General features: G+C 52.2%; 2 protein-coding genes across 2 annotated transcripts; both read right to left on the minus strand.

Moving 5' to 3' along the window:
* Window positions 1-7,251: 7,251 nt before the first annotated feature.
* On the minus strand, window positions 7,252-9,194 carry TMEM121B (transmembrane protein 121B). The gene has a single exon (XM_062195416.1). It carries the CDS (start codon window positions 9,192-9,194, stop codon window positions 7,452-7,454), a length of 1,743 nt encoding a protein of 580 aa, XP_062051400.1. The 3' UTR covers window positions 7,252-7,451.
* A 20,413-nt stretch (window positions 9,195-29,607) lies between these two features.
* Window positions 29,608-53,029, minus strand: HDHD5 (haloacid dehalogenase like hydrolase domain containing 5). Its single transcript, XM_062194570.1, has 8 exons — window positions 52,904-53,029; window positions 43,196-43,399; window positions 41,293-41,405; window positions 40,069-40,162; window positions 36,266-36,299; window positions 33,543-33,717; window positions 30,585-30,773; window positions 29,608-30,392 (listed from the first exon to the last, which is right to left on the minus strand). The coding sequence occupies exons 1-8, from the start codon at window positions 53,027-53,029 to the stop codon at window positions 30,059-30,061; spliced, it is 1,269 nt and encodes a 422-aa protein (XP_062050554.1). The 3' UTR covers window positions 29,608-30,058.
* Between the last annotated feature and the right edge of the window lie 17,317 nt (window positions 53,030-70,346).

Consider the following 70,346-nt stretch of genomic DNA (forward strand, 5'->3'; position numbering starts at 1 on the left):
TTTGTGCACTCTTACGATTATTGATGTCTTAAGGACAAGGGCCATTTTTGTACATGTCCCCCCTCATTGAATTTTCACCACAGTTCTGTGAGACAGATATCATCGCTCCTATGTGTAAGTTATGAGAGGGACTGGTGCTGTAAGTTAAACCTACACCTGCGGCATTGACGTCCCATATCAGCACTAGTTCAAGTCCTGGCTGCTACGCTTCCCATCCAGCTCCCTGTTAATGCGCCTGGGAAAACAGCAGAACATGGCCCAAGTGTTTGGGCCCCTACATCTGTGTGGGAAACCTGGAAGAAGCTCTTGGCTCCTGGCTCCAGCCTAGCCCAGCTACAGCCATTGCAGCCATTTGGGGAGTGAACCAGCAGATGGAAGGCCTCTCTCTGTCTCTCCTTCTCCCTCTCTGTGACTCTGCCTTTCAAATAAATAAAAATAAATAAGTATTTTTAAAATGTTATGAGAAATTCCAAGTCAGAGTGATAGGCCGGGCTGCTGGGCTCATCTGCTCCTGGATTTTCCTCTCGGCTCCCCTGAGTCAAATCCCTGTGTAACTTTTGGAAGGAGCCAGAAGCACCAAACAGTAGAGGAACAGCACACAGCATTTAGACAGAACAGGCTGCCTCTACACTAAAGAACATTACTACCAGGGAAGATGGGCGTTTGGCTTGGTGATTAACACACAGCCTGGGAGACATCTGCATCCCCTGTCACAGTGCTTGGTTTGATACCCAGCTTCTCTGCCTCGGATCCAGCTTCCTGCTAATGCACACCCTGGGGGCAGCAGGTGATGGTTCAAGTGGTTGGATCCCTGCCACCCATGTGAGACACCCAGGTTGAGTCTGCAACTCCTGACTTGGCCTGGCCCAGCCCAGCTGTTGCAGGCATTTGGGGAGTGACAGATCCCTCTCTGTCTCTCTTTGTCCCTCTGCTTTTCTACTAAAGTGGAATTAATAAATTATAAATTTTGAAAAATATAAGTGTACTTTTTTAAAAGTTCATGGAAATAAAATTAAAAGATACTTTGATGTATTTTTAAATCCATGCATATATTGCTATTGTCAGCAAACAATCTAGGACTTGCTCCCTCATTTCTCTATTCTAAGCCCAACTTGTTCTTTCATTTCTCTATTCTCCCCAAGGTAGGAAACTAATTCTATTATGAAGGAATCTGTAGGATGCACAATTTAATCTTTAAATCTTATAAAAGAGATGGCTAACATTTTTCTGTAATAGCATAGCCAAAATAAGAGCTTAAATAATAATTTCATAGCTAGATTTACTTCGCCATCTGTGAAGTAAACAGTAAGTAGAAAAACCTCCCTTTCAGACCAAAGGGAAAGAAAGTTTTAAAGTGAGAATATAATTTTCCTCATGGGCATTGTCTACCTTAGAAAAACTACTACAGAACATGCCTGTGACTATAGACTTGTAGTTCAGGCCACCGAAGATTAGAGATGGGACTTGGGCACTCCCTTGACTTGCATCCTCTGGTCTGCTTTAACGAAAACAAGGAGAAAAAGAAAGCTAGGCAGCAGAAGCAATGGGTGGTAGGCCTATTAATGGCTGATCTGTACAGTGATCTGCCCTCAAGGAGACCCAACAGGCCAGTCTACTGCAGTGGCTTTCAATGTGGTAAGCCTGGGCTTCAGCAGAAGTCAGCTTGTGAAGAGCCCTGGCAGCTCTGCCAAGAGTTGGATCACTGGAAATGGACCTGCCCTGGAGTCGAAGGATGCCCAGGTCAGAGCCACAGATCTTATTGGCTCCAAGCTGAAAAGCCCTTCACTCAGCCCAACTTCCAAAGTGACCACTGCAGCTGAGGGGACGGCCAAGTAGGGTCAGCAACATTGCAGGCAGAACTGTAAATTTCTTGTTAGAGATGCCCCCTGCCTTTACCTGGCCAGCTCTCCTCCCAGGCCAGCCAAGTAATGAAAGTCAACAGAGTGCCTTCCCCTAGGAGGTTCACACCTCCCTTAGGATGTACCCCATGTGAAGAGATAGATAGGTCTGGGCCTCTTAACTTACAAGGTCTAAAGCCCACCAGATTATTATCAAGCCCCTTCCGTCAGGTTCTATTTGCCTCTCAATCAGAAAACTTACTTGTAGCTTAGACAGCACCTTTCTTAGCTCCTCTAATAATGACTCTGTCCTTTCTTCTAGACCCTGTCTAGCGCACTTGGGCCTCATTCCTTTGTAATCATAACCTCTACTCTACCTCCAATGGCTCTACTCCCAACCTGTGTGTACTGATGGTCCTCTTCCCCCACTTAATGCTGTATAATTGTTCAGACCTGGTTAATGCCACTCTTAGGATCATTGGTTACTATCCTCACCCTGTCTTTTATGACCTTGTCTAAATATGATCAGAGTCGGCAAACTTGGAAGGCTTCCATAGCAACTCATGACGACAGCCTAGGGTGGTTACTGGCGCCATAAACTAGAGTGTCAATTTGTTGGGTCAACAACAGGAGCCACTGTGCACTTGCTCCTCATGTGGATCTCTGTCCTTAATGTGCTGTCCATTGTGATTTAATGCTATAACTAGTACTCAAACAGTATGTTTCACTTTGTGTTTCTATGTGGGTGCAAACTGTTGAAATCTTTACTTAATATATACTAAATTGATCTTCTGAATATAAAAAAAAATCCATGCATAAAAGGAATCCTCAGAATGTTCACTGAAAATGTGTATTATGGAAAAATTATGCAACATGCTTTGATTCTGTTTTTCCATGACTTTTTTTGGGGACATAGGAAAAACTTCCATCCACTAGTTCAGACTTCCCAAATGCCTACAGTGCCACTTGGATGGGCTGATTGGGGCCAGGTACCCAATCCAGGTCTCCCATCACCTGTTGCTTCCAAGGACGCACATGAACAGGAAGCTGGAGTTGGAATTGGAGCCAGGACTCACATCTAGGCACTCCAAAACCGACGTCCCTCCAGGGTTTTAACCACTCAACCAAACGCCTGGACCCTCCCAAGAACTCTCTGGATTACTCTCATAGAATTTTATTTTGGTGTAACTTGTCTTAGACTTATTAATAGTCTCCTTCATGTTACACACACACACACAAAAGTGGGGGGCAGAAGTTTTGTATAGGGGTTAAGATGCTGCTTGGAGTAGAAGGCCCAGGTCCATGGGCCCCTGCACCCATGTGGAAGACCTAGAAGAAGCTCCTGGCTTCTAGCCTTGGATCAGCGCAGCTCTGGCCATTGCAGCAAATTGGGAAGTAAACAAGCAGATGGAATACCTCTCTCTCTGCCTCTGCTTCTCTGTAACCCTGCCTTTCAAATATAAATAAATCTAAAAACAAATAAATGAATAAATAAAGACGCTGCTTGGGTGCCCACAGCTCACACCCAAGGGCCTAGGTCTGCCTCGCTCTATCCCTGATTCCAGTTTCCTGCTAATGTGCGTCTTGGTGGGCACTAGGTAATGGCTCAAATGGTCAGGTCCCTGCCACCCACATGGGAGACCCAGCTTGGCCCAGCCCCAACTGTTGTAGGCATTTGGGAAGTAAACCAGCAGAAGAAAGATCACTCTTTTCATGTCTGTCACTTTGTCTCTCTACCTTCCAAATAAAGAATTTTTTTAACTCTAAGGCTCCGGTGGTGGCACAGTTCGGGTGGCAATGGTGGGCACGTGGCTGGGCTGAGTTGGGGCAGAGTCGGAGGCAAAACCGGGAGGACAGAGGGAAGGCTGTCCTAGGGAGGGCTCTCTCACAAATAGCAAGGGTACAGTTTCCCCTGGGCTGCACACCCAGATGCTTGAAGACTCGCACCAGAAGCCATGCAAAGGTGGGTGCCGCTGCTGCTAATCTGCAGGGCCTCTCTGCACTTCCGGAGAGCTCTGCGCCACTTGCAGCTTGCAACCTGGGGTGAGGAAGAGTTGGATTCTTACAAAGGCTGCTGTGGCTGGGGGTGCTGTGTTCCCTCACGCCCACGAGTCTCCGAGTGGAATGAGTGGACAGTGGAAACTGTGTGGAGGGGTGTTTCTCCCCGCCATTGGACTGGGACTGGGACAGAAGTCCTAATGAGGATATGAGCAATTTTTAAAAACAGCTCAATGGAAAAGCATAATTACTATAGACACAATAAAACATTTGCTCACTGTCAGACTCTGATAAAAGTACCTTTCCATATTGGGAGAGTTGTGTTCATTGGCTAACTTTCTCTGTGTTTTATAAAAAAGTGGAACTGAAAAATCATGTTTTTAGAAATAGGGGGAAAAAAACCTAAGGCTTTTAAAAACAAACAAAAAGCCAATGCCCTCATTTTTCTCATTCATACACAAGAAATCACACTTCTGGCTGCGGCAAGTAGTTAAACATTAAACTCGCAAGGCTTTCCCCCTTTTGGGAAGGAACAGTGGGGAGAGCCCAGGGCGACCGGGTGCCCCGAGTTAACCACGGCTACACAAAGCCCAGCGCAGAACGCTTGTCTCCACATTAACACCAGCCTATAAAATGGTGGCAGGTGTCGCAGTGGCATTTAAGAATTCAGTACGGAAACCAGGACAGGAAAGATCTTAAAACGAACCACACAGGAAGCTTGTCACAAGTTGCAAGTTTTTTATTTTCAGAACAGAGTCTGGTTTTATTTTTAAAAAGAGAGGGGGAAAATCGTGATAAATGCTAGTGAGGCGCCACTTTCCGCCTCCTCCCAGGCTCTCTGTGCCAGCAGGCTCCCGTCCAGAAAAACCCACGGACTCAGAACCAGAGCATGTGAAAACTGAGTAACCTTTAGGGAGGGTCTCATCTTCCTTAAACGGACAAAGATCTGGGGGCTCAGAGGAAGCCCCTTACTTGCTCAACTGTCAGGAGCAAGCAGGTCTAGATTCCCAGCCCAGGGATCCTCCCGTGAGCCAGGCTGCTGTGAGTTGTCAGACCCCTGGACTCATCTAAGAGTCGACCCTTGCACTAGAGATGCCTCAGGAGGCAAAGAAAATGGGTCATTTCTTATGAATGGGGCAAGGGAAATGGGTGAAAAGTTTCAAGAAAAACTCAAGGAAGGACCTGACCCTCTGAGCACAGAGCACTTGTGCCAAATGTGTGGAGGAGGATGCCCAGGGCTGGCCTCTGCAGAGCCGGCCCCCTGGCTGTCCTGTCAGTTTCGGGACACCCGCTGGGAAGTGGCAGTAGCTCCTGGGAACCCATTACAGCTTCCCTTTGGCAAAGCCCACAGCCCTCGGAGATTGACAAAGTCGCTCAGCAGTGCAAAGAGGGCAGGTCGGGGGCCAGCCGGGCCGGCCATGGCTCAGACACAGTGTCCGTTCTGTCACTGAGATTAGGCAGCAGAGAAACAGAGCAAAGCTGAAGAAAGGACAATGGGGACAGAAGGAGCAGCTATTGGTACCCCGCCCCCGCCAGGGGCCGGGGCCCCAGAGCCCGAGTACAATCAAAGGGAGAGAAGAGCAGTGTCGGCGGTTGGGGAGGAGAGAAGGCAGAAAGCCAGTTCATTGCAAAATCCGCCCAACCAGCTGGCACTGAGTAGGTGGAGAGCCTGGGAGCAGAGCACATGGCACAGCAGCATTTTCCCCTTGTTCCCCGCCCAGAGCAGGAGGGATGCTCACAACTCTGGCCCGGCCACCAGCCCCTCTTGTGTCTCTCTCCATGGAGATCTTCTGCCCACGAGCAGTTGGGAAAGAGGGGCCTCAAGCTCTCAGATGATCCTAGCAGAACCAAAAGGAAAGGAAGAGGACCTTCAGTCTGAGTGCTGACTTAGTGGTCAGTGACTTGGCATTCCCTTTCTGCAGAAGGCAGGCCCTGCAACCCCAGCCCAGCCCAGCCGTGCCCTCCCGAGGGCTTCGGACACACCCAGGGTGGAGGCAGAGACAGCTCTGCAAGTGGACCCTGGCTGGCTCCTCTCCTGTCCACCCTCACAGAGGCCATTGTGCCATTGTGACCAGGGCCTTCAAGAGCCATAAACTCAGAGAATGTGAAAGTTGAAAGATTTATAGAACACTCCAACTTCTAGTTTCTGAATACGACAAAACTGAGGGCAAGGGAGGAAAAATGATGTCACTCAAAACCAGTGAGTGACAGAGTCAGAACAGGAACCAAGTCTTCTGGCCCCCTGTCCAGGGTTTACTACACTACAAAAAAACATCCCAAGAATTAAGGACGAGGGGAAACAAAAATTCTTGAAGTCCCACTCCCACCCCATCCTGTTGAGGGTGGGGGGAAGAGGGACTTCCCAGCCTTGCTCTCTTCCAGCCTCCTGCCCCTCACCACCCCTGAAAACACTTACCCCACCTCAAAGACTCCTGAGTGGCACCCCACATCAGGACTCCAAGTGGGCAGCCCCTGGGTGTCTCTCCTCACCACCCTCAACAAGAGGACCTCTGGGGGGGGGGGGGCGGGGCAGGGCTTCCTTACTGGGAGCAGAACAGAAAGGTCACCACCATCCTTTCTGATCTACCCCAAGCTTTCCAAGAAGCAGGATAGCTGGGGCACTGAGTCCCAACTCCACATCCATCCAGGAGCCCCACCAAAGCAGTTGCTCAAAGCCTAGTTCTACTGCAACCAGCACCAAACCACCAGATGGCTAAAAGTGCAGGGCAGAGAGGGAAGCAAGGAAGGGCAAGCTAGTGGCTGAGACTCCATGGACCCTGTACTAACACCAGCACCCAGCCCCAACGGGAGCCAGTGGCCGTGTTGAATGCAACTTCTGATTATTTTGTCTGTTTTTTTGCAAGCAGCATCAGTGCGTGATGCAACAAAAGTTGAAAACACAGAGGTAGAAATGCCATTCACCCAAGAAAGGGTGCAATTTGGTCCTTAAAATACGAGCCCCTTCTTCCCCAGAGCCAAGAAGACAGGAGCCGGAGTGAGGAGGATCCAGGGTGAGCTTCTTCCTTGGGGGAAGGCAACTGGGCGGCCCCAGGACCCAGCTCTTCCTGGGAAGTCATGGTCACAAATCCAGGCAGGCAGGAGGAAGCTGGGACACACATGATGAGGAGGGCAGGCCTCTCCAGATACCCTAGCAGTTTCCAGGGGGCCACAGGGTGGAACAAGACAACACCGCACACAGCTCCAGTCTGGAACAGACACGTGGGGTCAGTGGATGTGGATTCTGGGTCATTGGGCACTCTCCATAGCCTCAGAGGGGCTGGCACTCCCAAGCATTCCCTGCCTGGGGAACTCCTCTCCTCCATTCTCCCTCACAATGGAAGGGGATGAGAGTGGAGATAGGGGAATCGGAAGCAAGGGTAATGCAGCCCCTTGGAGGTGAGGAGTGGGATAGAGGGAGTGCACCTTGCTCACCACCAACTGCTAGTCTCGCCCCACACAGTCTATAGCCACGCGGTGCAGGGGGCACACCAGCCCTCAGCCCTATAGACAGTTTTCTCTTCAAATGGTGCCTGATCAAATCTGGGTGAGAGAAGGTTTGAGGACAAGGAGGGTGGCGGCGCTCAACCCAAAGCAAGCCCCCTGCCCTTCACCCCTTCAGTTCTGGGAGGCCACTGCCAGGGTGTTGACATAGCCATGGGGCCCCCCATCGTTCTCCGGGATGCAGTGGCCCAACTGGGAGCCCCCCTGAGGCGGCGGCGGGGCTGACTGAGGGGCACCATAGCCCCCTCTGCCCCGACTTGGGGAGGCCCGGCTCCCGTGGTCCCAGCAGCCCTCCAGGGCCTCCAGGCCGCGGCAGCCGAGGAAGAAGAGGTTCTTCAGCATGAAGACGGAGAGTGGCTGCTGATGGCTCACCACCAGGAGGCAGCGCAGGGCCAGCAGGGGCACGTCCACCAGGCAGCCGCCCAGCAGGCGCAAAAGGCGGCTGCAGCTGCCCGGTCCCGAGGCCTGGCCCCGCGACGATGGGGCAGCGGCCCCGGCATTGAGCTCGTAGAGCCAGAGCACCGGCGAGGCGAGGGTGAGGAAGTAGACGGCGAGCAGCAGATAGCGCAGGTGCGCGGGCAGCGGCACGCGGCCTTCCAGCGTCAGCTCCACCAGGGTAAAGCTGTCGAGCAAATCCAGACAAGTGCCCAGGAAGCAGCCTGCAGCGCGGTGCTGCTGGGGCTGCAGGAGCAAGGGCCCCGCCGAGCCCGCGGGGGCGCCCGCCTCGCTGATGGCCCGCACCAGGCTGTAGAGCAGGGGCACCGACAGAGCCATGGTGAGGCGGAAGCCCGTGGTGCCGAAGGGCGCGCGCAGTTCGATGAGGTCCAGGATGGACGTGCCCAGGATGAGCACCACCTTGGGCGTGAAGGCGATGGAGTAGATGAGCCAGGCCAGGTAGGCGAAGGCGAACTCGCCCGCCACTCCCACCGGCCCCGGTCCGCACCCGGGGCCGCTGGCCACGCCGCGGCCGCCGCGCGCCTTGGCTCCAGTCGCCGCCGCGGCCGAGGCGCCCGAGGAGGCTGGCAGGTGCAGAGGCGGCGCGGCGTGGTGGTGCTGGTGCGGCGGATGGCTGTGTGTGCCGGTTGCCGCGCTGCCCCGACGGCCGCGGCTGTTCTTGGCGAAGAAGATGGCCCAGCCCACCACCACCACCAGGTCAGTGGCGATCCAGGAGCACCAGTACAGGTCGGTGACGGCGATGAGGTACAGGTCCAGCAGTCCGCCCTGCGCCAGCAGCAGCACCACGGACAGCGCCTGGTAGCCCCAGCGGCACCCCGGCCCCGCGGCGCACCCGCGGCGCCCTCCTCTGCGGCCGGGCCGGGCCGGACGGCCGCAGCAGCAGCAACACGGGCAGCAGGAGGCGCCTCCGCCGGTTCCCGCGCCGCCCGCGCCCCCCATGGAGCGGCCCCCGGGACCCCCGACGGGCCCGGCCGCGGCGCCCCCGCCGAAGTCGGCGGCAGTCATGCTGCAGGAAGAGGCAGGTGTGGACGCGGAGGAGTAGGTGGCGGCGGACGAGGAGAAGGCGGCGGGCGCGGCGTCCCCCGTCGCCGGGGGTCCCGCGGGCGCTGCGGCCGGCACCAGCGGCTTGCTGAGACTGACGCTCTCGTCGTCGTCTTCCCGCCCCGCGCCGGTGCCGCCGCTGCTGCCGCCGCTGCTGCTCACGGAGTCGCCCCCGCAGCGCCGGCCGCCCCCGCGGCCGGGGCTGGGGCTGCTGCTGCTGTCGCCCGAGCCACCCGGGCCGCGGGGCGAACCCCCGCGGAAGAAGAGCGGCTGCAGTCGGGCAGCGGGAGGCGGCGGCGGCGGCGGGAAGGGGCCGGGCGAGGACGACAGCGGGCGAGGGTGCCCGAGCGCCGGGTGCATTGTCTTCCCGGGCTCCCTCCCCACCAACCTGGGACTGGCGCGGCGGCCGAGGGGAGCCGCGCCAGCCGCCGCCGCCTCTGCCCAGCGGCCGGGCCTCGTACCCCGGCTGGGCGGCGGCGAGATCAGGACTGGAGCCGCCGGACCGGGCGATCCAGGCCCGGGCGGCTGAGAGCGGGGCTGGCGAGGCGTGGGGCCGACCGCGGTGGCCGCGGCGGCGGCGGCGGCGGCGGCGGCGGGCTGGGCGGAGAGCAGCCTGGCGGGGAGGAGAGGGAGGCTGGCGGTGAGGAAACCAGGACTGGATTCTAGGGGGAGAGGAGGAGCGGAGACCAGAAAGGGAGAAAACCTGGCTCGCCGAATCCGCGGCTAGAAGGGAGGGGCGCCCTAGGGGTCTGGAGAGGAAGGAGCGAGGCCCGAGACCTCCAGAACGAGGAGGGGCTTAGTGTGGGGAGGACTTAAGGGCGCACAGGATTCCCGAGGAAGTCGCTCGCAGGCAGAACCTTGGCTGAGAGGCGGGAGCACAGGTGGCCGTCTGGCCTTAGTCTAGGTGTAGACCGTGCCTGCTAGCACCGGACTTAGTGCACCTGCTCAGCACAGCTTCTGCCGCCTCTATCCTGGTCCCCTGCTCTGCCCACTGGGCCTCCCTGTATCTCCCTAAGGCGCTTAAAAAGGAATGGAAGAGTCAGGCCCTGCTCAAAGAACTAGGGACCGCAGCACCATTCATTGTCCTACGGATTCACCGCCCTGTACTGGGTTGAGTGAACCCTGCCCCGGGAGATCCCAACTTCGAGGGGATGAAGTTCCCTGAATATTACTGATTGGGAAGAGAAAATAAAGGCATTGGTCAAGTGGTCCCAACCAATTGAGGTTTTTTATTTTCTTAAAGATTCTTAAAGTGGAAGTTGGAACTAATAGGGAGATGTGCCCAGCACAGAGAAAAATAAAGGGAGTTTTGGAGATCTAGGTACTTTGTTAGAAGCAGAGGCTCAAAGGGGGTGGTGGCAGGCAGAAGGCACAGTGAGTGGGCAGGGGTGGGGTACAGCATCAGCGATCCCCACCAACAAGCTCAAGAACTCCCCTTGACTCAGGACCCACCCTAACTCACTGGCTCAATGACTGGGGCGGATGTCCATGAAGTGACTCTGGAAAGCAGAAGGTGGAAGTGATATCTTTAGGGAGATGGGGAGAATGAGATGGGGCTCCTGTGTGAAGCAGAAAACACCTGCCCATTCATCAGAGCAAGGCAGGAAGCCTGCCTGGAAGTTCTCTGCCCCGGTTCCGTTACCTTCAGTCTGCTGCAGCTGCCGGGCTCATCTTCCTGGAGAACTCTGCACAACACTAGGGCATGGACGCATGGGACCCTTGGCAAGGCCTTGCCCCTAAATCTGCCACTTGAGCAAATCTGCTTCCTCCAGCTTCTTGGAGGTCAAACTGTGCAAACAGTCCTTGGTAGTGTGGGATCCAGAACTCACAACACTGGCAGACTTGGTGCAGCAAGTTGACCTGCAGTTTGAAACACAAGCATCCCATGTTAGAGTGCCTGGTTTGAGTCCCACTTACTCCATTTCCTATCCGGCTTCCTGCTTTGCACTTGGAAAGGCAGTGGAAGATGACCCCAGTACTTGAATCCCTGCCACCCATGTGGGAGACCTGGATGGAGCTCCAGACTTCTGGCTTCAGTCTGATCCAGCGCTGGCTGCCACAGGCATTTGTGGGATGGACCAGTGGATGGAAGATTTCTTGCTGTCACTCCCCCTCTCTCCGCCACTCTGCCTTTCAAGTGAATAAATCTTGAAAACAAAACTCACAACCTCTACTATTTCCACTGTCCCCCTGGCACACACAGCCTTTGAAAAGTCCTGTGTCCTATCATCATGCAAGGTGTAGCAAGTACAATGGTGAGAGCCTGTGCTCCGGGCCAGCGGGGCCAGCTCTGGCACTTAACACTAAATGGTTATTTCGCCTCTCTGAGCCTTGAGCGCCATCTTTTAAAAAAAAATTTTATTTATTCATTCGACAGGTAGAGCTACAGACAGTGAGAGAAAGAGAGAAAGATCTTCCTTCCGTTGGTTCACTCCCCAGTGGAAGCCAGGAGCCAGGTGCTTCCTCCTGGTCTCCCATGAGGGTGCAGGGCCCAAGCACTTGGGCCATTCTCCACTGCCTTCCTGGGCCATAGCAGAGAGCTGGACTGGAAGAGGAGCAACCGGGACTAGAACTGGCACCCATATGGGATGCTGGCGCTGCAGGCGGAGGATTAACCGAGTGAGCCACGGCACTGGCCCCACTTGAGCGGCATCTTAACGTCTTGTTGCGAATACGGCGTAAAGGGCTAGCCCAGTGCATGGCTCAGTTAAAGGCATCTGGTGTTATCGTAGCTCCGCTTAGCTGTTCTGTCTCCCAGGCGACACTCACTCAAAGCAAGGGCTGTCAGAGGTTGCATTCCTTCCCGAGGCCACACTCACAATTCTGCTCCCCCACAGCTCTGCACTTCAGAACATTGGTTCTTGGGGCTGGTTTTTCCAGGCCTCACCATGGGAGAGACTCAGCCACACCAGCTGGTGCCATGGGGTGAGGCGGAGAGACAATAGCTCGGCCTTCCCATGTACATGTGTGGCAGCAGCAGGTCCGGCAGATGTCAGAGCAGAGCAGTCCCTATGAAAAAGGGGACTGGGGAGCTGCGGGCCGCTAATGGGAGTGATGATAGCCCATCTCCTGTCTCCCCAGCAGTTCACACGGAGTTAATGGAGCAGTTGAAGAAGCAATAACAGCTGATGGAAGGTAAAGAACTGGACTCCCAAGAGAGCACTGCAGACCCTGCCTCCACCCCTCTGGGCCCCCAGCCCCCCGCAGGCCCGCACAGGGCTCAGGCCTGGCCCTCCTGTCACAGGTGCTTAGAGAGGACTTCTTTCCTCCCCACGCAGCTGAATGTTAACTGTCCTTTGGAGTCGCTCTGCATTTCTAGCAAATGTGCTGTCAGTTAATCAGATTAACTTTCTTTGAGAGACTCTTCTGCCCCACTTCTTTCAGGCCTGAGATCCTGGATAACAGTACCACAAATAATTAGGATGAGAAGTCAGGTACACTACAGAATACGCTGGAGGCCTGGGATGGTTGTGATCTGCTCTTTGCACTGGGTTTTTCCAATCTTCTACACTCAGGCCACACACATTCACACACACTCACACTAACACACACACTAACACACACACCAACACACACTTACACTAACACACACACAGACTTTGCTTCATTCAGGAAAAGCTTGATAAAGATGTGATAAGAGTGAGAAGAGGAATGTCCAAAAGACTTTCACACCCAGAGTGAGTACAGAGGAGGACATTTGGTGTGGCAGTTAAGATACTGCTTAAATATATTTGCATCCCATATCGGAGAGCCTGGGTTTGAGCCCCAGCTCCACTTCTGATTCCAGCTTCCTGCTAAGCCACACCACCAGAGGCAGCAGGTGATGGCTCAAGTACTTGGATCCTTGCCACCAACATGAGAGAACCAGATGGACTTCCTGGCTCCTGGCTTTTTTTTCTTTTCTATTTTTTTTTTTTTTAATACTTACTTCTTAGGGGGCCTGCACTATGGCACAGCAAGTTAAGCCATGCAGTGCCAGCATCAAGTCTCGGCCACTCCACTTCCAATCCAGCTCCCTGCTAATGCACCTAGGAAAGCAGCTCAAGATGGCCCAAGTGCTTGGGACCCTGAAACCACATGGGAGACCCAGAAGAAGCTCCTGGCTCCAGGCTTCAGCCTGGCCCATTCCGGGATGTTGTGGCCATTTGGAGAGTGAACCAGCAGATGGAAGATCTCTCTCTCTCTCTCTCTCTCTCTCTGCCTTTCAAATAAATAAATATATCTTTTGGGGCCGGCTATGTGGCACAGTAGGTTAATCCTCCGCCTGCGGCACTGGCATCCCATATGGGCGCCGGTTCTAGTCCTGGCTGCCCCTCTTCCAATCCAGCTCTCTGCTATGGCCTGGAGAAGCAGTAGAGGATGGCCCAAGTGCTTGGGCCCTTGCACCTGCATGGGAGACCAAGAAGAAGCACCTGGCTCCAGGCTTCGGATCGGTGCAGCACCGGCCATTGTGGCCATCTGGGGAGTGAACCAATGGAAGGAAGACCTTTCTCTCTGTCTCTCCCTCTCACTGTCTGTAATTCTACCTCTCAAATAAATAAATAAAATATTTTTTAAAAAATACATCTTTTAAAAAGAGATTTACTTTTTATTTGTTTGAAAGGCACAGAGAGAAAGAAATCTTCCATTCACAATAGATTGAAAGCATAGAATATTTGGCGATAGAATATTCTGGTCTTTCTAGAATGGAAAGGCCAGTGACTCCCTACCTTCCCAGGCAGGAGTAGATGGACTAGTAGTCGGTTAGTCACTAGAAGAGGACCAGCAGGGCCAACCTTTCCCAGTACCAAGTGCGGCTTCCCTCTGCTCAGAGCAAGAATAAAGGACAGCTGCAAAGGAAAACATCAGAGGGGCTCCCTGTGTGAGCGGAGATGAGAAGGAACACAGCCCAGACCTCTGGCTCTCATCGCACCATCACCGCAGGCAGCTCTGACACAGGGCGGCCAGCAGAGAACAGGAGCAGAGCGGGTATGTGCAGACCTGGAAGTGTCATCTCAGCTGAACACAGGCACCACCCCCACCCCCGACTCAGGGCCCCTGTAATAGTGGGGCCAGGCCAAGTCCCTGAGCTGCCCTCACTGGCAGGGAGAAAGGCGAAGCCAGCGTTGCAAATGAGTCCCTAGCCAGGGGCTGGGCCCCAGACTTTAAGTTCTTTCTTAGGAGGGAGCCAGAAATTACAGGAACATAAGCAAGGGCAAACAATGGAGTGCTGGGGTCCCCTGCAGACACACAATGGGAGGGTTCTGGAAAGGCTTGGTGGAGGATGGGACCAGAGCACCGCTGGGGAGCAGGCAGGAGGGGCCAGAGGGACAAAGGAACCAAGTGTGAAGCAACAGGGCCTCTTTAAGGAGTCACAACTCCTTGGCATTGTCTGAACACGTAGGACAAGGAGCACATACACAAGAGAGAAGGCAGGGGCCAGCGCTGTGGCATAGTGGGTAAAGCCGCCGCCTGCAGCAGTGCTGGTTCAAATCCTGGCAGCTCCACTTCTGATCCAGCTCTCTGCTATGGCCTGGGAAAGCAGTACAAGGTGGCCAAGTCCTTGAGCCCCTGCATCCACATGGGAGACCCAGAAGAAGCTCCTGGTTCCTGGCTTCGGAACAGCACAGCTCTGGCTGTTGCAGCCAATTGGGGAGTGAACCAGTGAATGGAAGACCTTCTCTCTCTCTCTCTCTCTCTCTCTCTCTCTCTCTGCCTCTCCTTCTCTTTCTGTGTAACTCTTTCATATAAATAAGTAAATAAATAAATAAATCTTTTTTTAAAAAAAGAGAGAGAGAAAGAAAGAGAAGGCAGAGCACACACACTGGGCTGGGTGCCAGCGGCCTCCCATGCCAGGCTGAGCTTGAGCTGCATTCTGAGGGAACCAAGAACTCCTGAAAGCTGAGATGCAACAGAAAGGGCTTTATATTTTAGGAAAGTGGTTTTGTAGTGGAAATGATGGATTGAGGGGCAGGGAGAAAAGGGAGGCACAGAAGTTTTGTTCTGGTTCTGGTAATAATGTGGACTAAATAATATGCAATACTCCCTGGCTTGCCAAAAAAAAAAAAAAAAAAACCCACACTAAATAAAACAGCCTCCTTTTAAATGCACAGCTAATCTCACAAGAAAGTAAGGGAAATTCTTGGGGCCAGTCAGTGGAGAGGGAACTACAAACCAGCATGGAAGGTGAGGTAAATGAGTGAGTGCACGCAGACACGCACTGTCTCAGGCCACACGAGTGGCCACCCAAACTTCAATGTATTTAAATTAGTATTAAGTACAATTCATTACAATTAAAAATTCGGATCTCACCCTCCCTATTTCAGGTGCTCGAAAGCCCCATGTAACTTACGGCCGGGACGGCGCAGATCCAGAACACTCCCACTGCTGTGGCAGGTTCTACCGGATGGTGTTGATGGGCACCTGGGTAGCAGCCAAGCAGAAAACAGGAGACACAGCATCGGAAGAAAGATGGCCAAGCTGAGCTTCCTGCAAACCACAACCCTCAATGAAAGAGTGGGCGAGGAAAGCAAATCTCTCACCGAAAGCAGGAGATGGTGTGGAAATGAGTGGCCTGGGCTAAAAGAGCTATTAAAGTCCCTCCTGAGAACTCATGACCCTGGGCTTGCTTGTATCACATAGATTTGGGGTGTGATCAACGCCATGCTGAGAAACTAACATAACTACGGGCTATAGTCCCACTGCAGCTATGGGTTGCCCTGTAAAAGCAAATATAAACAGTTCCAAGGACACACCTCTAACCCAGGCCTCCTAAGATTCCCATAGATAAAACACCAGTAAAAGCGAGCTCACAATCCCTGATCACAAACTACACAAGGAAATAAACCAACATGAATGAAAATCAGCAGATAAAACACATTGTTAGACCACCAAGAACATCATGTGATGAAGGCTGCAATACCAATAGATCTACTGGGATTTATCCGCGACGTCACAGCGCCAGCCCCCTATAGGAGCACTGGTTCCAGTCCCGGCTGCTCCACTTCTGATCCAGCTCTCTGCTATGGCCTGGGAAAGCAGTAGAAGATGGCCCAAGCGCTTGGAGCCTTGCACCCGCGTGAAAGACTCAGAAGAAGCTCCTGGCTTCGGATCGGTGCAACTCCGGTGTTGTAGCCATTTAGGGAGTGAACCAGCAGATGGCAGACCTCTCTCTCTCTCTCTCTCTCTCTCTCTCTCTTTCTCTCTCTCTCTCTTCCCCTCTGCCTCTCTCTAACTCTGCCTTTCAAATAAATAAAATATCTTTTAAAAAAAAAACATAAGAAAGAAGGATATAGATCTCAGTGAAACCGTTGTAACTGGTGAAAACTATAAAAACAACCACTTAAAGTTCCTGAAAATTGTTCCAGGACTTAGCAAATGCACAAACATTTATTCAAGAAAATTTACTAAGGGCCCAGTGCTATGAATGAACCAGTGGATAGGAGACTTTTCTCTCTGTCTCTGCCTCTCTCTGTCTATAACTCTACTTTTCAAATAAGTACATAAATAAAATCTTTGAAACAAAAACTAAATTTACTAAATTTCAGTAAGAAGAGTGACAGCCTGTGCCACCTGAGCTGCGACTGCTCTCATCCCTGTCCGAGCGCAATGTGACAGAAGCTCTTCTCCAGTCAGATGCGACCGAGGCAGGACTCCCTCCCGCCCAGCTCTCAGTCCAGGGCTACAGTTTCTCCCTGTGCGGGGCTGAGTGCCGGCGTTTCTCATTCCTGCCCCCTAGCGGAGAGTTGCAGAAACTATCTGAAGCGAGCAGAGCTGAGCCCTGTGAGGCTCCGATCTTTACCCAGCTCCCACTTGCAGAGTACAACTCTGAATCAAATCACCTTGTGTCCGCTCACTCACGGCGCTGAAGTCCACACGGGGAAAGGCACGCTGAGAACATCAAGGCCTTCCATTGTCTTTACCCATCTCCTTCCCACCCGCAAAGGGGTTTTCCCTCCAAGAGGAGTGGGTCACTGTGCCCAGCTCCAGAGCAATGGCACCGAGTTTCCACCCAGGAGCGGGGGCAGATGTAGAAGCAAAGAGCTCTCAGAGGTCAGTGCTGTGGCTTAGTGGGCTAAGCTTCTGCCTGCGGTGCCCGCATCCCATATGGGCGCCAGTTCAAGTGCAAGCTGCTCCCCTTCCGATTCAGCTCCCTGCTAATGGCCTGGGAAACAGTGGAAGATAGCCCAAGTGCTTGGGCTCCTGCACCCACATGGGAGATCCAGAAGAAGCTCTTGGCTCCTGGCTTCAGATCAGCTCAGCTCCGATCATTGTGGCCATTTGGGGAGTGAACCAACGGAGGGAAGACCTTTCTGTCTCTTCCTCTCTCTCTGTAGCTCTACCTCTCAAATAAATAAATAAATCTTTAAAAAAAAAAAAGAGCTCTGTAGCTCAACCTAAGGGAATGACTTTATTTGGAACACGGGGTGGGGAAGTTCAAACACAAGGGCACTGTTAAAAGCCATAGATTCTAGAAGTAATTTAGAGGAGGCCGGTAGCTTCCAGATGGCAACAAGTGAAAAATAAGACCAGCTATGAGTCTAAGAGAACCAGAGAGATGGACAGCTGAAAAGAGTCCTCCAGAAAAGCTTCAAAGACTGGTCTCAAGGACGTCCCCTGGGAGCCCGCGTGTGGCCGCAGCAGGTTAAGTCGCCATCTGCCATGTCAGCATCCCATATCATAGCACTGGTTTGTGTCTCTGCTGATTTGCTTCCAATCCAGCTCCCTGCTAATGCACCTGGGAAAGCAGCAGAAGATGGCTTAAGTGCTTGGGCTCCTGACACCCACGTGGGAAACCTGGATAGAGTTCCAGGCTCCTGGCTTCAGCCTGGTCTAGCTTGGCTGTTGCAGCCATTTGAGGAGTGACCCAGTAGATGGAAGATCTCTCCCCCGCCTTTTAAATAAGTAAATCAATCTTTAGTAAATAAATAAATGTTTATTTGCTTACTTTCATCCACTTGAAAGGCAGAGCAACAGAGAAATGTGTGTGTGTGTGTGTGTATACAGAGAGAGAGAGAGAGAGAGAGAGAGAGAGAGAGCATACTTAAATCCACTGGTTTACTACCCAGATGCCCACAACAGCTACAACTGGGCCGAGCCAAACCCAGGAGGCTGGCTATCCATCTGGATCTCCCGTATGGGTGGAAGGGACCCAAGCATTTGAGCCATCATTCACTGCTTCCAGGATGCATTGGCAGGAAGCTGGCTATGCAGCAGAAGAGCCAGGCACCGGGAAGGGCTCAGTACCTGGCTCCAGCTCCTGACTCAGCTTCTGACGGTTATAAAGGGAAGGCCCACTCTCGTCAAGGGGCTTCTTTCTTTGTTGAGGTCTTTTTCCACTATTGGGAGTTTTTCCTTGGTGAGAGGCTTTCCTTTGGAGCCATTTTTGCATTTCAGCTGTTTACTTATTCTCTCCCACCCCTCTCTCTACCTGACCTGATTTAGGTCTGCAGGTCCCTCTTCTGCATTTGCTTTAAATAACTCCTGGGAAGTCCCTGCCGTCAGCCCAGACTGGAGCCCTGCAGCCCCCAACACCTGGCCATAAAGAGTGACCCTAAAGACGGTGCAGAGGTCGTCAGAGCTATGCCCTCCGTGACAAGCCCGGAACGTGTGGGTCAGGAGAGCAGCGCTCCACAGAGGGGCTGAGGCCAGGAAGCAGGTCCTCGCCCGGCACCCCGTCTCCGCACTGTGAGGAATGACCATCTATCTGTACAGGCCATCCAGCCTGCAGTGCTGTGAGATGAAGACACAGGCCACTCTCATGAACCCAGACAGCCAGCCCCTAAACCAATCCTGGCTGGCAGCAGCCAACACTCAGCATACCCAGTTCTGGTTTATCTGGGGAATTCAGGGAAGAACAAAGATGGAAAGACATCTGTGAATGTAGTTTCCCTTCTTTTTTTAAGGTTTATTATTTCAAAGACAGAGTGACAGAGAGGGAGAGATCGAGATCTTCCATCAGTGGTTCACTCCTCAAATGGCCAAAACCAGGAGCAGAAACAAGGGGTCAGGATCTCCTCCTGGTCTCCCACAGGGGTAGCAGGACTTCCCAGGTGCCCTAGCACAGAGCTGGCTCGGACACAGAGCTGCCAGGACTTGATTCAGCACTCAATACAGGACACCAGCGTCACCAGCAGCTTAACCCTCTGTGCCACGATGCTGGCCCCTAGTTTGCCATATCGACAGATTAAAGGAGAAACTCCATAAATGTAGCAAAACAAGTAGCGGTCAATGAATTTCAGCAGAAACTTACCAAACAGCATCTCTTCATCCTAGCAAATTGTATTGTGGGAGCAGAGATGTCCAAACCCACTTCCTTTTCCCAGGCACAGAGCAAGAGCCCATGGCCCACCTTCTATGTAGGTGCCTTGGAGCCATGTGCCTGTCCCACACATATGCACGTGAGTGACAGACACCACTACCTGGTCTGGGCGAAATCCCCTTTGCAGTCATCTACTCTCTCTCCTCCACACGGGCTCTGGAAGCTAGTGCTGAGGATGACAGCACCGCAAAGGGAGGCTGGATCCCTGAGCCATCACTTGAAAGGGAAAGCCAAGAACAGCCACCTCGAAGGCGGCACTGCGAGTCGGCACCCATACGGGAGGGCTGCTTCTGACCCGGCTCCCTGCTAATGTGCCTCAGAAGGCTGCAGGAGACAGCCCAAGTGCTTGGGGCTCTGCCACTCACATGTTCCAGGCTCCTGGCTTTAGCCTGGTCCAGCCTTGGCTATTGCAGCCATTTGGGGAATAAACTAGCATGGAAGATCTTTATCTCTCTGCTTTTCATTTTTTTTTTTAATTATTTATTTATAAGTCAGAATTACAGAGAGAGAGAGAGAAGGAGAAACGGGGCCAGGGGTAGGGATCTTCCATCTGCTGGTTCACTCCCCAGGTGGCTGCAACGGCCTGAGCTGCACAATCCAAAGCCAGAAGCCAGGAGCTTTTTCCGGGTCTCCCATGCGGGTGCAAGGGCCCAAGCACTTGGGCCATCCTCTGCTGCTTCCCCAGGTACATTAATAAGAAGCTGGATCGAAAGTGGAGCAGCCAAGACTCGAACCAATACCCATATGGGATGCCAATGCTTCTTCTGACAGCGGCTTAACCCACTGGGCCATAGCACCGGCCTCCACTCTGCCTTTTAAATAAATAAATCTTAAAAAAAAATAATAAAAGAATAGCCACCTGATCCATAACACACTGTATATGAAATGAACAAGAAATAAATAGTTCCCTCAGCCACATTTTCATTTATGTGTGGACTGTCTTAATCACCACAACTTGATTTAAAAGAAAAAAAAAGATTTTTTTATTTACTTGAAAGGCAGAGTGACAGAGAGAGATATAGAGAGAAAAGAGAGAGAGAGAGAGAGAGAGAGAGAGAGAGTTCTTCCATCTGCTGGTTCACTCCCCAAATGGCTGCAACAGCCAGGGTTGAGCCAAGCCTAAGCCAGGAGCCAGAACCTCCACCACGTGGGTGGCAGGGACCCAAGCACTTGGGCCATCTTCTGCAGCTTTCCCACATTCAGTAGCTGGAAGCTGAATGATAAACAGAGCAGCCAAGACTCAAACCGGCACTCATATGGGATGCCAGTGTCGCAGGCAGAGGCTTAATCAGCTGTGACACAATGCCAGCCCCTAATAACTACAACTTTGCATCAAAAAGCTTGATATCAGCTAGGGCAAGTCCAGGGTCAGGAAAGCGATGATTTCTTCCAAGACAAGAGCAGTTTCTCATTTCTTCTCCCTGGGCTTAGTAGGTGCTCCACAGACATCTGCTGAATGCATAATGAAACCAACAAGGGAAGTTAGAAGGAACATGCCTTCCCCTCTCCCAAAAGAGGGTCCCAGGAACCAACGCCCTAAGGATGCTTAAGGAGGGCTGGGGAACCAGAAGCTCGAGGCAGGGTGGGAGGCGGTGGGGAGAGCAGCAATCGAGAACTCTGCTCTTTCCCTCCTAAGAAAAGAGAAAACAGCACAGGCTTTGGAACCAAGGGCTGGAAGCAAAAGCCGAAGCTCTGTTCGCTTGCCACCAGTTCACACCCAAGGCATCTTCCCACCTCCAGCCAGGAAGAAGCTGCCAAGAGCCCTGGGCAGAGAAACAGGAGTCCCAGCACGACCCACCTCAGCAGCGCGATGATGCACTGGGGAAGTGACAGAATGATGTTAACACACACACAACTATTATAGCTGAGATATTTTAAAATTCCGCCCTCAAGGCAGCACCGGTTGCCACAGCAACCCCAGCCCTGCTGGGTGTCCTCATTCCCAGTGTGCTTACTGCACTTGCCCCAGGAGGGGGCGGCCACAGGAACCTAGACTGCTGCTTCCACCACGGGGAGCACTGGGGAAGTGCCCAGGAGGCTCAGGCAGCTGCAGGCAGATCTCGAAATTCAATAAATTGATAGCAGGCTAACTTTTTTTTCACAGTTCATGTATTTGAAGGGCAGAGTTACAGAGAGGGAGAGGCAGAGGCAGAGAGAGAGATCTTCCATCCACTGGTTCATTCCCCAAATGGTCACAATGGCCAGGAGCTTCTTCCAGGTCTCCCACATGGGTGCAGGGGCCCAAGGACTTGGGACATCTTCTGCTGCTTTCCCAAGTGCATTAGCAGGGAGCTGGATCGGAAGTCAAGCAGCTGGGTCTCAAACCAGTGCCCAAATGGGGTGCCGGCGCTGCATGTAGCAGCTCTATCCATTACACCGTAGTGCTGAACCTGAAGGCTATTTTTCAAGTTGATAATTTCGCGTGGCCTGCAAATGATGTTATAAATATCCCAATGGCCCTTGTCACCCACCCCTGGTAGACAAAGTCTCTGGGGGATAGGACTGGCATTGTAGTCCAGTAGCTGACCCTGCTCTCTCATGCAGATTTGCATACGCAATGTCGCAGTGCACATGTTCTTCAGCCACAGAGCTGAAACAACAGCTAGCCGAAGGGACAGAGCCAGAGGCAGGCAGACATAGAGATGCTGACACTCAGTCTGAAGCTAAGGAGTCGTCATTCCAGAGAGATCCCTCCCTGCACAGCCACATCTGGCTTCATTTTCTAGTTCCCTTCTCCACTCCGCCGTCATCCCATTTGGTAACGTCAACCCAGGAGCTCACCTGGGCCGTATCTAGCACGGCAAGTTACAGTAGGACCTAAACCAATGCTTGGGAGAAGGCAGAGGGCTGGTTGGCAGTGGGGAGGATCTTGGGTGCAGAGTCTGGGGGAGAACACTGGACTCGAGGTTAGATAGCAGACTGACCCTGAGGCCTGGCCCCTCCGTTTACTGTGACTTTGGACACGGTCTCACTAACAGAACTCCACAAGAGACAGGGGTTGCTGCCAATGACTGGTCAGTGCTTGGCACCTAGAATGGTGCTTGGCTTCTAGTAGACTGCCACTGTTCTCTGTTTGCTTGTTCATTTGTTTAAGAGGCAGAGAAGATGGGGAGCTCCCATCCACTGGTTCACAGCCAGGACTGGGCCAGGTGGGCCAAAGCCAGGACCTTGGGTCTCAGTTCAGGTCTCCCACATGAGTGGCAGGGACCCAGCTCTCTGAACCCTGACCATTGCCCCTGAGGATCTGCATTCCTATCAGGAAGCTGGTGTCAGGAGCCAGAGCTGGGACTCAAACCCAGCACTCCAGTGTGGAAAGCAGCTGTCTTTTTATTTTATTTTATTTTTTTACTTTATTTATTTATTTGAAAGTCAGAGTTACAGAGATGGAAGGAGAGGCAGAGAGAGAGAGGTCTTCCATCCGATGGTTCACTCCCCAGTTGGCTGCAACAGCTAGAGCTGTGATAATCTGAAGCTGGGAGCAAGGAACTTCCTCTGGGTCATTCCATGCAGGTGCAAGGGCCCAAGGACTTGGGACATCTTCTACTGCCTTCCCAGCCCATAGCACAGAGCTGGATTGGAAGTGAAGCAGCCAGGACTCAAACTGGCACCCATAGGGGATGCCGGCACTGCAGGCAGTGGCTTTACCCGCTGCACCACAGCTCTGGCCCCGGCAGCTGTCTTAACTGCCAGACTAAATGCTCACTACATGGGGAAGGCACTGTGGTGCAGAGGGCCCAGTGCTTAGGACACCCGGATCCCATATTGGAATGCCAGTTCAAGTCCTGGCTACTCCACTTCCAATCCAACCTCCTGCTAATATTGCTGGGAAGGCAGCAAATGATGGCCCAAATACTTGGGTCTGACCCTCCCAGGGGAGACCCAGATGGAGTTCTGGAATCTGGTTTCCTGGCTTCCACCTGGGCCAGCCAACTGTTGTAGGCATTTGGGGAGTGAACCACCAGATGGAAGTACACTCGCTCTCTCTTTTCCTGTTACTCTGCCTTCCAAATAGACCAACCTTAAAAAAATGCCCACTCCCCTTTAATGGTTTTGAAATGAGGGGATGAATGACCTCTGCCTTGGGCCGTCACTTATAAAAATGGGGTAGATGGGAATCGTCTCTCTCCATGAGGGGCTTTGTGATACTCTAACACAGCATGAACAAATGTCACCTGCTTCAAAATGCTCTGGCAGGGAAGAAAGTGAGGAGGAAGGGATGGGGAATGGTTGATCGGTGGCTGCTAAATCACAGCTAGGTAAGAGAAGTTCCAGGTTTGCAGTGTGCAGTTAACATATGGTGTCCATGCTGTGGTGTAGCAAGTTAAGCCACTGTCAGCAGCACCAGCATCCCATATGGGCACTGTTTTGTGTCCTGACTGCTCTACTTCCGATCCAGCTCCCTGCTAATGTGCCTGGGAAAGTAGCAGAGGATGGCCCAACTTTTTGGACCCCTGGACACACATGGGAGACTTGGAGGAAGCTCCTGGCTTCTGACTGGCCCCGTGCCAGCCATTGAGGTCATTTGGAGAGTGAACCAGTGGATGGAAGATCTCTCTCTCCTTCTCTAACTCTGCCTCTCAAATAAATAAATAACATTTTTTTAAAGTTAATGTATGTTTCCACAAAAAGATTAGAATATAGGATTTGGAATGTTTTTGCCATACAGAAATGCTATTTGTTTGAGAAGACAGATATACTTACCTTGATTGTACATTTTTCAAAACATCACATAATGGGGCCAGTGTCGTGGCGCAGCTGGTTAAAACCCTCCTGAAGCACCGGCATCCTATACGGGTGCCAGTTCTAGTCCCAGCTGCTCCTCTTCTGATCCAGCTCTCTGCTATAGCTCGGGATAGCAGTAGAAGATGGCCCAAGTCCTTGGGCCCCTGCACCCACGTGGGAGACCTGGAAGAAGCTCTTGGCTCCTGGCTTCGGATCGGCACAGTTCAGGCAGTTGCAGCCATCTGGGAGTGAATCAGCGGATGGAAGACCTCTCTGTCTCTACCTCTCTCTGTAACTCTGTCTTTCAAATAAATAAAATAAATCTTTTTTTAAAAAAATCCCATAGTACTCCCAAAATTAAGTATAATTTTTATGTATCTGTTTAAAGAATTTTAATAGGGATGGGTGTTGTATGCCCACGTCCCACACTGGAGTGCAGTTTGAGTCCCAGCTCATCTACTTCCAATCTATCTTCCTGCGAATGTATCTTGGGAAACAGCAGATGAGGGCTCAAGTATGTGGGTCCCTGCCACCCAAGGGGGAGACCTGCATGGAGTTCCAGGCTCCTGGTTTTGGCTTGGAGCATTTGGGGAATGAACCTGTAGATGGAAGGTCTCTCCCTGTCACTCTGCCTTTCTAATAAACAAAAATAAAAATGCTTTTAATAAAAATAAATAAAACAGGTCCAGGTGTCACTGCTTACAATACAGGCATCCCATGTCAGAGCACCTGGCAGAAGTCCCAGTTACTCCATGCTTAATCCAGCTTCCTGCTGATGTACCTGGGAGGTAGAGAGTAATGACCCAAACACTTGGGTTCCTGTCACTGCTGTGAGAGACCTGGACGGAGTTCCTCCTGACCCAGCCCTGGCTGTCGCGGGCATCTGGAGAGTGAACCAGCAGATGGACGATGTCGACTCTCCCTGCCTTTCCAATAAATAAATCTTTTTTAACAATCAAGTGCTAACTACTATGCTGATGGATGGCAGCAAGCAGCAGAGTGGACTGTCAGACATGGGGCCTCAGGAGGCCAGGACTTGGCCATTTCCCCAAGATACTATCCATGGCTTCTGAGTAGCCAGCGCTGCAGATGGTACTGCTGGATGCCCAGCCATCACCTACTCTACCACTCCCCTTACAACCAGAACCCTACTTCCATCTGCAGGACACTGTGCCATGTCCTTGCCTCCCTGCAGCTACTGTGTGGCCAGGCTGTAGTCAGCCAGGCAGAACCCGAAGCCTGAAGTTCTTGGAAGGGAATCAAGGTGCTCTTTGCCCTTCCTCCTTCCTCTTTGAAAGGTGGATGAAGCTTGAAAATAAAATTGTGCCATGCTCTCCTGGACAAAGCATACAGCACTAAGGATGGAGGGCAAGCCCACATCCTCGAGGCCATTCCAGAGCAGACTTCCTAGTCTCGAACTTCCTCCAGCTTAGAAAAATAGCCTCGTACTTAGGGCACTGTAGTGAGATTTCTGCTAGCAGCAGCTGCGCATAATCCTAAATGATAGAGCACTGCACTTAAAATAGCTCACTTACTTCTCATATAATCCTATGAAATAGATATCACCAATGCCAATTTCACAGATAAGAAAATGGAAGCTTGGAGAAGTGAAGAAAATGGCCCAAGGCCAGAGCGCTCCTCAGTGGCAGAGCTGGGATTTGATTCCCAGGCCTACAGGATTTTCCCTTTTTTTACTTTTGCCATACTCTCCAAGGCAGAACAAGGAAGGCATTTAAGGACCCACTGGAGGGCTTCCAGGTCTGCAGGGGACATGGACTCTATGCACCTTCTGAATCCTGTCAAGGCAGACATGCAGGCGGGGAGGAGGCAAGAGCAAGCCCCTATGGAAATGGGGTAGGCACTTGGCCTGTGGCTAAGATGCCTGCATCCCACATCAAAGTACTGGGTTCAGCACCTAGCTCCTGGTTCCTGTTCCCCACCAATGCCGAGGTTCAAAGGCAGTGGTAATTGTTCAGGTGATGAGGCTCCTGCCTTCCACGTGAGGAACTTAGATCATGTTCCCAGTTCCAGGCTTTGGCTCCAGTCCAGCCCTGGCCACCACGGGCATTCAGGAAGTGAACCAGCAGACGCGGGCTCCCTCTCTCTCTCTCCAGTGAATTCATCAATTTAAAAAAAAAAAAAAATACAGCGGCCGGCGCCGTAGCTTAACAGGCTAATCCTCCGCCTTGCGGCGCCGGCACACCGGGTTCTAGTCCCGGTTGGGGTGCTGGATTCTATCCCGGTTGCCCCTCTTCCAGGCCAGCTCTCTGCTATGGCCCGGGAAGGCAGTGGAGGATGGCCCAAGTGCTTGGGCCCTGCACCCGCATGGGAGACCAGGAGAAGCGCCTGGCTCCTGGCTTCGGATCAGCGAGATGCGCCGTCCGCAGCGGCCATTGGAGGGTGAACCAACGGCAAAAAGGAAGACCTTTCTCTCTGTCTCTCTCTCACTATCCACTCTGCCTGTCCAAAAAAAAAAAAAAAAAAAATACAAAGTCCATGGAGCTTTTATTTTAGAAGACATAGAATAAACAAATATAGGGGTAGATGTTGTGGCACAGTAAATCACGCCAGCACTTGGGATGTGCCTGGTTTCAGTCCCTGCTGTTCCACGCTACCCAGCTTCCTGCTGCCACACCTGCGAGGCAGCAGAGGATGGCCCAAGTACTTGGCTTCCTGCTGCCCAGGTGGAGGACCTGAATGGAGTTCCTGGATCCTGGCTGTTGTAGGCATTTGTGAAGTGAATCAGCAGGTGGAAGCTCTCTTCCTCTGTCTCTGCCTGCATTTCCAATCTTTGAAAAATAAGAAAATACACATATGTACATGTGTCACGGGATGATGAATACGATGAAAAATTAAGCAGGTAAAGGGAATAAGGAGTGTTATTCTTTAAAAATTCTTTTTAAAATTTTACTTGAAAGGCAGAGATCTTCCATTCACTGGCTCACTTCCCAAATCCCCAGGGCATTGCCAGACTGAAGCCAGCAGCCTGAAACTCAACCTAGGTCTCCAATGTGGGTGACAGGGACCCAAGTACCTGAGCCATCCTCTGATGCCTTCCCAGGGATGTGCATTAGCAGGAATCTGGAACTTAACCCTGCCCCAAGGTCTTACAGACATCGAGAAAGTCTGAGGTGACAAATCTACCAGACCTTTTAAGAAGTACTGGGGTGAGGTGGCATTGTAGTATAGCAGGTTAAGCTGTAATGTCGGTATCCCATATGGGTACCGAGTTCAAGTCCTGACTACTCCACTTCCAATACAGCTCCCTGCTAATACTCCTGGGAAAGCAGCAACAGATGGTCAAGTGCTTGGGCCCCTGCACCCATGTGGAAGACCCAGATGGAGTTTCTGGCTCCTCCCTTTGACCTCACAAAGCCCTGGCCATTGCAGCTATTTGGGTAATGAACCAGCAGATGGAAGATCTCTCTCCTCTCTGCAACTCTGCCTTTTAAATAAAATCTTTATTGCTGCCTGAGATGCCAGTATCCCATATGGGTTCAAGACCCAGATGTTCCACTTCTAATCAAGCTCCCTGCTAATGCACCTGGAAAAGCAATGGTCCAAGTGCTTGGGACCCAAACCCACATGGGAGTTCTGGAAGAAGCTTTTGACTCCTAGCTTCGGCCTAGCCCAGCCCTAGTGGTTATTTGGGGAGTGAACCAGTGGATAGAAGATCTCTCTCTTGTTCTGTGTGCCTCTCTTCCTTTCTCTGGGTAACTCTACTTTCAAGTAAACAAATGTGTTAAAAAAAAAAAAAAAATGCTGGCGCCGCGGCTCACTAGGCTAATCCTCCGCCTCGCGGCGCCGGCACACCGGGTTCTAATCCCGGTCGGGGCACCGGTTCTGTCCCGGCTGCCCCTCTTCCAGGCCAGCTCTCTGCTCTGGCCAGGGAGTGCAGTGGAGGATGGCTCAAGTGCTTGGGCCCTGCACCCCAAGGGAGACCAGGATAGGCACCTGGCTCCTGCCATCGGATCAGCGCGGTGCGCCGGCCGCAGCGCGCCAACCGCGGTGGCCATTGGAGGGTGAACCAACGGCAAAAAGGAAGACCTTTCTCTCTGTCTCTCTCTCTCACTGTCCACTCTGCCTGTCAAAAAAAAAAAAAAAAAAAAAGATTGGCCGGCACCGCGGCTCAACAGGCTAATCCTCCGCCTTGCGGCGCCGGCACACCGGGTTCTAGTCCCGGTCAGAGCACCGGATTCTGTCCCGGTTGCCCCTCTTCCAAGGCCAGCTCTCTGTTATGGCCCGGGAGTGCAGTGGAGGATGGCTCAAGTGCTTGGGCCCTGCACCCCATGGGAGAACAGGAGAAGCACCTGGTTCCTGCCTTCGGATCAGCACGTGCACCGGCCGCAGCGTGCTGGCTGCAGCGGCCATTGGAGGGTGAACCAACGGCAAAGGAAGACCTTTCTCTCTGTCTCTCTCTCTCACTGTCCACTCTGCCTGTCAAAAATATATATATATATTTGAAAGGCAGAGTTAGAGAGGAAAACAGAGATTTTCCACCTGCTGGGTCATTCCCCAAATGGCTGCAATGGCTGGGGCTGGGCCAATCCAAAGCCAGGAGCCAGGAGCTTCTTCCAGGTCTCCCATATGGGTGCAGGGACCCAAAGACTTGAGCCTTCCTCTGCTGACTTCCCAGGTGCATTAGCTGGGAGCTGGATAGGAAATAGAACAGCTGGGACTCAAACTGATGCCCATATGCAATGCCAGCACTGCAGGTGGCAGCTTAATCTGCTATATCACAGTGCTGGCCCCAATAAATACATCTTTATTTTAAAAAAGTGATGAGGGGGGTGGGTGTTCGGTACAGCAGTAAAGATGCCCCTGGGGACACCTGCATTCTGTATTAAAGTGTCTGGATTGAGTCCCGGCTCCACTTCTGATTCCAGCTTCCTAATGTGCACCCTGTGAGGCAGCCAGGTGATGGCACAAAGGCTTGGGTCTCTCCTGCCCAAGACCTGGATAGAGTTCCTGGCTCCGAGCTTCAGCCTGGCCTGTCTGCCTCTCTTTCTCTGCTTTTTTATAAAATAAAAAAAAAAAGTAAAAGTAGGATGAAAAAATAAAGGAGATGGAGCACGCTGTGTGGATCCTGGCAGAAAGCAGGAACTGCCAGCTGAGGCTGTGGGGCAAGAGCGTGCGTGGCAGAGTGGCAAGGGAGCCAGCGCAACGCAGGAGAGGGCTGACGGCTGACAGGGGAGCAGCAGGTGGGGGTCCAAGGAGGCAGCTGTGCAGTGGGTGGAGGCATCATGCTGCGGCAAGGCACTGTGGCTGGCTTCTATTCTGATGAGACGGGAAATCATGGAGGGGGTTTGAGCAGAGAACAGATCAAATTCATAATCTGGGTGATTTTATGGGCGTGTGTGGAAACTAGTGGGAGTGAGCCAGGAGGCTGAAGTGTTGATCCAGGTGTGAGACAGAAGGGGCCTGGCCCGCCAACCGCAGCAGGTCGGGAAGTGCCTTCAGCTGGGTGCGTGGTGAAGGCAGAGCTGGTGTGGGGAAGCAGCGCTCCCAGGCTTCGGTCTGTGCACAGAAGGAGGCGCTGCTGCCCACCGCAGGACGACTGCGGAGCGGGGTGGCTGGAGAAGCGAGGTTGGCCCTCTCATTGCTGACTCCAGAGGCCCTCACCGATGCTGGGCGCTCAGGAACCCCAGCGTGCAGGACTGTAACAGGCGTTCTGTCACAGCAGCACAGACAAGGACCTGTCCCGCATGGGGCCCTCAGTCCAGCCAGCTTCCCAAGACACAGCACACTGAATACTCACTGTGATTGTTTTAATTCAAAAGTCAGCTCAGAGTCCGTGGGCACTGAACCGACAGAGTGGAGAGCGGCGCGAGGGCGAGCAGCACACTGTGCTGCCACGCAGCGGCTGTCGAGGAGGGCAGAGGCGCTGCAGAGCCGTCCATGCCACCCCACGCTGCCTCCCTTTCTTCAAAAGCCCCTACTGAAAGGAAGAGGCAACTGAGGCACCGACATCCATGGACTGGCCTGAGGTCAGCCTGCGGGGACACGGGCCCAGAGGGGCCGAGGGGCCACACGAGAGGCCCCGGGCTCACTTCTGTGGCTGCCGCCCAGCAGGAGAAAGCCGTCGTCTTCTTCAAGTGCCCACTGAGACCTCGCTTGTGGGACAGAGGGCAGGAAGCAGGCCGGATCAGACGCCCAGGAGTCAGGACCACCTGCAGCCCCCACGCCCAACACGCCACCCTCACTACACAGCCCAGCCCTCCTTGCGCAGGACGAGTTGCACAGCCTCGTTCACATCCTTCACAGTGTGGGAGGCCTCCATCAGGCCAGGACTGAAGCCGAAGTCCCGGTGCCCGTGGAAAGGGGGCTCGCCACCTCCCGGGCCCGGCCCTGTGGATGCTGCGTCCCCCGGACTGTACACGCCGGTGCACACTAGGATGGAGGTGCAGCTCTGGGTGGTTGAGGGCTGCTGCTTCTGTAGGCTGCCGGCCCCTCGCGCCTCTGCCCCACCACGCTTCACTCTCTGCAGGTACTGGTGAAACAGGTTGGCACCGTAGACATCAGACATAGGGTTGTCACTGATGGCACAGCCACACCGGCAAAGGAAAGAGGAGAAAACCTAAGTTCAGTAGCAAAGGCAAAGGCAGCAGAGAACACTTTGGAGGTGTGTGACTCAGATACGGGGAAAGAAGGGGAGGAGAGGAGCTGGGGAGACTGGGGAGCGGAAGGGTGGAAGGGTGAAGGGGTGAAGGAGACAGAGCGGGGCTCACCCTACAGCATAGAGCTTCCGGATGGGGGCAGCCCAGCCCCGCCGCTCCGCCTGCTGCCTGATCAGCTCCTCCGCGTACTGGTAGGTGAGGATGCTGGGTTTGCCCATCAGGCCCTCGTATCTCAGCTCTCTGCCAGTCACCTTCTGGTAAATGGCTTCCAGGCACAGCAGGAAGGTGCCATGGCCAAACCTGCCAGAGAGCACAGCACCTCACTGCCCACCTCCTGGCTCCCCCAGGCCACCTGTGTTCTCTAAGCACCACCTACGTATACCCGCCTTTTGCTCCAGGACCCTGGTGGTGATGGATCAAAGTGAAATCCCTTCTTAAGGAGCTCTGTGCTAGCACTGGACACCATGTATCCCATTTAACCCCCAGAGAAACCCTATGAGATAGACGTTGTCACCCCAATTTTGCAAATGAAGAAGCTGAGGCACAGCAAGATTAAGTAATTTGCCCAACGTGGTAGAACTCGGATGAGAGCCCAGGCAGTCTGGCTCTAGAAGGCCGAGCTAAAACCCGCTTTAGGTTCGCAAAGACCACTGGCTGTCCTCCTCGTCATCTTTGTTAGAGCCAGTGAGTACTGCCAGGAGGTATAAAAGAACACCTGGGGGGGGGGGGGGGCTGGCGCCGTGGCATAGCAGGTAAAGCCACTGCCTGCAGTGCCGGCAGCCATACGGGCGCCGCTTCTAGTCCTGGCAACTCCACTTCTGATCAAGCTCTCTGCTATGGCCTCGGAAAGCAGTACAAGATGGCCCAAATCCTTGGGCCCTTGCACCTGCGTGGGAGTCCTGGAAGAAGCTACTGGCTCCTGATGGGCCCAGCTCCAGTAGTTGTGGCCATCTGGGGAGTGAACCAGCAGAGGGAAGACCTCCCTCTCTCTCTCTCTCTCTCTCTCTCTCTGGGGAGTGAACCAGCAGATGGAAGACCTCCCTCTCTCTCTCTCTCTCTCTCTCTCTGCCTCTCTGTAACTCTGCCTTTCAAATAAATAAATACTTTTTTAAAAAAATTTTAAGACAGCACCTGTCCCTGCAATCAGGAGCAACCAAGCGACTCACCTACAACCCGACAGTGGAGAGACAAGAGCTGGGCTACACTGTTAGTCGTTAGCCTTAGAGCTGGGGAGCGGACACTGCTCCGTCCTCCCCGAAGCTTTCCTGTCACCTGGAAGGCTGTCGTGACAGCAGCATGAAGCCGTCCTGAGCTATGCAGTGAAGGGCTAGAGATCACACAGAAGGAAGACAGAGGCAACTGCATCTCTAATGAGATGGAGCCAGCAGCCAAGGTCTGGACTGCCAGCCTCCGAATTCTTTACCTGAAAAGCCTCCATCTTATTTAAGACACCTTTAAAAAGTTATTTATCTGAAAGGCAAAGAGACAGAAAGACAGAGATCTTCCATCTGTTGATTAACTCTGCAAATGCCTGCAACAGACAGGGCTGGGCCAGGCTGAAGGCAGAGCAAGGTACTCAATCCAGGTCCCTCACGTGGGTGGCAGGGACCTGACTACTTGAGCCATCACCTGCTGCCTCCCAGAATGCGCATTAGCAGGAAGCGGGAATTGGGAACCAACATCTGCATGGAGGCACTACAATACAGGATGCAGGCGTCCCAGCTGCCGTGCCAAACATTGCCCCTCTGTAGGACACTTCTGCTTGGGCATCTTTTTTTTTTTTTCTTTAGTTTATTTATTTGAAAGACAGAGTTACACAGAGGGATAGAGACAAAGAGAAAGGTCTTCCATCCGCTGGTTCACTCCCCAGATGGCCGCAATGGCCGGAGCTGCACTGATCCGAAGCCAGGAGCCAGGAGCTTCTTCCGGGTCTCCCACACGGGTGCAGGGACCCAAGGACTTGGGCCATCTTCTACTGCTATCCCAGGCCATAGCAGAGAGCTGGATCAGAAGAGGAGCAGCCGGGACTCAAACCAGCACCCCTATGGGACGCCGGTGCTTCAGGCCAGGGCTTTAACCTGCTGCGCCACAGCGCCGGCCCCTTGTTTGGGCATTTCAACCCTTGCTGCTAACCCAAATCCTAACTGGTAATGTCTTTTAGTCCAGTTTCAGAATCATTTTACTTATATAAAGAATTTCATTTTTAATTTATTAAGTGAAAAGTTTATCTCAAATCTGGTTTACAAACTGAAATGGGCCCTTGGCTACTCAGTTCATAGTTGCGTACCCAAATCCTGCCTCACTTAGGGTCAGCACATCCTAACTCCAGGAATAATACTTTGGGGAAAACACAAAACCTACAGAAACACACTTAATTTTAAAGTGACCACAGGGCAGGCATTTGGCCCAACAGCTAAGACACCGCTTGGGATACCTACATTCCACATCAGAGTGCCTGGTTTCAAGTCCTCACTCCACTCTTCACTCCACTTCCTGCCAATGCAGACCCCGGGAGGCAGTGAGGATGGCTCAAGTACCTGGGTCCCTGCCACCCAAATGGGAGACCTGGATTAAAGTCCCAGCTATTGTGGACACAGCAGAACACAGACCTCTGTACACCTCTGTGTCTCTGCCTTTCCAATAAATAAACAAGTAAATGACGATGACCAGAAAGGGCTGGGCATTGTGGCACAGAGTGTGCCTGATTTAAGTCCTGGCTGCCCTGCTTCAGATCCAGCTTCCCGCTAACGCACACCCTGGGAGGCAGCAGATGATAGCTCAAGTACCTGGGCCCCTGCCACCCATGTGGAAAACCTGGATGGAGTTCCTGGCACCTGGCTTCAGCCTGGCCCAGCCCCAGCTGTTGCAGGCACTGGGGAAGTGAACCAGCAGATGGATCTCTCTGCCTCTCCCTCTCCATCACTCTTTCAAATAAAGAAACAAATCTGAGGCACCCAGGGCCTCCCCAGGTGGGCTCCATCAGAATGCGGGTGGGAAAGCGCCTGCAGGACTGCTCAGGCAGCAGCTGGAAGCAAGCCTCCATGGCCAAGGCCGAGACTGGCTCCTCACCTAGGCATCTTGGCTTCAGCCATCCAGAGGAGGTCCATGTTGCTGGCCAGGACGGGGAGGTGGGGGTAGGGGGCCGTGGCCAGGCCAGTCCCAGGGTTCCCGTTGCTGAGGAGGACATCCATGATCAGCTGCAGGCTCGTCTCCCAGCGCACTGGCTCCCCAAGGAGAAGCACCCCTTTGAAGAGCAGAGGCACGGGGATGAGGGTGCAGGGCGTGCAGCCTGCCTTTGAGGGGGCGGGCAGGCAGTCCTCAGAAGGCCAGCTGAGGCCAGCAGGTGCTACCCACGCAAAGTAAGCCCACCAGGGCAAGGTGTGGCTCCCTGTGCCAGCCTGGGCACAGGCACTCACCCATCCACCCCGGGTGAACAAAGCCCAGGGGCCAGGAAGGAGCGTCCTAAGGGCTCCCATGGGAACACGTGAGCACCAGCACTTCTCAGAACAGGGTAAAAGAACAGCAGCAGGGGCTGGCATTGTGGCCTAGCAGGTAATACGGCAGCCAGTGATGCCTATACCCCATATGGGTGCTGGTTTGAGTCCCAGCTGCTCCATCCCTGATCCAGCTCCCTGCTAACGGCCTGGGAAAAGAAGCCTGGGAAAAAAAGGCCAAATGTTTGGCCCCTACCACTCATGTGGGAGACCCAGATGGAGTTCCTGGCTCCTGGCTTTGGCTTGGTCCAGCGCTGGCCATTGTGGCCATCTGGGAAGCGAACCAATAGATCTCTCTCTAACTCTGACTTGCAAATATGTAAAAAAAAAAAAAAAAAAAAAACAACACAAGATCAGCAGATTTCAGCCTGCTTCCTCCTGCCTCTGCCTACTACACCTAGCTCCGTTCATCTTCAGCATGGCCTCCCTTTCCCCAAATCATTCTCTCTGTGCCCCAGTGACCAGTATAACCTAATGGCCAGAGAGGGAGCCTTGGAATGACATGATATGAGCCCTGAATTGCAACCCTGGTGCTGGTGCTGCCAAAAATTTATCTATCTTACCTTCTCCAAGCCTGTTTCCTCTACCACAGAATAACACCCACTTACGCTGCCGTTGTGATGAAGATGGGATACAACAAACACTAAACCTAATACTGGTATACAGCAAGCACTTGACAAATGGAAGTCGCCAACATTAGCTCCCAAACCAGTGGCTCTCAGCAGAGCAGGCCTGTATCCAGGAGAGGAGTTTTAGACACAGTGGGATGGCCCTTAATTGTCATGACACGCCTAGCAGTGAGGGCGACAGGAGGGGGCCATGGTACCAAATGTTCAGCGGACTCAATGACAGTCCCACATCTCAATAACATCGGAATATCCCCTTGATATACATTTAGGGGAATAGCCTGTTTACGTAATTACTTGAGTCAATTCCATTTTACACGTGTGGTTTTTTGGGTATAGTTTGGATAAATACTGATTAAAAAAAAAAAAAAAGATCTACCTACTTATGTGAAAGGCAGAGTTACAGAGAGGCAGAGGCAGAGAGAGAGAGTCTTCCATCCACTGGTTCACTCCCCAGATGGCCACAATGCCTGGAGCTATGCCAATCCAAAGCCAGAGCCAGAAGCCTCTTCCAGGTCCCCCACATGGGTGCAGCAGGCCAAGGACTTGGGCCATCTTCCACTGCCTTCCCAGGTCACAGCAGAGAGCTGGATGGGAGACCTGGATGAAATTCTGGGCTCCTGGCTTCTGCCTGGCCCAGCCCTGGCTGTTCAAGTGTTTTGGGGAGTGACCAGCAGACAGAAGACATTTCTCTCCCTCTTTCTCTGTTCTCTGCCTTTCAAATACATATATTTAATGGCCGGCGCCATGGCTCACTTGGCTAATCCTCCACCTGCGGCGCCGGCACCCCAGGTTCTAGTCCCAGTTGCTCCTCTTCCAGTCCAGCTCTCTGCTGTGGCCTGGGAGAGCAGAGGAGGATGGCCCAAGTGCTTAGGTTCCTGCACCCGCATGGGAGACCAGGAGGAAGCACCTGGCTCCTGGCTTCAGATTGGCACAGTCCTGGCCATAGTGGCCATTAGGGGGTGAACCAACGGAAGGAAGACCTTTCTGTCTCTGTCTATAACTCTGTCTCTCTCACTGTCTAACTCTGCCTGGCAAAAAATAAATATGTATATATATACACACACACACATATATAAAATTTCTCAAGTTTTTCTCTATTTTGGAAAATCAGTTCACTAGTGGCACTGCTGCCTAATTTCTGAGTCAACCATGACACATCCATAGCACCACTATAGATGCTTGTATCAATGTGCAGTTGTTGCTACAACAGTCACGGTGAGTCAATTTCAGTGCAATCATTTTGCTTCCTAGGTAATTATTACATATTGAAATACATTACAATCTGACTATAAGTTTTCCTTTTTATTTCCTCCAGTATGGCTGGGGCTTTATACTGAGTTAATTCATTTTTCATGTATGTGTATAGGAAACTTATATTATCTATGAACTTCACTTCAGGGTAGTGAAGGGAATATTACAGTATCTTTGTTACACAAGGGGAGAATCGGTTTAACAGAGTTGAGAAACACTGGAACAGGTTACCTGTAGGTACTTTTCCACCTGAAGTTCCCCAAGCTTATGATTTTTCTGGAATAATAAGGTGAACATCACAAAGAAGGACAATTCACAGCAAATGTCTCAGAGGTAATGAGTGGTAGATTCAGGGCCAAAACCCAGTGCCCTGATGCCCACTGCCCCCTTGCCCCAACCAGGAAAGGGCCTCCTTTACCTTCAATGGCTGGGAAGTCATTCCTCAGCAGGGGCTGCCAAGACACAAAAAAAGAGGCCATTAGGACATCAGCCACCTTCCCTGCCCAAGAGTCGCACTCCAGGGGGGTGGGGTACATTGCACACAAAGCAGAAACCAGCCCCATGGTCTAATCTAAGCCCAGGGAAAGCTGGATAGGATCAAACAAGAGATACACAAAGAAAGGGGAAAAGTTCAGGAACAGGCTGGCCACAGGGCAGGTGCAGGATACCACACATGAAGGTGAGTGGAGGAAGGGCTGTCTTTCTCTACCCAGACGGATGCAAGACACGGGCCAAGCAAGAGTGTGCAGCACCAGGGAGCTAAGGATGAAGCTGGGCCTACAGAGAAAAGGGAGCCGTCAGGGCCTGATACAGCCCCTGTCCCCATGTCCCTGCAGGAGGCAGGGCCTTCACTTAGCCAGCCTCTTGGGGCCCACCCCTGCCCTGGTCACTGCAGCCTTGGTCCTGCCTCTCACCAGCCATGTGACTAGGGCTATGCTAGTCAGAACAGACTCTGAGATCTGTTCTTTGACATTTTAGTTCAAGGAGAAAGTTCTCACAGGACAAGAAGTACTCCATCCAAATTGAGAGTTCTGGAGAAAAAAAGGAATTGAGCTATGGAAATAAAAAAAAAAAAATAGTAAGCTGAGTGCTTTCAAATTTCATCCAGTGTTGAGGGTGGTCTGACTGAAAACATAGGTCATGTGACACACCCATGAGGAAGGAGTCAGCCGAGGGCACCTGAACAGACAGGCAGTTGGGGTGGGCATTTGGTACAGTGGTTAAGATGCCACTTGAGATACCCACGTCCCATATCAGAGTGCCTGGACTCAACTCTTGGGTCTGCTTCCTGAAAATGCATACACTGGGAGGCAGCAGATGATGGCTCAAGTACTTGGGTTCCTGCATTCATTTGGTTGTTATGTTTGTTGTTCAGCATTGTGGAGATATTCTTTGGTTTCTTCTTCTTTTTTTTTTCCCTGCTGTGGTGGCTTTTCCTGTTATACTATGACTCTAGATGAGTGGACTATTTGCTTTCAGTGAATCTCTAGAGGCTTGTGGTGGGTGTGGCCAGAGAGCTCTGTTCAGTTCTTCAGGGTTAAGGGTGTGCCTAAGAGTGACACATCCAGGTTTGGCATGGTAAATCTTCTCTCTCTCTCCTTTTTTTTAATCAGAAGGGAAATAATTCCACTCAGCTGAGCTCTTCTCCTCAATGGCGATCAGTGCCTGAACGCTAGCCCCAGTGGGTATAATATTCATCTGCTCTGTCCCAAGGGCCACACAAAAGATCTGTGCAGTCCTCAGTGTAAGCTCAGATTCCCCTGCAATGTCTCTCACCAGGTAGCCTGGGCCGTCCGAGCCAGATCACCTGCAGTTTCTCTCACCGGATAGCCAGGGCCGCCCGAGCTTGTGGCGTTTCCCACCAAGACTACTCATGTCTCAGCCACACCATGAGTTCTCCCACACACCCTCAGGGTTTTTTTTTTTTTTTCCTCAGTCCCAGTTCATAAGCTCATTCACTAGGTCTTAGTCTCCTGTTATTTCTCCCCACCAGAGTCAGGTTTTTATGCTTGGCTGATTGCCAGGCACAGCCCTGAGCTGGTGCAGCTGTTACGAATGTCCAAAATGGTGCCTACTCTATCGGCTCGTACACCTTTGTTGAGTGGAGAGAGAATCATGTCTGTACTGTCCCTTTTATTTTTTCTCTCCTCTAGTTAGGCTGGTGTACTTTCCCCCAGGGGCTTCAAGCCTCATCCCCTCTAGGTTCTTCCTGCCGCTTTTCCGCCATTGTCTTGGGCTACTGTGGTTTCGTCTCACCTCTCTTTCCAGCGCTGGTGTGGAGGCTCTCAGCAACTGGGGTCCTGAGCCGTGGGCGACCATGCTCTCCATGTAGGGTCACTGTGTCCTTCTAATTATGGAAGAGTTTCCTCTGCCGCTTTTCCCCTAACTCTTCCCTGAGACTACACTATCTCCACTTTTATTAAACTATCTTTTCCTGGACTATCAATAAGATTCCCTCCCTATTCCATCATCGTGGAGCCCCCTCTCCTCCTGCACTCATTTGGGAGACCTGGTCTAGCCCAGCCCTGGTTGTTGGGGGCATCTGAGGAGTGAACCAGTGGATGGAGGATCTCTTTCTGTCTGTCTCTCTGTTTCTACCTTTAAAATAGAAAGAAAATAATTAATTTTTAAAAAATGGGCAGTCACACTCTTGAGGAACACTGAGGCCCTGGAACTGCTATTTAGAATAAGTAAGACAAGCCAGTGGGGCTGGCACTGAGGCTTAATGGGTAAAGCCATCACCTATGGTGCCAGCATCCCATAGACAATGGTTGAAGTCCCAGCTATTCCATTTCCAATCCAACTCCCTGCTAGTGCACCTGGGAAAAGCAGCAGCACAAGGCCCAAGTACCCATGTGGGAGACTAGGAAGAAGGTCCTGGTTCCTGGCTTTGGCCTGGCAAAGCCCTGGCTGTTGAGGCAATTTGGGGAGTGAACCAGCAGATGGAAGATCTCTCTCTCTCTCTCTCTAATTCTGCCTTTCAAATAAAAAATAAACATTAAAAAAAAAAAAAAAAAAAAAGGATGATTGAAATGAATGAAAACCAAGCCAGTGATTTGAATATGAGCCCAAAAAGTATAAGGGCAGGAACACAGAAGCATGCTGCTTCTAACAAGGACAACTTCATGCACCATGCTTCAGGATAAAGGAGGAATGGTGGCTAATTTAACAAAGGCTAACGATTCTCCCAAGCAACACTGGGCAAGTGAGGTGGTAAAACGCCCAGCTATCAGCTGGAGAAGATGCTGGGGCTGTGAAAGGGGCTTCCAGCTATGTGTAAACACTGCAGAAAGGAACAGATGGGACCTGTTGCCTCTCTGGCTCGTTTTTATTTAGTTATTTTTATTTTATTTGAAAGAGACAGAAACAAATGAACAAAGATCTTCCATCTGACCCACTGGTTCATCCCCAAATGCCCACAAAAGCTAGGCTAGGCCAAAGCCAGGAGCACAGAACTCAATCCATCTCTCCTAGGTGGGTGGAAACAAACCAACTACTTGAGCCATCACTGCTGTCTCCCATGGTGAGCAATAGCAGGAGGCTGGAACAGGAAGTGGAGCCAGGACTCAGACCCAGGCATTCTTTTATTTTTATTTTATTATTTTTTTTTATTTTTTTGACAGGCAGAGTGGACAGTGAGAGAGAGAGAGACAGAGAGAAAGGTCTTCCTTTTACCGTTGGTTCACCCTCCAATGGCCACTGCGGCCAGTGCACTGTGGTCGGCGCACTGCGCTGATCCGAAGCCAGGAGCCAGGTGCTTCTCCTGGTCTCCCATGTGGGTTCAGGGCCCAAGGACTTGGGCCATCCTCCACTGCCTTCCCAGGCCACAGCAGAGAGCTAGACTGGAAGAGGGGCAACCGGGACAGAATCCCTACCAGGACTAGAACCCGGTGTGCCGGCGCCGCAGGTGGAGGATTAGCCTAGTGAGCCGCAGCGCCGGCCATACCCAGGCATTCTAATATGGGATGCAGGCGTCCCAGGCGGCATCTTAACTGTAGTGCCAAATGATGCCCCTGGGTCATTCTCATACAGCCAGGGAAGACCACTGGCCAGGGGAGCCTCTCTCAGAGGACAGTGCCACTGAGGCAGGGACAAAATACAGCTCTAGCAGGAGGGGCAGCGAGTCAGCAAGCGGAGCCAGCGCAGGGAGTAGGACAGAACAGAACATGGAGACCCTGGGAGCAACACAGAGGGCGGCAGGGCCTGATGTGTACTCCTCACCGTGGTCTTTGGCCGCCGCTCAAGGTCCACCATGTCAAGTACGGGGAAGGCCATCCGCAGCTCATCTACAGTGACCACGTTCCGGAAGCCCAGTCTGCAGCAAGGTAAGGGAAGCAACGCCAAGCGGTTCTGAGGGAGGAGGCCTTCCTGAGTGCATCGGGTCAGTGCAGGCAACAGGGTCTGGCAGGAGCCCAGCAAGAAGGGGGTGGATCTTACAATGCAGGCAGTTGGCCAAGACGGCACAGAGAAGAGACAGCAGTTCCAAGGCAGCCAGCAGCAGCCTCTGGGTACTGGGGTGCAAAGACCTGTCCATCTCAGTGTTCTAGGGGCTTGCAACACTGCCTCTGAATGCAGCCTTCAGAACAAGAGTCCAGCAGAGTCACCGGGAGGTTAGGATGGAGCTAAAACCTAGAAGGATGTGACTCCTTCAGCAAATTCCTCTCAACGTGATGATTCCACCATCAGGGCAGTCTGTACGGCCTCCCTGCTGCTCAGAGAAGCCCACACTCCCAGAGTTCACTGCAGATGCCCCCACCCCATACCACACCTCTCCATCTTTTATTCCCCACCCTCCTAAGTCCCCCAGGGGGCTGCAGAGTCACAGAGTTCCTGCCCCAGGGATACGCCCTCACCACCTGTGACTTCCATTAGACCACTGCAGAATTCCTTTACTGCTCATGGGGGTGTTACCTGCCCCCTCAAGCAGAAACCCCTTCATAAGTCACAGTCCCTACTCCCTTGTCCTGGCCCCTGTTCCCAGTAGCACAGAGCACAGCCCCCAGGGAGTTCTCAGCTGCTTGCCTGCAAGACCCGAACTGCTTCCTGAGTGTGCACCCCCAGCCCACTCCCAGCGGCAGAAGGACCAGTTTGCTGAAGAAGCTGAGCACTGCAAGGACGAGGGACAGAGCAGGAGTCCCCAACTCTAGTTACAGAATGAGTTTAGAACCTTGCTGTTTTATGAACAGATTCCTGAGTTTTCCCCAGACCTGGTGAAGAGTCTCCAGGTGTTAGACTCAGGAATCTCTGTTCTAAGCTCCCCAGGAGACTCTGAGGCAGGGCAAGTGGCTGGCTCCTGGAAAGCCCTCCTGAGGGCGCACCACATATCCCAGGCACCCCGGCACTCTGTGTCCCAACATTCCTCACTACCGTCTCCACCCAGTCAGGGCAGGCAGGCCCAGTCCTGCCCCTTCCTCTTCAGCCAGAGCCAGAAGACCAAAAGGATACGCTCGGGCATTTTCCACCAGCGGTCCCTGCCCAGACACCAGCATCCGCTTGTCGTGGTACTGGGTGAAGAGCTTCATGGGGCTGTGGGAGAGAATGACTTGGTCTGGATCCACCTGCAGAGAGAGGCGAGCAGAAATACACGCAGGCTGAGATAAATAAAAGTTCTTTCACCTGAGGAGGCAAACCACTCGCCACCGCCAAAGCTTATCCACGCAGGTGTGAGGTGAACCTGTCCGATTTGGTTCTTCCTTCCCAAAGTGGGAAAACAGAAACACTACCCAAGGTAAGTTCTGAGCACCCACCAACCCTGTGGGGCTCGGCCAATGTCCCCTTCTGGAGTTCTCAACCCCAGAGTTGGAAACTCTAGGCTTTGCATGTTCTCCGTCACTTTCATAGAAATCTGCCTTTGCCTTTTTGCTTTCAACTCTACTAAAAATAATTAGCTTTTCAACATTTCTATCAACCCCAGCAGTGCAGCCCTCATTCAGAAGGTCTTGGGAGCCCTCTCTGGACACCCAGCTGGGATGCCATTTTATTCCTTTACCCTCTGCATTCGGCCTCAAGCCACATGCCCCAGACAGGCAGTTTATTTACTCAATGGTTCCAAAGAGCTCTTTTCACCCTGAGCAAGAACATGCCAGTACTGGGATGCAGGATGGAGCTGCAGCTGGGTGAAGAGGGACTGCTTTGGGAGGACACGGCTCCCTCATACAGGTGCACACATCCTGTTTGTGAGAGCAAGGGCTGGGGCGAGCGCCTGGTACAATGGTTAAGATGTCCCTTGAGACACTCAGCCCTCCACCTCTCTGCTGAGCCACCCGCCTGGCCTGCCCAGGTGTATTCTCTCCATCCAACCATGTAACCTCGCTCTCCTCCAGTCTAAGCGACTGGGCACTCTCAGGTCCTGTCTGGAGAGGTGCCCATCCGTTCTTAGCAATGTCCCTACACTAATAAACCTTGCTATTTTGCTTTCCACTAAAAAAAAAAAAGTCCCTTGAGACACTACATCCCACAGCCGAGTGCCTGGTTCGAGTCCCAGCCCCTCTCCTTCCAATCCAGCTTCCTAAAAATGCACACACACTCTGGGAAATAGGTGAAGCCTCAAGTACTTGGGCCCCTGCCACCCACATGAGAGACCTAGGCTGAGTTCTGGGATCCTAGCTTTGGCTTGGCCTAGTCCTGGCTGTTGCAGGCATTAGGGGAGTGAACCAGCAGATGGAAAATCTCTGTCTCTCTGCCTTTCAAATAAAATGAAAAATAATGTTTTAAAGAACTTAAAAAAAAAAAAAAACAGGGCTATTACTTCAGTTTCCTACCTGGTAAATAGAGTTCTAGACAAATGGGTCCCTTGCTTTCCAGGGACTAGCAATCCACAAAAGATCCCCTGATGCCCAGAAGAAATGAAATGGTCACAAAGACGGTAAACTAAAACTACCAAATACACGGACAGGATGTTGTGGCCACTTGTCCACAAGCATGTGTATGCAGTCATGTGCTGCATGAGGGCCGTTCAGGCACCAACAGGCCACGCATGCGATGGTGTAACCATAACCTTTGCCACCAAGTGACGTCACAGCCATCCTAGTTTGTGTAAGCATACTCTAAGATGTTCATACAATGACAAGTTGCCTGACGATCTATTTGTCAGTATATAACCCTGTCATCAAATGACACACGACTGTATGAGTGAATATTAAGGAAAAAAAAAGACCCTAATTATGGGGTCCTACTCACGAGGCAAACTTGAACTTTCAAGTTACTTTTCCTGCAGGGTTCAAAGATTTCCACTGACTCAACTGGCCATGACATCAGGCTTACAAAGAGTAGGCCGTGTGTTCAGGGAAAGGGGCACAGACAGGAGCAGGGCTTTCTTTAGGAACCACGCCACAGGCCGCCTCCTCACCTTGCATCCCAGCAGGGCTGACAGCTCCTGGGCTTTGCCATGTTGCAGGATGTTCCCAGCGTTTGTGACAAAAACCACAGGCACTCGCAACTGTCCCTGGGGGTTGCAGAGCGTGTGGAAGGCTTCTAGAGCGGCAGGGATCACACGGTGGCCTCGCACCAGCACTCCATCAATGTCCAACAGGAACCCAAACGTAGGCGGGCTCTGCAGGGGGCAGGAGAAGAGAATTACCACTTCAAGGCAGGAAAGAAAAAAGAAAGGACCAGCACAGGGAGAGGTTCAACATAATCCTCAGGAAGCTGACACTGTGGCTCAGTGGGCTAAGCCACCGCCTGCAACACTGGCATCCATTATAAGCACCAACTGCAGTCCTGGCTGCCCCATTTCCCTTCCAGCTCCCCACTAATGTGCCTGGAAAAGCTGAAGACAGTCCAAGTCCTTGGACTCCTGCCACCCACTTGGGAGACTTGGATGAAGCTCTTAGCTCCTGGCTTCAGCCTGGCCCAGCCTCGACCATTGCAGGTATTTGGGGAATGAACCAGTGGATGGGAAGATCTCTCTCGTGTGCGCGTTCACTCTCTCTGTAACTCTGCCTTTCAAATAAATGAAAATTTTTTAAAGATTCATTTATTTATTTGAAAGACAGAATTACAAAGAGAGAGACAGAGAAAGAGGGAAGGAGAGAGGGAGGAAGGGAAAGGGAGAGAGAACTTCCATCTGCTGGTTCACTCCCCAAATGGCCTCAATGATCAGGGCTGGGCCAGGCCAAAGCCAGGAGCCAGGAGCTTCATCCAAGTTTCCTACATGGGTACAGGGGCCCAAGCACTTGGGCCATCCTCTGCTGCTTTCCCAGGTACATTAGCAGGGAGCTGGATTGGAAGCAGAGCAACTGGAACTTGAACCTGCGCCTATATGTGATGTTAGTGTCACAGGCAGGGGCTTTACCTGCTAATACCATCCTCAAGTCCCTAGTGCCTCTGAAAAACTGTTAGGGAGAACAACAACCAAAAAAATGCATGGGATTTTTTTTCTTCTTTCCTTTTTTTATTTTTGAATTTATTTATTTGAGAGGCAAACAGGCAGAAAGAGCTCCCCATCCGCTGGTTCACTCTGCAAAAGCCCACAACAGCAGGGCTGGGCTGATTACCTGCCTCATCACTATTTTGGCTCGGGGCCTGCAGTAGCAGGAAGCTGGAATCAGGAGCTGGAGCTCTGAATCAAACTCAGGTACCTCCGTGTGGGACACAGGCATCTTAACTCTAGCTAAACACCCACCACAGCCTGGAATTTCTGTGGCAACTCCACCTGTAACAAACAACTGTTCCTTTCTTGTTTTTCGAGCATGTAACTATTTTGTTCAAATTATTTTTGCATAATTAATATAAAATTAAATAGGAAAATAGAGAAATTCAAATATGATCCCAAAACTTTAACACATTCAATTCATATTTTCCTTCTTTTTTTTTATCTTACTGTTTGTGTTGTAGCTACAACTGTACTTTATTTATGCAATTTTGTATCTTTTTTGTGTCTTCATTTGACATGTCATAAACATTTTGACTTGTTACAACAATCTTCATGACCATCTTTTAAAAAAGATTTATTTATTTATTTATTTATTTATTGAAAGGCAGACGGTCAGAGGTGGTGTCATGGTGTCAAAGGTTAAGTAGTCACCTGTGACAACAGCACCTCATATAAGCAGTAGTTCAAATCCCAGCTGCTCCACCTCTGATCCAGCTCCCTGCTAATGTGCCTAGGAAAGCAACAGAAGATGGCCAGAGTGCTTGGACCCCTGGACCCATGTGGAAAACCAATAGAGTTCCAGTTTCCTGGCTTCAGTAAGCCCAGCCCCAGCCGCTGTGGCCACGTGGGGAGTGAACCGCGGATGGAAGATATTGCTCACTCTCTTCCCCCACTCTGTGTAACTCTCAATAAATCTTAGAAAAAAAAAGGGAGGGGGGTGACAGATGGAGAGATAGAGATATCTTCAATCCTCTGGTTCACTCCCCAAATGGAGCTATCTTCTGCTGCTTTTCCCAGGCCATTAGCAAGAAGCTGCATCAGAAGTAGAGCAGCCAGGACCCAAACTGGTGCCCACCACTGCAGATGGTGGTTTAACCTGCTCAGTCACAGCACCGGCCCCACTCTACCTAGTCTTATTCCCTCTCTGGTATATTTCCCAAAAAGTTCCATGGATATGAGTATAGTATATATATATATATATATACACACACACACACACTATATATATATATTATATATATAGTATATATATGTATATATAGTATATAGTATATATACTATATATACACTATATTATATGTATATATATACACTATATAGTATAGTATATATATACTATACTATATAGTATATATATATAGTATAGTATAAAGTATATACTTAGTATATACTTTTAAAATCTTTCTCAGATGGAATCATGTTGCACTTGGCTTTCCATTTTGTTTTTGATTGGTATCAATCGGCCATCCAAATCAATACACACAGCCTCACCTCCAAAACATCATTTTCTTTTTTTTTTTTTTGACAGGCGGAGTGGACAGTGAGAGAGAGACAGAGAGAAAGGTCTTCCTTTGCCATTGGTTCACCCTCCAATGGCTGCCGCGGTAGGCGCGCTGCGGCCGGCGCACCGCGCCGATCCGATGGCAGGAGCCAGGTGCTAATCCTGGTCTCCCATGGCGTGCAGGACCCAAGGACTTGGGCCATCCTCCACTGCACTCCCTGGCCACAGCAGAGAGCTGGCCTGGAAGAGGGGCAACCGGGACAGGATCAGGTGCCCCGACCGGGACTAGAACCCGGTGTGCCGGCGCCGCAAGGCGGAGGATTAGCCTAGTGAGCCGCGGCGCCGGCCGCAAAACATCATTTTCTACATAATGTTCCAAGTAATTTACTATGTTTCCCTATTTAGGACATTTAGGTTATTTTGGACATTTTGTTATAACAAATAATGCTATAAGGAATCTCTTCATGATCCTGATTTTCTCCCATATTATGGATATTTCCTTAGGCTACATTCTTAAAAGTAAGGGTGGCCGGCGCAGTGGCTTAACAGGCTAATCCTCCACCTTACGGCGCCGGCACACCGGGTTCTAGTCCCGGTCAGGGCGCCGGATTCTATTCCGGTCAGGGCGCCAGATTCTATCCCGGTCGCCCCTCTTCCAGGCCAGCTCTCTGCTATAGCCCGGGAAGGCAGTGGAGGATGGCCCAAGTCCTTGGGCCCTGCACCCGCATGGGAGACCAGGAGAAGCACCTGGCTCCTGGCTTCAGATCAGCACAATGCACTGGCCACAGCGGCCATTGGAGGGTGAACCAACGGCCAAAAGGAAGACCTTTCTCTCTGTCTCTCTCTCTCTCACTATCCACTCTGCCTGTCAAAAAAAAAAGTAAGGGTAACAAATCAAAGAGGATGAATGTTGCAATTATACAATACCTACTAACAAACTGTTCTCCAAAAGCATATTTCAACTACATGCCACTGGTAACACACTTTACCCTTATATTGATTTTCAGGGGCAACTGTTGGGGTGCAGCAGGTTAAGCTGCTGCTGAGGATGCCCCCATCCAATACTGGATTCCTGCTAATGTACCTGGGAGGCAGGGGAAGATGGCCTAGGTACCTGGGTCCCTCTCACCCACCTGGAAGCCCCACATGGGGTTCCCGGCTCCTGGCTTCAGCCTTGCTGTTGTGAGCATTTTGGAAGTAAACCAATAGATATAAGATCTCTCCCTCTCTCTCTCTCTTTCTTTCCCTCTCTCTGACTCTGCTTCTCAAATAAATAAATTTTTAAAAAATACTTATTTTCACATGTCAGTTAGCAATTATCAAATGTTTTGTTCATTTAAAGGTTAAAAATGGTTATTCCGATCTGCAATCTGCAATTCCTGCGTTGATAAAGTTGAACACTATCTTTTTGGAAAATTAATTCCATTTCTTATTGTATAAACTGCATATTAACATAACAGATATACGTCAATTGTCAAAAAGTAAAACTAACCTGTTTGCTAGTTTTCTTAGTGCCAAAAGGTTGCCATTCTTATTTTTTCAAAGACTTATGTATGCATTTATTTATTTGAAAGGCTGAGTGAGAGCGAAAGAGGGTGATACAGAGATCTTCTATCTGCTGGCTCTCTCCCCAAAAACCTGACCCTCAGTCCAGCCCAGGCTGTTGGAGGCATTTGGGGAGTGAGCCACAGGATAAGAGCTCACTCTGTCTCTCAGATAAAAAAATCTATTATACTCTTATGTGCATTTTTCCTGGGGAAAGGAGTCTGGTTCTTTCCAGATGTCATCATTTTATTCTTAAAAGAGAATCACTGTGAGGGCCTAGGGGGTGAGAGGATGTGACTGCCCTCAGTACCCCACGCCGGCCCAGCACGCAGACCCTTGCAGGCACTCAGAAAAGGGGAATGAACATCAAGTGACCCAAGGATGAATGGTGAGGTTGGCATTGTGACGCAGCGGGTTAAGCTGCCTCCTGCAAGGACAGCATCCCATATAGGCCCTGGTTCAACTCCTGGCTGTTCTGCTTCCAATGTCGCTCCCTGCTAATGCTCCCCAGAGGGCAGCAGAAGATGGCTCAAGTCCTTGAGCCCTGCACACACATGGGAGACCCAGATGGAGTTCCCGGCTCCTAGCTTCTGTTGGGTTCAGCCCTAGCCATGGCAGCCATTTGGGAAGTGAACCAACGGATGGAAGATTCTCTATGTCTCTTCCTCTTGCTCTGTACTCTGCCTTTCAAATAAATAAATCTTTATGAATTAAAAATAAAATAATAATTTTGGAAAAGGGTGAATGGTTAAGGAGAAGGCAGAATTCTCCCTGTAGGCCTTCGCTGGCACACAGCTGCTAACTCCTAGAGGTCACTCCCACAGTTTTCCTTGTTCTGTACTTTATAAGCACACAGTGAACAGCTGAAACTGAAAATTTAAACCTAAAACTCAACTGCTTATTATTTTGAGATATTGGAGAGATTTTAATAAGGCTTGGACTTGGAGTTCCATCCAGGAATAACTAATGTGGTTAGGTGTAGTAATGGCATTGTGGCTATTTTCTCAGAGGTCATATAGAACTTAGGGTTGAAATGACAAGAATCAATGATTTATTCTAAAATCTAACAGCTGAAGCTGGTACTGTGGCACACAAGTTCAAGATGCTACTTGTGGGGCCAGCACCATGGTGCAGGTTAAAGCCCCAGCCTGCAGCACCAGCATCCCATAGGGGCACCAGTTCGAGTCCTGACTGCTCTACTTCTAATCCAGCTCCTTGCCAATGTGCCTGGGAAAGCAGCAGATGGCCCTCCTTGGGCCCCTATACCCACATGGGAGACCCAGAAGAAGCTCCTGGCTCCTGGTTTCGGATAGGCTCAGCTCCAGCTGTTGCAGCCATCTGGGGAGTGAACCAGCAGATGGAAGACCTCTCTATATATAATTCTGCTTTTCAAATAAATAAATCTTAAAAAAAAAAAAAAAAGATGACATTTGCAACACCAGCATCCTGTATGTCAGTTTGAGTCTCAGCTGCCCCACTTCCAATCCAGCTTCCTGCTAATGGGCCTGGGAAGGCAGTGGAAAATGGCCCAAGTGCTTGGGCTCCTGCCAGCCACGTGGAAGACCCAGATGGAATGCCAGGCTCCTGGCTTTGGTCTGACCCAGCCCTGGATGCTGTGGCCATTTGGGTAGTGAATCAGTAGATGGAAGATCTTTTTTTTAAAAAAAAAGATAGATTTATTTATTTGAGAGGCAGAGTTACAGAGAGAGAGGTCTTCCATCTGCTGGTTCACTCCCCAGATGGCCGCAATGGCCAGAGCTGGGCCGATAAGCCAGGAGCCAGGAGCTTCTTCCAGGTCTCCCACGCCGGTGCAAGGGCCCAATGACTTGGGCCATCTTCTCCTGCTTTCCCAGGCCATAGCAGAGAGCTGGATAGGAAGGGAACAGCCGGGACTCAAACCGGCACCCAAAGGGATACCAGCACTGCAGGCAGCGGCTTTACCTGCTACACCACAAGGCAGGCCCCTCCAAAAAAAATTACGTGAGAAACAGGAATCCACAGACCCTTTTACTCAGAACAACCAGAAGGTTTTCAAGATACTTCAGCAATATTCCTAGGCCTCCCTAGCTCTCAGGATGCACACGGAGAGGCAGGCAGCAACATGAACAGTGAGGGAGCACATCCACTGTAACACACAGGCCACACCCACGCTGTCATGATACCAGAAATGTGTGGGGCGGCATTCCAAGAGAACCCTGCACTTCCGCTCACTTCTGGAAACCTAAAACTGCTCTGAAGAATATCTTCTATCATGCTTGTTAAGTGAAAGTGCCTAGAGAAAAGGAGAAAGGAGTAGGCCTTTTCATTTTACCCTCTTGTGTGCCTGTATCCTAACTTCTCTTCTGGATCACTTCTTTTTAACTATTCCTAGGTAGTAGACCACATCTACTAATTAAAGTTCCTTTTTGTGGCAGTGATAAAATATGTGGGGTTTTAACATTAATTTGACATAAAGGGACCAATAATACGGCCCTTGGTGGTTTTGCTTCCTACCTAGAATTGGTTTAGAATTTTTTTAAAAATTACTTATTTACATGAGAGGCAGAGAGACAGAGTTCCTGTCTGCTGGTTCACTCCCCAAATGCCCACAAAGGCCATGGCTGAGCCCGGCCAACGCCAGGAGCTGGGAATTCAATCTAGGTCTCCCACATGGGCGGCAGGGACCCAATTACTTGAGCCATCACTGCTGCTTCCCAGGATCCTGCATTAGCACACAACCAGAGTCAGGAGCCAGAGCCAGGTATCAAACCCAGGTACTCTGATATAGGATGTAGGCATCTTTAACACCAGGTTAAATGCCCATCCCAGGGTTCAGAATGTTTTCAACAGCACTAACAATCATTAAAAGTACCATCCACTGGGCCGGCACCGCGGCTCACTAGGCTAATCCTCCGCCTTGCGGCGCCGGCACACCGGGTTCTAGTCCCGGTCAGGGCACCGATCCTGTCCTGGTTGCCCCTCTTCCAGGCCAGCTCTCTGCTGTGGCCCGGGAGTGCAGTGGAGGATGGCCCAAGTCCTTGGGCCCTGCACCCCATGGGAGACCAGGAGAAGCACCTGGCTTCTGCCATCGGATCGGCGCGGTGCGCTGGCCGCAGCGCGCCTACCGCGGCGGCCATTGGAAGGTGAACCAATGGCAAAAGGAAGACCTTTCTCTCTGTCTCTCTCTCTCTCACTGTCCACTCTGCCTGTCAAAAAAAAAAAAAAGTACCATCCACTTTACCATCTACTACATGTACATCCTTATTTGAGAGAACGTATTGTATGCCGGCCACTATATGGAACACCCTATCTCTATCACCTTATTTACTCTCACAAAAATACTGCATGGTAAGTAATATTCCCCACTACTTACATGGAAAACTGAAGCTTTGGGAAATTACTGAAGGTAATTTCCCTTAAGTCAAATAGGCAATTACTGGTGTCAGCAGCATTCAATTCTAAAGCCAGCACAGGAGCTGGCACTGTAGCAAAGGGGGTTAAGTAGCCATCTGCAGGGCTGGTGCTGTGGCTTAGCGGGTATAGCTGCTGTCTATATGGACATCCTATATCAGCACTGGTTCGAGTCCCAGCTGTTTCACTTCCAATTCAGCTCCTTGCTAATGCACCTGGGAAATCAGTGGAAGAGGGCCCAAGTGCTTGAGTCCTTGTACCCGTGTTGGAGGCCCTGGAAGAAGCTCCTGGCTCCTGGCTTCAGATCTGCCCCAGCTCTGGCCATAGGGACCATTTGGGGAATGAACCAGCAGATGGACAATCTCTCTCTTTACCTCTTCCTCTTTGTCTCTCTATAACTTTGCCTTTCAAATACATAAATATTTTAAAAATACATATATGTATCCCACATTGGAGTTCCTTGGTTTGAGTCCTGGCTCCACTTCCAATTCCAGCTTCTTGTTAACGTGCACCCTGGGGCCAGCATCGAAGCACAACATGTTAAGCTGTCACTTGTTTTTTAAATATTTATTTATTTGAAAGTCAGTTACACAGAGATAGTTGAGGCAGAGAGAGAAAGAGGTCCTCCATCCACTGGTTCACTTCCCAATTGGCCACAATGGCCGGAGCTGCGCTGATCCGAAGCCAAGAGCCAGGAGCTTCTTCCAGGTCTCCCACATGGGTGCAGGGGCCCAAGCACTTGGGCCATCTTCTACTGCTTTCCCAGGCATAGTAGAAAGCTGGATCTGAAGTGGAGCAGCCGGGTCTCGAACTGTTGATGCTTCAGGCCAGGGCGTTAACCCGCTGCACCACAGCATCGCCCCCTCCCCCTTTGTTTTTAAGATTGATTTATTTTAAGCTGTCACTTGTGACACCAGCATCCCATATCAGAGCATGGGTTCAAGCCCCAGCTGCTCCACTTCCCATACAGCTTCCTGCTAATGCATCTGGGAAGGAAATGGAAGACGGTCCAAGTACCTCAGCTCCTCCCACCCACATGGGAGACCAGGATGGAGCTCCTAGCTTCTTCTTGGGCCAGACCTGGCCACCACAGGCATCTGGGGAGTGAATCAACCAGATGGAAGATCTCTACCAACACTCACATACTCCACCACCCCTCTGCCTTTCAAATAAATACCTTATTATTATTATTATTATTATTATTGACAAGCAGAGTAGACAGTGAGAGAGAGACAGAGAGAAAGGTCTCCCTTTGCCGTTGGTTCACCCTCCAATGGCCGCTGCGGCCGGCGCGCTGCGGCCAGCGCACCGCGCTGATCCGATGGCAGGAGCCAGGTGCTTCTCCTGGTCTCCCATGGGGTGCAGGGCCCAAGTACTTGGGCCATCCTCCACTGCACTCCCGGGCCACAGCAGAGAGCTGGCCTGGAAGAGGGGCAACCGGGACAGAATCCGGTGCCCCGACCGGGACTAGAACCCGGTGTGCCGGCGCCGCAAGGCGGAGGATTAGCCTGTTAAGCCACGGCGCCGGCCTGAGTCTCCTTTAATGAAGTGGCAAAATGGCCCAGAGGAAGCGAGCAAGGTCTACAGCTGACCAACTGCGCTTCGCTGCTGGCACAGCCTTCCGCCAGCCAGCAGTCGGACCGACTCACACCAGGTCCCGGCTTCGCCCCAAGTTGTTGAGGGACTTGGTCAGCACTACAATAGCTGGCACCAATCCGGGACCCCACGCTTCCCCTCCACTCCCAGCAGGAAGCGGCGGATGCTCCCTCCAAACCACGTCCACGGGGCCAAAGTCAAAAGCCTGCACGAAACCCCCATTCCCTTCCGGACCGTGCGCCTTCACGCGCGGCTCCTCCAATCTCTTTCAAATGCAGTTGAAAATCACAACCAGAACGTTCTCGCGGCGGAAATCGACGGGTAAGGGCCGCAATCACACCCGGACTGGAACAACAGGAACAAGGAAACTGCTGGGAAACTTTGAAGTCGAGGGACTGCCGGGAGCCACTAAGCTCAGGAGCGACGTGGTTCGCGTTGGTCGATCTCTGGCTAAGTAACTTTTCCTGAGCCCCGAGCGCCCGGGCGCCGAGGACTCTGCGCCACCGAGCGAGACCCAGGTGCACTCGAGGCCAGCGGTTCCAGCAAGGCCATTTCCCAAGGAGGAAAGGACGAAGGAGACGCGGACCACGGCCCTCCCGCCCCACCGCCAGTCCTGAGTACCGGCTCGGCCGGAAGCCGGACGTTCTCACCTGAGCGGGGCCCCCGCTGTAGCCCCTGGCGGGGCGATAGCCCCGGAGCCCCACGGCCGCGCGCACCGGCCGCCAGCGCAGCCCCACGGCCGCGCGCAGCGGAACCGCCCAGCCGAGCGCAGCCATCCGGCCGCCCGCCGCGCTCACGCGCACACTGCGCCGGCCCCGGTGGCGCGCGGCCTCTCGCAGGCGCAGCCAATCAGAGGCCAGGGGGCGCGCGCGGCCTCTTGGGACTTGTAGTCCAAGGAGCACGACCGGGCGCGAGCCCACAGCATGCGAAACCTGAGGAGTAGCCCCGCGCGCGGAGCCAGCGAAGGCGCCTGGGGCGTGGAGCCCTGTGCCCTGCGGGCCGGCTGCGCTGCGCAGCTGTGAAGCGGCGCAGGGTCTCACCACTTCGTAGACACAGGCGGGGCCGGCAGGCTGGAGTGTCCAGTTGGCGCGGCCGAGGTGGACAGACACCTGTCCTCGCTCTGTGTACCTGCTGACTTCCTGGAACGGATGTGTTGGGTCGGTGGCTCTGAAGGGGGAAAAAATCTTGTGAAAGGATTGACCTTGGTTTCCGGGCGAAGTTGGAGAAGCGCACTCTTTAGCTTCAAGTCCTCTCGTTACCTGGGAAGGTGCTCGGAGGCTCTGTCTTCCAGCAAGAAGGAATTCAGAGCTGAGACAGAGAGTAGCAGTAAGCTTGTTAGCCAAGTTTGATGATAGAAATCTACCTGATAGACCACATGCTGAGCCCTGAAGCCAACACATGCCGCATCTCAAGATACAATGGCGGACCTCCACTCCAGCAACTTAACACAATCTAAGCATCCCCAAGGCCCCATCGTTAGACACCACAATTGGATTAAGCACCATCCTTAATCCATTAACACAGGGGCCTTACCAGGACACTCAAACTGCTATCTAAGACGCAGTGGGCACCAGTGGACCGTGGGTGTTTATTCAGAGGGGCTAGCGGTCTGCAATCACCTGTTACTCATGGGACTTGTTCACCTTGATTTTTAAGATCAGTTTCTGTCCCAGAGGGGCTGCAGTGCTTGCACTGTATTTGGAACTTGCATCCGCCAAGGCACTGGGTCTCCCTAGTCTTCCTGCCTGGGTGCAGAGGCCAGGCAACCTCAGTCCTGGGTATGCAATCAGAATCAGCTGGACAGTTTTTCCAAGACTGATTGATTGATTGATGTATTTAAAAGGCAGACTGACAGAGCAAGAGATGGAGATCTTCCATATACGGGTTCATTCCCCAAATGGCCACAATGGCCAGGGCTGGGCCAGGCCAAAGCCAGGAGCCAGGAACTCCGTGCAAGATAGACAGCAGCTCAACCTGGTATGCCACAATGCCAACCCTCAACACTTATCATTCCTTTGTGTTGGGAAGCGTCAGACCCCATTCCTGTGTGGATCTAAATTTTAGCAGGAAATCTGAGAATATGATTTATTGATTTACTGGTAAAACTCTCACAGCCTCCTACCTACTCTGGCCCTAGACTTTCCCGTACCTGCTGATGAGTAGGATAAGTGACCACTTGTGCCATAGGCAGAATTCAGGTGCCCAGGTGACCTTGAGGGCCTCTCCTCCCAGGCCCCCAAAACCCTCTGGAGGCAAAGAACCATGGGCAGAACACGGAGCAGAGACTTGAACCAAATCATGCCAAGGTGTGAATAACTGGTAGTTGCTCCTATCCTAAAGGCAATATTTACAAGCAGGCAAGAAGGAGGGAGAACAAGAGGCACTGTGAGAAAGACTGGGATCATGGGGCCCACATTGTGGTGTCTGGGCAAGCCGCCGCCCACAGTGCCGGCATCCCTTACTGGCACCAGTTCAGATCCTGGCTGCTCCATTTCTGATCTGGCTCCTTGCTAATGCTTCTGGGAAAGCAGCAGGAGATGATGGCCCAAGTGCTTGGGTGCTGGCACCCATGTGGGAGACCTGTATGAAGCTCCAGGCTCCTGGCTTTGGCCTGGCCCAGCCCTGGCCCATTTCAGCCATTTGGGGAGTGAACCATGGTTGGAAGCTCGCGCTCTCTCGCTCTCTCTCTCTCTCTGTCTGTCTCCCTTTCCCTGCTCCCCCCCCCCACGCCCTACCTTCCTTCAAATAAGGAGAAAGAAACACCAATCCTGAATATATTGTTGAAAAAGAAAAAGAAAATGGGGAGAGAGGGCCCGAGGCCTGCGATGGCAAGCTGAAGTGCCGCTCAGCTTTTTCTCCCTGCTTTGCTCCCCAGACTTCTCAAGTACACCTGCTGCCCCGTTGGAAACAGGCCAGGGGCACGGCCATGTTGATTCCAGGCTGCGAGTCACCTGGTTGTCTCCCAAGCAGTCTCAGAACCCTCCCGTGGCTGTGCCCAGGGGTCTGGAAGCGGAGGTGACAAGACACTTCCCAGGTGCTGTAGCCAGGGCAGGGCATGGGGGTCCTGGTCCCTGGTGGAGGGTGGGGCCCTGGCTCACAGCCAGGTGACATTTAGAAGAAAAAAGCACTGGAGCCTACCTGCCGTTGACCTCTGTGCCCCAGCCCCCAGCTGGGAACGGGTGGGGGAAAGGGTGATTTTCTGACGTCTCCACCTACGTGGGGAAGGAAATAGAGAACTCGGAGGCTCCCGGCTGCTCTGATGAGCTCTCCCCTCAGCCCTGCCCCAAACCTGCCCAGCTCTTCCTCCCTCTGCCGCGTCCCCTTCCTGTGTCCATGCTCTCCCCTACCTCTTGCCACTGCCTCTAGGGAGCTCCAGCCCAGGAGAGGCCAGCTGGCCCACTGTGCAGGTGGCAGAGGACACAGGACAGAGGCCCTGGCCAGGCCCTTGTGGATGGGTTAGCTAAGTGCTGGCTCCCAGGCAACCAGGTAAAGAGACCTCCGGATGCAGGAGCTGGCAGCCGTCCTTGTCTGTTGTCCAACTCACCTGCTGCCCCCTAGTGGCAGTCTCAAGGCTGCTCTTTGCAGTGGGTCCACCCTAACACAGGTGGCTACCTTCCTTTCTTTTTAAATGTTGTCTATTTGTTTTTGAGAGGCAGAGAAACAGAAAGACAGGCAGACAGACAGAGCTCCCATCCACTGGGTCACTTCCCAAATACCTAGCAACCAGGGCTGGGCCAGGGTGAAGCCAGGAGATCATCCAGATCAGAAACTCCATCCAGATCTCCCATGAGGGTTGTCAGGCCCAAGTACTTGAGCCATCACCTGCTGCCTCCCAGGTGTGCATTAACAGGAAGCTGGAATCAGGAACAGAGCCAGCAATTGAACCCAGGCCCTGGGACATGGGATGCAATCGTCCCAACTGGCATCTTGATGGCTAGATTAAACGGCTGTCCCTATGAAGGAAATTTTTAAAACTCAACCAAGAGCTAAAGAGGGAGAAGGAAGGAAACCCCCAGAAGACATAGTTCTAAGTGTTTTTTTAAAAGATTTATTTATTTATTTGAAAGTCAGAGTTACACACAGAGAGGAGAGGCAGAGAGAGACAGAGAAGTCCTCCATCCGATAGTTCGCTCTCCAATTGGCCACAACAGCCGGAGCTGCGCCGATCCGAAGCCAGGAGCTTCTTCTGGATCTCCCATGCGGGTGCAGGGCCCAAGGACTTGGGCCATATTCCATTGCCATCTCAGGCCACAGCAGAGAGCTGGACCAGAAGTGGAGCTGCCAGGTCTTGAACCCGCGCCCATATGGGATGCCGGCACAGCAGGCCAGGGCGTTAACCCGCTGCGCCACAGTGCCGGCCCCTCTAAGTGTTTTTGAAGCGTGCGATGTCCACGTGGGCCCAGTCTGGGTTCTCAGCCCCAATGCTCAATGCCTGGTGCTGTCCTCTGCTCCCTGCCAGCTGCCGTCCCTGTGTTCCATAAATAGCCCTTCCCCAGGCCACACTGCAGTAGGGGTCAGACTCCTCTAAATATAGCTCCTGCCCTGGTCTGTCCTCCAGGGCCTCAGGGAACACGGTGGTAGGACCCTCTCAGCTCAGCCTCCCCTTCTCCAAACACTGCAGCTAGAGCCAGCGGGCCCTCTAGCAGAAAGAACAGGGCCATCCTGCAGGCTCCCTCCCGAGTGGCTGGCCCCAGGGCATGTGGGCTCAGCTCCAGCAGGCCTGACTGCTGCCCAGAGCGGCCTCATGGGTGGGCCAAGCAGGTGAAGAAGCAGTCTACTCCTGCTGGGAATTCCCACGTGCCTGCCGGCCCTGCAGCTCTGGCCCTGCACAGGTCACCACCTCAGACCCATGGTCTTCACTGGTGTGATGGTTAGCTGAGGGGTTGAATCGACTGGATTAAAGGATACCCAGGGGGCCCAGCGCTGTGGTGCAGCAGGTTAGCCCCGGCGGTGATGCCGGCATTCCATGTGGGTGCCCGTTCAAGTCTTGGCTGCTCCGCTTCCAGTCCAGCTCCCTGCTAACATGCATGGGAATGCAGTGGAGGATGGCCCAAGTGTTTGGGCCCCCGCACATACATGGGACACTCAGATGAAGCTCCAGGCCCCTGGCTTTGGCCTGGCCCAGTCCTGGCTGTCCATTTGGGGAGTGAACCAGCAGATGAAACATCTTTCTGTCTTTCTCTTTCTCCCCTTCTCTCCCCTGGGGCCACATGTACTTCTCCTGCCCTTGGAGATCAGAACTCCAGGGACATAACCTATTAAGTAGATCTATCAAAAGAATCAGTCCTGGGGCTGGGGCTGGGATACCAGGTTAAGCCACAGCTTATGACACTACCATCCCATATGGGGGCTGGTTTTAGTCCTGCCTGTTCCACTTCTAATCCAGCTCCTTGCTAATGCACCTGGGACAACAGCAGAAGATGGCCCAAGTCCTTGGGCCCCTGCACACATGTGGGAGACCCAGATGAAACACCTGGCTCCTGGCTCTGGCCTGGCCCAGCCCTGGCCACTGGGGGAGTAGACTCCTATAGCAGACTGCCAGCTGGAGTTCTGACTGCTCCACTTCTCATCCAGCTTCCTGCTAATGCACCTGGGAAGGCAGCAGAGGGTGATTAAGTGGTTAAGCCCCTGCTACCCATGTGGGAAATCCAGATGGAGTTCCAGGTTCCTGGTTTAGCTTAACCCAGCCGCAGCCATTGAATGAAGCAGAAGATGGAAGGTCTCTCTCTCTCCCTCTCTCTCTCTCTCTCTCTCTGTCACTCTGCCTTTCAAATAAATAAACCTCTTTCTTTTAAGACTTATTTTTATGTATTTGTAAGGCAGTGACAGAGAGAGAGACAGAGGGAGAAGGATCTTCCATTTGCTGCTTCACTCCCCAAATGGCCACAATGACTGGGATCAAGTGGAAGCCATGAACTTCTTCCAGGTCTCCCACATGGGTGCGAGGACCCAAGTATTTGATTCATCTTCTGCTGCTTTCCCAGGCGCATTAGCAGGGAGCTGGATCAGACACGGAGCAACTGGGCCTTGAACTGACACTTGAATATGGGATACTGGCATTGCAAGTAGTAGCTTAACCTGTACCACAATGCTGGACCCTCAAATAAATAAATCTTTTAAAAAATAAATAACTGGCTTAAGTTTCCACCCTTTGAGTGTCAATAACTTCTAACTTTAGAGCTTAAACTCCTGCATGAGTTCAGACCCAAGTCTTATTCAAACCATAGCGGGATGAGAAGGGCATTTAGAATGTGTGTGAGAGTACCTGGGTTCTACTCCTGCCCCTGACTCTTTACCCCAGCTTCCTGTGAATGCAGACCCTGGAAGCCATCTCCTGCCGCCTTCCTAGGCACATCAAAAGGAAGATGGATAGCAAACGAAGTAGCTGGGACTCAAACTGGCACTCCACTTTGAGAAGCCAGCATTGCAAGCAGTAGCTGACACAGTGGGCTACAGTGGCCCCTTTTGAAAAACTGGAAACTACGTAAATGCTAATAATGGGCTGCCTTTATAAGCCACAGGACAGCCCTCCACCAGCTGTCCTGTTACCTGGTTCCTTCCACAAAGTCAGCTTGTCTCATAGGTAGTGCACAACTTCCCAGAATGATACTCAGCGGTCAGGATCAGATTGGGCTGTGAGAAATAAAATCCAGGGGTTGGTGCTCTGGCGTAGCAGGTAAAGCTGCCACCTGCAGTGCCGGCGTCCCATATGGGCACTGGTTCAGGTCCCGGCTGCCCCTCTTCCAATCCAGTTCTCTGCTATGGCCTGGGAAAGCAGTAGAAGATGGCCCAAGTCCTTGGGCCCCTGAATCCGCATGGGAGACCCAGAAGAAGCTCCTGGCTCCTGGCTTTGGATTGGCGCAGCTCCGGCCACTGTGACCATTTGGGGAGTGAACCAGTGGATGGAAGAGCTCTCTCTCTCTCTCTCTCTCTCTGCCTCAGCCTCTTTGTAACTCTGCCTTTCAAATAAAATAAATAAATCTTAAAAAATAAAATAAAATCCAAAGTAACAACAGCTTCAGCAAGGTAAGCGCTTACTTCTCCCTCCCTCATGGAGATGGAGACAGAGATGATCAGTCCACGGCTGGCATGGGGACCCACAGTCTCAGGACTCTAGGCTCCCGCTGTTTTCTTCAGCAGATACCCTCAATGTATAGCTTCTACCTCACAGTGTACTATAGTTACCTGAGCTCCAGCCATCACTTCTACATTCCAGCTAGCAAGAAAACAGAAGGACAAAAAAAAAAACAAAAAACAAAAAACAAAAAACAAAAAAAACAGCCCATCCCTTTAAGGACACTTCCTGGAAGTTATGTCCACACTCCTATCCACAAACCATGGACCAGAATTCAGTCACATGGCCCGAGCTGCAAAGGAGGCTGGGAGTTGTAGCCCTCACTCCAGGGAGCAAAGATTCTGCCTCTGAGGAAAAAGGAGGAGCATTTCCTAAGGAAAATAGCAGTGCCTGCCACGTCCCTGCCCAAGCAGAGCACAGGAGAAGGAATGGTCCCCCCGGCCCAGACCACCAGGCTGCACGCTCCCGGCGTTCCTCACCTTGATTCTCTGTTTAAAATTGTGTTAGTGTGAGAGACAGAGACTGAGATGGACAGGTAGAGCTCACATCTGCTGGTTCACCCCCGAAATGCCTGCAACAGCCAAGATGGAGCCAGGAACTGAATCCAGGTCTCCCGCGTGCCTGGCAGGATCCCCATCACTTGAGCCACCACCTGCTGCCTCCCAGAATCTCCATTAACACGAATCTGGAGTCAGGAACAGGAGCCAGGTTTGGAGCCCAAGTACTCCGACAGGGAACAGACACAACAGCTCTCTTAGGCACCTGCCCCCACGGTTGAATTCTTCCTCTCTAACTGGTGTTCTTCGGGACTCCCTGAAGACGGTTTTCTCCCTACAATATTAATTCTTCTGTAGAGTCCAGAGGCAGAATGGTCCCTAAGAAAACGCCCAGGCCAGCGCTCCCAGTTGTTGCAGGGATGGGGATCCCCAAATTATGTTGTGGGGATCAGGACCCCCAGTTGGACTTTGTGCAGGTTCTTGTCTCCCCGTGTGTAAGAATACAACCAGGAGACGTAGGCAGAGGTGGACAGCAGGTAGTCCACACTGAGATGTGAGTGTGGGCAACCTTGAGAGAGAACTGCCCTTGTGGGCAGGCAGTGTGGTAAGGGGTCCCTTATGCACTACTGAACGTCAAGCTCAGGCTAAGCCTCCGCCTATGGCGCCAGCATCCCATATGGGTGCCGGTTCGTGTCCTGGCTGCTCCACTTCTGATCCAGCTCTCTACTATGGCCCAGGAAACCAGCAGAAGATGGCCCAAGTCCTTGGGCCCTTGTCCCCGCATGGGACACCTGGAGGAAGCTCCTGGCTCCTGTCTTCGGATCGGCCCAGCTCTAATTTGGGAAATGAATCAGCAGATGGAAGACCTCTCTCTCTGTCTCTCCTTCGCTGTAACTCTACCTCTCTAATTCAATCAATCAATCAAGCAAGCAAGCCTACTAGAGAAGAAAACGAACCTGTGCTTTTTGCCTTCAACATGCTGTCTGTGTGTCTCTCTCCTTTCCGTTTCTACTGCGTGCACCAGGCCTTGGAACCAAAAGCCAGCTGCTCCTCATCAGCCCTGGTGCAGGTGGTTACTCAGTGCCTCCACTAGGGGGCTCACCTGAGCTGATGATACCGTCGAAGGGGTGGGGGATGAGGCGGGCACCGCTGTCAATCCAGTAGACTGCCTCCAGGCCCTTCTCACCTTATTCAGCCACTTAATAAGTTAAGTAGTTATTATGTTGCAACAGGGCCTATAATAATGGGTATCTGAAAACAAGCCAGGCACCCACCTTGATAATTAAACTATGGTATGTCCCCCGCAACAAAACCCTCTACAGTTCTCTCTGCTCAGAGAAAGGAAAGAACCCCAGGGCACAGCCTGTGGATAATACCTGCTTTCACATCACAATGGAGAAAACAGGATGTACATTTGCATTTGTTTATTTGTATAAAGAAACGCAGGGATCAGTAGTGGGCTTTGGGCACAGCAGTTACAATGAGTGCCTAGGTTCAGTTCTCTGCTTCTGACTCCAGCTTCCTGCTAGTGCACACCCTGGGAGGCAGCGGGGGATGGCTCCAGTTCTTGGGTCCCTGCCATTCATGTGGGAGACCCAGATGGAGCGTCAGCCTGGACGTCTTGAGCCATCATCTGCTGCCTCCCAGGGTGTGCATTAACAGGAAGTAGGATGGAAGGAGGGCAAGACTGTAACCCAGACACACTGAACGCCTGCCCCACTCCTATTTTGAATTTGTGCTGTGGAGGAGTGAGCTGGGCCACAGCCTGCAGCGCCAGTATCCTGTTTGGGCGCTGGTTCAAGTCCCAGCTGCTCCACTTCTGATCCAGCTCCCTGCCGGTGTGCCTGGGAAAGCAGTGGAGGACAGCCCAAGTCCTTGGGCCCCTGCACCCACACGGAAACCCAGATGAAACTCCTGATTCCTGGCTTTGACCTGGCCCAGCCCCAGCCACTGCAGTCTGCCAGGGAGTGGACCAGCAGATGGAAGATCTCCCTCTGTCTTTCTCTCTAACTCTGCCTTTCAAACACATAAATAAATGTTTTTAAAAATTAGGTATCATATTTTAAAATACAGCTCTACTCTCAGCCTCTCCCAAGAACCGAGAACCAGATGGCCCAAAGGCCCACGTTGTCCCTTCCACCTGGGAGGGGAGAGCAGAACAGAAACCAGTGGGTGCAGGAGGCAAGGGCAAGAGGCCAGAGACACAGTGGGGAAGGGAGCAGGGCCCGAGCCCAATGAGACCCCAAGGACAGAGCGCCCGGTGCTGGGTGGGAAGTAGGCGAGTGGAACAAAGCGTTAACGGGGGCAACTGTGCGTGATTACTGTTCACATCTATACTTCTGAGTCTCACCAATTTGCTACTACCGGTGTGCTGTAAGGTCAGAAGTGGTTATTTAAGTCTTCCCACGCGGAGAGCCGGCGGCCAAGGCGCTGTGAGCGCCGCGGTGGCCGCCAGGGGGCAGCCACGCCTCGCAGCCCGCGCGCCGCCGCCACAGGTGGCCGGAGGGGGCTCCTGCCGGCCAGGACCTGCCCGGGTCCCGCGCGCATGGCCATTTGCTCTCCGCATGCCTCTGTCTCGGGCCATTTCCCACGTCACGGCAGTCGCCGGGGTCTGGGCAACCACGGCTGCCTGCAAGCTGGGGCGGGAGCGGGCTGGGTTGCCTGGGACCCTGGACAAAGGGAAAGCTCTCAGACCACCGCCCTGGGCTCCAAGACCCTTTCCTTCCAGGGGAGGGAGGAACAGGAAACCGAGGCCGTTTCCGGGGATGGGATGCGGCCAAGGAAGGACCGGGGGTCAGGGGAGGGGGGAGGGGAAGCTGGCTCGCAGTGGGGCTGCTTAGGGACTGGGGAGTGGAGGCTGGCCTCGCCCATCAGGATGTCTGAGCCCCTGGAAGGAGAGAGAAGGAGCCCGTCTTGCAGGACGGTCCCTGAACGGTCCCCACTGTGTGCTCTTGGGGAGTTTCTGAGCCCTCTGGCCTCGCTCAGTCCTGTGTGACATCCAGGGATTGGATTAGGGGACCTTGGGGCCTCTCCCATGTCTGCTGCCCTCACCGTTCCCCTCCTGGGCCGGCCCTAAGCTGGCGTCTGCCCCAGCGAAGGCCTGCAGGAGAGGAGGCAGCCCTTGCTGGTGAAAGTGCCCCCCTGGCACGGCTGTGGGGAGCATGGAGCCGGGGGTCCTGAGGGCAGAGCCCACCTTCCAGACACCGCAAGGACTCTTCTAGCCCCCAGAGCACACCCTTCCCACGCAGAGAAGGAAGGTGAGAGCAGGGGCTGTTGCTCTAGGGTGACTGCTATTAAACCAGCAGACGGGAGAGTAATGTTGGCGATCCTCGCATGCTCACTTAATTTGGGCCTCTGCTCTTAGCTACTTCAGGTACCACCAGTCCTCACTCGACCAGTTCCTGGGAGAGGCAAAGACCACACTGGCAGCATTCAAAATCCTGACTCTAGGAAAGTGATGTGATCCTTTGGGGATTCTGGACTGGGTGCCTGAGGCACATTACAGACTCCTGTTTCCATGATCTTTGGAAATCAAACATCTGGGGACAGCGCTGTGGCACAGAGGGTTAAGCTGCCATCTGCAGAGCCAGCATCCCATATGGCTGTTGGTTTGAGTCTCAGCTGCTCCACTTCTAATCCAGCTCCCTGCTAATGCACCTGGGAAAGCAGTGGAGGATGGCCCAAGTGTGGGAGACCTAGAGGGAATTCCAGGCTCCTGGCTTCTGCCCAGCCCAGCCCCCAGTCATTATGGCCATTTGGAGTGTAAACCAGCATATGGAAAATCTCTCTCTCTCTCTCTCTTTCTGTGTGTGTGTGTCCTCTTCACCCTGGCCACTCTATTTTCAAACACACACACGCGCACACACACACATTTTAATTGACTTGCTGTTCATTTCTAGAATCAGGTAGCACTTCGTTCCACAGAATAAGTGTTCCAATGAGCGTGATAGGGGAATAGGCAGGGAGGTAGGGGGAAATGAGCTGAATGGTTTCCCCACAATTTCTGTGTCTTGCAGCCCTGCACTTTAACTCTCCCCTCTTACAAGCACCTGCGCCTCCTCTACTAGGAAGGAGGGAATGCTGGGAGGAGCATGTGGAAGTCAAACTCCACGTGGAGAAGCCGAGAAACACCTGAGGGGGGTGCTGTGGAGCTCCTGGCTGAGGCTATTTGGGGAATTTAGTTTTAAAACCAGCAAGTTTCAAACAAAATGCAGTATTCAAACTACTTAACTGTCCTTTCTCAACTTTGCACACGTTCGGTCTTCACTTTCTGAGCAAATCAATCTGAGTGTCCGCGTGGTCCTTGACTTTCCCTCAGCAGGACGCCTGTTCCGCAGTTGAATTTATAACGTCACAGCGTCCCAGGCCAACTCCGGCCTCCACACATCCTCTCGCCAGATCTCCCGTTCTTGTCTCTTCCCAAAGCTCCAGGTGGCTGCTTTTCAGAAGTTACTGCTTGAGTCTCTGAAACACCTGCTCTCTGTTTCAGGGGCTTTTCTGTCTTCTGCTTCCTTTCGGCCACTTTGAAGAGTTTCCACTCTTTCCTCCTCTTCATAAAGGTCTTCTTTCCAGCGTCCCTGTTCCAGCTTAGATCAGGAGGTTCTTGTGACTCTCAGTGAGGACGCTGCACCCTCTGAGGATTCAGTTACTGCAGACCGCTTGTCATTAACACTTTATTATTACTATTACTTAAGATTTACTTGAAAGGCAGAGTTACAGACAGAGAAGTCTTCCATCTGCTGGTTCACTCTCCAAATGGCCGCAACAGCTGGAGCTGAGCTGATCTGAAGCCAGGAGCCAGGAGCTTCCTCCGGGTCTCCCTCTCCCACACCGGTGCAGGGGTCCAAGCACTTAGGCCATCTTCCACTGCTTTCCCAGGCCATAGCGGAGAGCTGGATGGGAAGTGGAGCAGATGGGACTTGAACCAACGCCCACATGGGATGCCAGCACTGCAGGTGGCGGCTTTACCTGCTGTGCCACAGCACCGGCCCCTGGCCCTTTCTTGTCTTCTCCCACATGCTCTCTCCTCTTGGGCGCCTCCCTGGCTTCTCATTGGAAGCTTTCCTCCTCGTGGAGTTACCTGCACTCCTGCTTGAGAGCATTCTTACTCTGCCACTTTAAATAAATCTTGCTCTCATGATTGCACATTATTTATGCCTCTGCTTTCAATTCTTAACTCCACTGGGGACAAGGACTGGGAATAAAAACCAGAAACACATTCCTACAACAGGTTGAGTGGAGGAGGTTGCTTTTACAGACACAAAAGGGCTGAAAAGTCCTGCTAATGCGTGCCCTGGGAGGCAGCAGTGAGGGCTCAAGAAGTTGGGTCCCTGCCACACATGGCGGGGTGGGGGGAGGTAGAGGGTGGGAGTGGGGTGAGGGGGTAGGGGGTGGGGCCCTGGATTGGGTTCCTGGCTGCTGTCCTTGACCTAGCCCCATTTCAGGAATGAATCAGGGATTGAGAGATCTCTCTCTCTCTCTCTCTGCCTCACAAAGTGAGAGAGAGGGTAAAGAATTAAAGAAAGTTCAAACAAAACACCCTAGAAAGTGGACTGGTTATTTCACAGCTACTTTTCTGTTAGGAGGAAGACAGAATAGTAAAATAACAACTGATTGCTTAGCAGTCACGTTGCCTTTTTGTGTGCTGGATTAAGGCAGAGGGAACCTCATATCTTGCCTGCTGAAACTGGCCTGTTTGGAGCCAGCGTTGCAATGCTGCTGGTTAAGCCACCTCTTGCTATGCTGGCATCCCATTCCAGAGAACCAGATGAGGTCCCAGCTGCTCCACTTCTGATCCAGCTCCCTGCTAATACACCTGGGAAAGCAGCAGAAGATGGCTCAAGTGCTTGGGCCCCTGCACCCATGTGGGAGGCAAAGGATGGAGCTTCTAATTTCTGACTTCCACCTGGCCAGACTTGGCTGTTGCAGCCATTTGTTAAGTGAACCAGCAGATGGAAGATCTCCCTGTCTCTCCCCCTCACCTCTCTATCACTCTGCCCTTCAAATACATAAATAAACCCTAAAGAAGGAAGGAAGAGAGAGAGAGAGAGAGAGAGAGAGAGAGAGAGAGAGAGAGAGAGAGAGAGAGAGAACTAGCTTGTTAGGGAGATTTGGCTATTATCTCCCTAATCCTGATTTTTCAGACGGTCGGGTCAGATCAACAGCTCAGTTTTGGCTTGGTGATGGGCATTTTAGTGTGAGTGACTCCATTTCAATTCTTAGCCAGGGCTACTGGGGCCTAGGGCAGGAGCTTGGTCCAAAGCAGAGACCTCCTGCAGCCTTTGTCTAACACTGCGAACGAATCTGCTGCATTTCACAGGTCACTTCCAGTTCTAACAATCTCTTGATTTTCTCTTCATCTGTATTCATCTATTTTCCCTTCCTGTAACAGCTGGGTGACTTGAAAAGAAAAAGAGCTGTTTAGCCCACAGCTCTGGAGGGACTCGGGCCTGGTGCTGGCATGAACTTGGACATGGCAAGGACTCTGGGTGGAGGGCATCGCAGTGGTGGGAGTGCCTGCCAGGGGAGAGAGCACCTGGCCATACAGGGTGCTGGGAGCACCAGGAGAGGCCAGACTTAGTCTTTTTTTTTTTTTCTTCAGATTTATTTATTTGAAAGGCAGAGTTACAGAGCGAGAGAGAGGTCTTCCATCTGCTGGTTCACTCCCCAGATGGCCACAATAGCTGGAGCTGTGCTGATCCGAAACCAGAAGCCAGGAACCTTTTCTGGGTCTCCCATGTGGGTGCAGGGGCCCAAGGACTTGAGCCACCTTCTACTGCTTTCCCAGGCCATAGCAGAGAGCTGGATTGGAAGTGGAGCAGCCGGGACTCAAACTGGCACCCATATGGGATGCCGGCACTGCAGGCTGCAGCTTTACCTGCTATGCCACAGTGCCAGCCTGAGACTTAGTTTTTTATGAGAATTCACTCCCCAAAACTAACTCAGGGTCCCATGGAACTGCCTTAATCCCATCCAAGTGCGGAGCTCCTATGACCTTGTCTACTCCCTGTTACGGCCACCCCTTGAAGACCCCACCACGTCTCAACATTCCAGGCTTCCAGCACAGGAGCACTTGGGGGATACCCTCGAGGCACATCCTGGTCTCCCACATGTGTGCAGGGGCCCAAGCACTTGGGGCATCCTCTGCTGCTTTCCCAGGCACATTAGCCGAGAGCTGGATGGGAAGTGGAACAGCTGGGACTAGAACTGGCGCCCATGTGGGATGCTGGTATCTCAGGCAGCGGCTTACCTGCTGCACCACACACTGGCCCCTAGGTAGTATTTTCTACTGAAAGTAACTGGAAAAGTTGCTCCATTTCCGGAGAAATGATTGCTCTCACACGTAAGACAGAGGAAGCACAAAATGATCCTGGAATACCTTATTATTTCAGACAGTAAAGTGCTCAGAAAATTACAGTAACGTGTCAGGAGCCAGCTTAACAGGGTTCCCATGCCGAATCCAAAACACAGTGGCTGAGAAAATAAATGACAGTAATGGATCATAGTCCATTCCCTAAAGGCAGAATCCAATGCCAAAGTGGCCAAAGAATGAAGGCATGAGGGAATGACTTCTTCCTTACATGAAACGGAAACTAGAAAATATGGAAGTAATGATAGAACCAGAAAATTGCCATTTGGTTATTACATTTTCTAGCAAATTCTCTCATCCTACAAGCCCTCCTTATAACGTGACTGACAATTTTCATCTCAAGCTACAAACTCTGTCCCTCCCCTTCAAATGGTGTGTGTGTGTGTGAGTGTGTGCAACTGCTTTGGCCAGTGGAGTACAGCTGGAGTAACAGCATGTGGCTTCCACAGTCTTTCTTTCCTTTATTTTATCCGAAATCAGAGTTACACAGAGAGAGGAAGCGACACAGACAGAGATCTTCCATCCTCTGGTTTACTCCGCCAAATAGCCGCAGTGGCTGGGGCTAGGCCAGGCCAAATTCAGGAGCAAGGAGCTTCTTCCAGGTCTCTCACACGGGTGCAGGGGCCCAAGCACTTGGGTCATCCTCCACTGCTTTCCCAAGCGCACTAACAGGGAGCTGGGTCGGAAGTGGAGCAGCTGAGCCTCCAACCAGCGCCCATACGGGATCCCGGCATCACAGGTGGTGGCTTTGTCTACTACGCCACAACACTGGCCCGTCTGCTTTATTCCCCAGAATACTTACCCTTGGAGTCTGGGCCACCAACTCAGCAGCTTGACTGGCCTGGGCCCCTGTGAGGAATCCCAAAGTGCCCAGTAGAGAAAGGCCGTATGATTGAACCCTGAGGCTCTCTACAGAGAAGGGGACACCTAGCAGGCCCCCAGCTGTTCCAGCTCTACCCCTGCTTTCACTGCAATCCCCCAAGAGACCCAAAGGCAGAAATGCACGGCCGGGCCCTTCCCAGATTCCTGGCCCACAGAAACGGAGAGATCAGAAGCCTGCATGTTTGTTTTAAGCTATGGTTTGGGCAGGCGCTGCGGCTCAATAGGCTAATCCTCCGCCTTGCAGCGCCAGCACACCGGGTTCTAGTTCCGGTCAGGGCACTGGATTCTGTCCCGGTTGCCCCTCTTCCTGTCCAGCTCTCTGCTGAGGCCAGGGAGTGCAGTGGAGGATGGCCCAGGTCCTTGGGCCCTGCACCCCATGGGAGACCAGGAGAAGCACCTGGCTCCTGCCATTGGATCAGCCTGGTGTGCCGGTTGCAGTGCGCCGGCTGCAGCGGCCATTGAAGGGTGAACCAACGGCAAAAGGAAGACCTTTCTCTCTGTCTCCCTCTCACTGTCCACTCTGCCTGTCAAAAAAAGAAAAGGAAAAAAAAAGCTACGGTTTGGGATAACTTGTGACACAGAAATAGTTGTGCTGACTGGCGATGGACTCAGATCTAAGCGCTCAGGGCAGTGGGCGTTTGGTCTGGTGGCTAAGACACCACTTCAGACCCCTGCATTGTGTGTCACGGTGTCTGGGTTTCCCTTCCGGCTCTGGCTGCCGACTGCAGCTTCCTGCCCATGTGCACTGAGGGAGGCTCAGATTGAGTTCCAAACTCCTGACTTTGGCCTGGCCCAGTCTGGGTGTTGTGGGCATTTGAGCCAGTGAATGGGAGAGCTCTCTGTGTCTCTCTTTCTGCCTTCCAAATAAATAAATATTTAAAATTTTCAATGAATGCAAAAGTTAATGGGTAAAATTTTAATGATGAATACAATTTTTTAAAAGCATGTATTTATTATTTATTTATTTGAAAGGCAGCATTACAGAGGAAGAGAGAGAGGGAACAAGACAGAGAGAGAGAGAGAGAGAGAGAGGAGAGGAGAGGTCTTCCATCTGCTGTTTCAATCCCCAAATGGTCACAATAGCCAGGGCTGTGCCAGGCTGAAGCCAGGAGCCAGAAGCTTCTTCCGGGTCTCCCACGTGGGTGTCAGGGACTCAAGCACTTGAGCCATCTTCTGCTGCTTTCCCAGGCCATTAGCCAGGAGCTGAATCAGAAATGGAGCATCCAGGTTATGAATTGGTGCCCATATGGGATCCCGGCACTGCAGGTGGTGGCTTTACCCACTATGCCACAGCGCCGGCCCTAGGAATACAGTTTTTACATAAATTGTCTCTTGGTGTCATAAAGGGGAAATGATAATTTTACAGTGGTAAATTGTGCAGGTATCTCCCAAAGAAAGTAGTCAAACTCAACACACTTTGTGGAGACAAACCGACAGGACAGTCATTGCTTTTGCTGCTGGGGGACACTGATCTGTCACATTTGCTGATTTTTGTGGTGTTCAATTTCCCACAAAGATCCATTTCAGTCCAGGCTGCTCTACTTCCGATCCAGCTCTCTGCTATGGCCTGGGAAAGCAGTAGAAGATGGCCCAAGTGCTTGGGCTCCTGCACCCATGTGGGAGACTTGGAAGAAGCTCCTGGCTCCTGGCTTCGGATTGGCGCAGCTCCGACCATTGCAGCCATCTGGGGAGTGAACCAGCAGATGGAAGACCTCTCTCTTTCTCTCTCTCCCTCTCTCTGTCTGTAACTCTACCTCTCAAATAAATAAGTAAATAGAATCTTTTTTTTTTAATTTATTTATTTATTTTTTGACAGGCTGAGTGGATAGTGAGAGAGACAGAGAGAAAGGTCTTCCTTTTGCCGTTGGTTCACCCTCCAATGGCCGCTGTGGCCGGCGCATTGCGCTGATCCGAAGCCAGGAGCCAGGTGCTTCTCCTGGTCTCCCATGTGGGTGCAGGGCCCAAGGACTTGGGCCATCCTCCACTGCCTTCCCGGGCCATAGCAGAGAGCTGGCCTAGAAGAGGGGCAACCGGGATAGAATCCGGCGCCCCAACCGGGACTAGAACCCGGTGTGCCGGCACCGCAAGGCGGAGGATTAGCCTGTTGAGCCACAGCGCCGGCCAATAGAATCTTTTTTAAAAAGGGTCTCTTCATAAGGAAATAGTAGACAAACCTGAAATGAAGAACATTCTGCAAAATGGTTAGCCTGCACTCTTCCAAAGTATGAGGTCACCAAAGGCAAGGAAAGCCTGAGGAGCTGTTTCAGACT

This window comes from Lepus europaeus, chromosome 6 (genome assembly GCF_033115175.1).
Source record: "Lepus europaeus isolate LE1 chromosome 6, mLepTim1.pri, whole genome shotgun sequence".
Classification (NCBI taxonomy): Eukaryota; Metazoa; Chordata; class Mammalia; order Lagomorpha; family Leporidae; genus Lepus; species Lepus europaeus.

Coding starts and splice junctions, on each gene's coding strand:
- TMEM121B (XM_062195416.1), bottom strand. CDS start 9,194: ATGCACCCGGCGCTCGGGCACCCTCGCCCGCTGTCGTCCTCGCCCGGC.
- HDHD5 (XM_062194570.1), bottom strand. CDS start 53,029: ATGGCTGCGCTCGGCTGGGCGGTTCCGCTGCGCGCGGCCGTGGGGCTG. Junction 43,400..52,903: donor ACAGCGGGGGCCCCGCTCAG/GTGAGAACGTCC, acceptor TGCCCCCTGCAG/AGCCCGCCTACGTTTGGGTT. Junction 40,163..41,292: donor CTGGTGGAAAATGCCCGAGC/GTATCCTTTTGG, acceptor ACCTTGCTGCAG/ACTGGGCTTCCGGAACGTGG.